This window comes from Apodemus sylvaticus, chromosome 15, assembly GCF_947179515.1.
Source record: "Apodemus sylvaticus chromosome 15, mApoSyl1.1, whole genome shotgun sequence".
NCBI lineage: Eukaryota > Metazoa > Chordata > Mammalia > Rodentia > Muridae > Apodemus > Apodemus sylvaticus.
In genome coordinates, this window is record NC_067486.1 from 71,280,999 (window position 1) to 71,352,869 (window position 71,871).

The 71,871-nt window shown below is 42.4% G+C and overlaps 3 protein-coding genes across 6 annotated transcripts in view; 1 reads left to right on the forward strand and 2 right to left on the reverse strand.

The window, feature by feature from the left end:
- The window catches only part of Atp13a5 (ATPase 13A5), a 136,438-nt gene extending 134,904 nt beyond the window's left edge, over nucleotides 1–1,534 (forward strand). For both annotated transcript variants that reach the window (XM_052158013.1, XM_052158014.1), the window contains one exon: nucleotides 1,161–1,534. In XM_052158013.1, coding sequence (XP_052013973.1) covers nucleotides 1,161–1,421 — 261 coding nt within the window. In that variant the 3' untranslated portion in view covers nucleotides 1,422–1,534. The remainder of the gene's footprint in view (nucleotides 1–1,160) is intronic.
- Nucleotides 1,535–5,395: 3,861 nt separating this feature from the next.
- Plaat1 (phospholipase A and acyltransferase 1) lies at nucleotides 5,396–34,631 on the reverse strand. Of its 3 annotated transcripts, none has more exons than XM_052158022.1 (4): nucleotides 23,639–23,711; nucleotides 15,798–15,936; nucleotides 13,001–13,266; nucleotides 5,396–5,872 (listed from the first exon to the last, which is right to left on the reverse strand). In XM_052158022.1, exons 2-4 carry the CDS (start codon nucleotides 15,934–15,936, stop codon nucleotides 5,774–5,776), a joined length of 504 nt encoding a protein of 167 aa, XP_052013982.1. In that variant the 5' UTR covers nucleotides 23,639–23,711; the 3' UTR covers nucleotides 5,396–5,773. The 3 variants fall into 3 exon arrangements, with proteins under 3 accessions (XP_052013982.1, XP_052013980.1, XP_052013981.1); XM_052158020.1 differs by lacking the exon at nucleotides 23,639–23,711 and adding an exon at nucleotides 34,513–34,631 and having other exon boundaries at nucleotides 5,397–5,872; XM_052158021.1 differs by lacking the exon at nucleotides 23,639–23,711 and adding an exon at nucleotides 23,153–23,321 and having other exon boundaries at nucleotides 5,397–5,872.
- Nucleotides 34,632–49,599: 14,968 nt separating this feature from the next.
- On the reverse strand, nucleotides 49,600–50,319 carry LOC127665573 (60S ribosomal protein L13-like). Its single transcript, XM_052158019.1, has one exon. The coding sequence runs from the start codon at nucleotides 50,281–50,283 to the stop codon at nucleotides 49,648–49,650; it is 636 nt and encodes a 211-aa protein (XP_052013979.1). The 5' UTR covers nucleotides 50,284–50,319; the 3' UTR covers nucleotides 49,600–49,647.
- Between the last annotated feature and the right edge of the window lie 21,552 nt (nucleotides 50,320–71,871).

A 71,871-nucleotide genomic window follows, 5' to 3' on the forward strand; every position in this document is an offset into this window, starting at 1 on the left:
CAGAGGGAGTCTTTTAAAAGGAATTTTTTTTTAAAAAAGTGACTCTTGAAGTATAAGCAAGTACTTTGGGAGAATGAACCAAATTAAGTAGGTGTGTGTGTGTGTGTGTGTGTATGTGATTGTGTGTGTGTGTATGTGTGTGTGAATTTCTTATATTCTTTAATTCAGTAATTCCACCTTTACATAGAATTTTTAAAATATTGCAAAATGAGTCAGAAAAAAATTTAATCCTACTTCTATGAAGAGATTCATGATAGTGTCATCTACAGCACCAAAATATGATTCAAACGTTGTACTTCAATGCTCATGCTGCAAATTGAAGAAATACCATAGTCTTTAAAGATAATAAGATGACTATAGCTTTATGTCAACTACAATAAGCTATCTTACCAGACATAATTACACAAAAGTTGTGCATGACAGAAAATCTAGCATAAACAAAGGAAAGTACAGAGCAGAAACAAATCGATTCTACTGTTGTTTGTAAAAATTGCATAAGGAAAGAAAAGGAAACTCAAAACCATGGGAAAGAAAACAACTTTGAGGAACTAGAGAGACTTGGTGATTATGAGTGTTTGCTGCGCTTTCAGAGGGCCTGATGTTGGTGTCCAGCACCCACCTTGGGTAATTCCAAATCCAGCTCATCTGGCATCTTCTGGCCTTTGCAGACAGATACTTGCATATACACATACCTCCACCCCCACACATATACATAAATCAAAATAAAATTTAAAAATATATTTAATTGCTTCAGACTAATATAGTCAAGCAACAATTCTTGGCACTTTGTATGTGACATCGTGGGACTCAGTTTATAGTTTCTGTTTTCCTTCCTTCACCCCATCTCTCCCTATTGCTTCTTCCTTTTCTGTCTTTTTGGTATGTAATGTGTTAATGTTAGTTTGAGTTTCTAGTGAAAGAATTGTAAGTGAATTCCCAGCCAGGATTTAACCATTCCTGAAGAAGTGAAAGGGCTTAAGGTTTTAGCAGGTTTCTGTGCTTAGAAACACCTCAGGTTCCAGAAAACATAACAGCAGAGGCAGCAACCTTGAGCACAGTAAACAAGGAGGTCAGGGTCCCAGGCTTCCGGTGCTAGGTGGCTGGAAGGACTTACTTGCACAGGGGCAATGGCTTCACTATCATCTCTCTCAATTTTTCAGGATGCCATCCTTCAAAATAGAGAGCTCTGGCTGTTTTTAAAGAAAGAGTTTGGATTCTACTCGAAAAGTCAATATAGGATCTTGCAGAGAAAGCTGGCAGAGGACTCTACATGGCCTCCCATGAACAGGACAGATTATGCAGTTAATGGCAAAAACGGATTCTACATCAACAGAGCCTACGAAAGCCCGGAAGAGGTCCCCAAAGGGAAGCTCAAGCTGGGCGGGCCAGCTTCAGAACAGCACTTCTGGACCAGACTCTAACCTGAACTGCTGTCACACCTGTTCTGCAACATCGCCCTTTGTCCCCCAAACTAAACATTGTGGAAAGGTGGAAACTGCAATCCCTTCTCTCTCCATCCAAGCACCCAATGCACTTCAACATACCAAACCTTGCAGCAAAGAACCTAACATTCATTATATTCTTCACTAGCTCGAGAGAAAACTGCATGTCTCAGATCACCTTTGTAATAACCCATATTCATATTGTATTGCTCTAAATGGACAGCTGTCATGCAATGAAATTAGATTTATGGACATCAGATAAGAAAAGCTGAGTTAGTATTTGGCATTCGAAAGTTTGAGTAATATATTAATTGATGTAAGTCTCCTTCATCTTACATTAATCTGTGAAGCACATTCATAACCAGGACCATGAAATTCCTCCTGGTTTGCATCTTTAGTGTGGCTTCAGTAGAGAAATAAGATGAGTAATTCCACCCTAGCTACACAGGAAGCCAGAGTGGTGTGGAAGCTGAGAACAATAGAGATTGGTGCTAATCTTTTATAATCATGACATGAATATTGCTAAAATGTAAGCAAACTGTACCAACTTTGTACATTCCAAAAATATATTGTATGGGATCAGTAAACCTAACAGTGCAGAGTAGACTACAATAATGAAATAAACTGTTCAAATGTGTTTTTCACTTTATAAAGTATGCTACCTTCATTATTATTATCAATATACAGATATTCAAATTCTGACTCTAAGAGCTTCCCTGAGCTCATCATTCATTGGCCATCTTAAAAACCAAATTCTATAGAAAGGACCTATGATGATTTTACCCACACTGTGAGAATCTCCATGCTACTAAGCAACCTATCCCATCATTTTAATTACTCAAATCATCCAAGATCTTTCCTAAAGACAACAGGATGCATCCATCACAATACATTCTGTACAGGAGCTAGCATCTTTAATGTGTGTCACCCTTGCTACGAGCTGGAGAGGAAATACTCCTGTTGCTCACTTGAAATTAACTCCTAGATTTTCTTTTGCTGATTCAACAGACCTTCCACAACTACAGGCAACTTATCAACTGAATGCCATGAATAGCAACTATGTGACTAACAGCACAATGTGTGGAGTCACAATAAGTCAGCACTTGGTTCACCGAGCTGAAGTCTTTAGTTTTCAGCATGTTAGCAAACTTTGGCTGTAAATGACATTATATGCCCTGCCACTCAAACCAACAGCACCAATGTGAATACCTATGAAAACAAATGTTTGCCTTTAAGCTTTTATGTATGCATAGCTGTTTGAAGAGTAATTGTTCTAAAACTGACCATTTACAGGCTTAATTTTCATTGTCAACTCCTTTGGATTCAGAATCATGTAAGAGAGACATATCTGGTATGTCTGTGAAGATGTTTCTAGAAAGGTTTTACTGAGATGGGGAGACTTGCCCAAAATGCTGATGGTACCATCCATGGACCTGATCCCTGATGGAATGAAAATGAGAAGTGGTGCTGAAAATCTGCATCCCTGTCTCTCATCATGACTGTGGACGCGGCGTGACCAGGTATCGCACACTCCCAGGTGATAAACTGCAATCCCTCTAATACTGTGAGCAAAGGAAAACCCTCTTTGCGTAAGTTGCTTTTGTCAGGTATTTAATAACAGCAATGAGAGAAGAAACTAACAGAGCAGCCAGGTCGGCAAAAACAACAAAAAAAGAATTGAAAGTCTTCTTTACAAGATTTTAGGGCTGGAGCAGGAGATCACTGCTGAGCCACAGTTTGGATGCCAGCACCCACATTAAGCAGCTAACAGATTCTTCAGTAGCTTCAGGTCTGGGGGATCTGGCTGACACCTCTTCCTGCCATGCCTCTGTGTGTGTGTGTGTGTGTGTGTGTGTGTGTGTGTGTTTACATAAAAGAAAACAAATCTACTTTTTTAAAAGCATGTTAGCTTATCAAATATTTTTCTTAAAAGAAAAATATTATAACAACCTTGAAATCATCAAGGCAAAGGTTTCCTTTACCTGACAGTCCTGTTCACTAATTTGGCTCCTAGAATGAACAGATCCAGTTGATACAGCATGACATTTAGATAGCATATTTTATTCGTTATGCGTACACATTCGATAAAAACACAGACATTTCTTTCCTAGTATTACCAAAAACCTATCGACTGATGCAGATGATCTTTACATTCCATTTTTTTGAACCATGATAGAGTTGGACTCCATTCCTGACTGCTGAAACTAGGCCCAGACAACACTTCAGAGTGTTGGGGAAATAGCTGACCCAAGTATAAGCTGCGTTGAGCGTGTGGGCATGGAAAACATCCTGCAGGAACACATCCCCAGCTATTTTGAGCTGCCCATCGTAAGGTTGGCCATGTTTATGGCAAACCAAGGCTGCCGAAGCCTCACACAGCTGATAAGGAAATAAACCCATGGATTAAAAAGTGCATTCCTGACGGTTTCTTTTTAACACTTTGCTTTTCTTCTGGAGTACTCTAGAAAGGTTTGACTTGAAGCCTCAAGAGGCTTTCGGTTCTCAATCCTACTATCTTTCCTGGCCGGCGATGTAATTCTGCAAGAGACAAATGCCCTGCAAATATATTTTATTGAAAAGGCAGCACACCAGGGGAAAGTAGCTCAGGGCTGCGGCTGCCCTTACCTTAATAGGAACCTTCTCGAAAACGACATATTCTTTACTATTTGGGAACAGAGACCTGCATTCGGGATAAAAGTAACCTCGTGACTTCTGAGAAGACTAAGCACTGAACAATGAGTTTGGGGATTCAAACAAGAAGGGCCTGTTAGAAAAGTAAAGGAGGGTGTCAGAGGGACTCTGGTGGGAGAGGCAGCACCCACTTCTGTTAACATTACTGTTGCTCACCCTCGTCAGCGTGAGTGTTTCCAGGTGAAATCAGTTTACTAGGTATGAGGTTTCCATTGAGCCTCGTGCCCTTGACTTTACCACACTTTATCACTTTCTATCCCTATGTTCACTGACACATTTTCCTTATCGACTGACATGCTTTTGATAATGGCACAAAAGGATGCTGGGCTAGCTGTGTGGTTTATGGGGTAGCACTATGATGCCCTTACACCATCTTCGTGTAGAAAGACTTGCATTCCACCTTCCCTGACCTGCTGCCAAGAATTCTGCAGAAATGGCATTAAAAAGTAGTTTAATTCAATACATAATCAGTAAAATAAAAGAATAAAATGATGGGATTCCTTGACTTACAGTTCACATCTTTAAAGGGATGGAGAATTTTGTGTTATAAATATAACACTTTGCCTCAATATTAATGATTGCTTGCCAAGGCCCTAAGGTCAAACCACTGACTTCTGTGGAGGGATCCATTTAAATCAATAAAACTATTGGAGTCTGTTCTTTGTCACTGATTCTTGAACTCACTGTGTCTGAAAGTACAAGGGAGAGAGATTGGAGAGGGGCTCAGAGGGTAAAGCATTTTCTACACAAACATGAGGCCTTGAGTTCAGATCCCGAGTCCACAGGAAGCTTGGGTTGTTAGTTCACATCCGTAATTCCAGAACTCTTACTGTGAAATGGAGGCAGAGTCAGGAGACTCTCTGGATGCACATAGGCTATCTAGTTTGCCATAAGCTGTGGAGGACAATATACCCTATCTCCAAACATTAAAAAATAAAAAATAAAATAAAAATAAAAAGGTGGAGACCAAAGACTGTCACCCAAGACTGTCCCTCCACATTCACACCATTCATAAGAATTTCACACCTATGCACACACAAAAGTCCCCCCACACACACACACACTCCTCTTAGATGCTCCACCTACACAGGTGCAGCAAGCTGTGTGTGTGTGTGTGTGTGTGTGTGTGTGTATGTATATGTATATGTATGTATGTATGTATATTATACTGTATGTATATATAAATGTATATATACATTTGTATGTATGTATATATACAAAATACTGGATATGTTCACATTCCTTTTTCTGACAAGGAAAGGAATAGGAATTTAGATGTCCCTAACAACTGTCTCTCAGCAGCATATGTAAATGGTTCTCCACACCTCTGACAAAACAGCCGCCCTTAGGGAAAAGGAAAACAATATTTACAGTAGAAGATAAAACGTGGTCTTGGTTTTGTTAAGATCCTCAGCTGGCTCGATCAAAAGGCAATTGCATTTTGTTCACGGCAAATCTCTACTATTGGGGAAAAACTTTTCTTGACTCAATGATAAGATTAAAATCAGCAAGCAATTTATTACAGAGTCTGCCATCCATCATGGGGATCACGAGCAATAATGATGCATTCAAAATAAGTATTCACCCCAGGATTTTTTTCTCCTCACAAATTTCTTCATTCCAATCTCTTCAATAAACTGCTAATATTTCGTTCTTTGTCCTTTGGGAAGCAAGCCGAGGAATGTGAAGATATCAATACCAGCTGCCACCAATCCGATGGTGCCAATTGCTCGGTTGGCCTAAAAGAAAACAAGAAACAAACAAACAAACAAACAAATGCATCTTATTCTAAAGATGGCAGTTTTGACTTGTAGTTTTTGGTTTGCTCCATTCACCAAAGACCTGTTTTAATGTACGATGAATGTATTTGAAACTCCAAGGCTAAAACAAGATATGAATACAATTGTAATATTTATAATTGTTCAGAAGAGAGAAACACACATAGTTTTCTATTCCTGAAAATTAAATCTCTTGGCCGTGTCTGAGCTCATTATGGACATGAGTCCTGGTCGCTCATCACGTCATATCTTCTGGTAGGAGAGGGAGTGCTGTGCTGCTCTGAAAAACTTGGAGACTGCAAGTAAATGGTTCTATGGCCCAAGATCATCATAAGCACCAAAATGCTTAGATGCAAGTCAAAGCTTCATAGACACTTGCTCTTCCTCCAGAAGCCTCTATAGTTTGACCTGTACTAAAGCTGTGTGTGTGTGTGTGTGTGTGTGTGTTGTGGTGTGGTGTATGCATTTCTCTAACTAAAGGCTGCCTATTACACAAAGAGTCCAAGACTATGATCTGTGATCTGAGCTAAGCAGCTATAAGCTCTTATTTGTGGGATACAATAAGCACATGTGCTGGATAGTTGGTGTCAACTTGAAAGCCGAGTCACCTGGGGCAAGGGAACATCAGTTGAGGAATTGCCTCCATCAAATTGCCCTGTGTGCATGTGGGGGGAGGGGATTTTGGTTAACGATTGAGATAGGAGGGCTTAGCCAAATGTGGGTAGTGCCACTCATGGACAGGAAGTCCTGGCTTATTTTTATAAGCAAGGCAATCGAGCTGTGGACAGCAGAACCATTAAGCATCATTCCTCTGTGGTTTCTGACTCAGCACCTGCGTGTGCCCTAGCTTCTTGCAATGATGAAATGCAATGATGAAATGTCTCCTGTAAGATGAGATAAACATTCTATTTACCCTAACATTAACCATAACTATCCCTTAAGTTGCTTTTGGACAGTGTTTTGTCATAGGAAACCAAGTCAGTAGGCTTTAAGAAGAGTCAATATTAGTCAACCATCATGTCAAATTGGTTTTCATATAGACAGAGTAAGCCATTCTCAAACTCAATCGTCCATAAAAGGGTTCAGATGTTCGTAGCCATTAGAGTATTAATCATCATCGTGTCGAGGGTAGCTAATGAATATTCATGGTTTTCATGGCACTCAGCTAATATTTGCCTTGCATCCTCATGGGTTTGAGAGCAGTGTTATGACTGGAAAGTCATATTCAGATATTGGAGTCATCACAGACCCAGAAGACAATGTTAAGTCTCTGGAACTCAAGAGTCATGGCTTTCAAATAAAGCAAATGCTTTCTTTTTTTCTTTTTTTTTTTTTGTCAATTATCTGGGGACTGGTCTAACCTAGCCAAGGTCACAGTTGCTAGCTCCTTCTGTTTAACTCATAAGTTTGTACTGTAGAGCCTCTACCTACATATTTCTGAAATGCTGTACTGTCCCCCTTGCTGCTGCTTTGCTGTTACAAACTGGAAAGACAAGAGGCAGGTGGAAGGAGCACTTGTTCCATACATTAACATCATGTGTTCACGTTTTTATGCAAGCCTGCAATCAAAAGGGAGTAGGACCTGCAGCTGTGACTCCTTTCCTAGTCATCTTTAACCACAAACCCGGCACAGCTTAGAATCACTGGAGAAGTGAGTAGTAGCTGAATGATCTCCCTGTAGGCATGCTGTTGAGGTATTGAGAGAGGAGGTCCTAGCCCTCTGTGGATAGTTCCATTCCCTGAGCAGGTGGTCCAGGGTTACATAAGAAAGGTAGCTAAGTATAAACCAGCTCAAGAGCCAGAAATCAAGTAGTTTGCCCTTGCCGTACTTCTTGGATGTGAAGGGTATGGTGGTTTGAGTATGACTAGCTCAGAGAGTGGTTCTTTGGAGGTGTGGCCTTGTTGGAGTAGGTGTCCCACTATGGGCTTGGGATTTACAACTCATCCTAGCTGCCTAGAAACCAGTCTTCCACTAGCAGCCTTCCAATAAAGATGTAGAACTCTCAGCTTTGCCTGCACCATGGCTGCCTGGATGCTGCCATGCTCCCATCTTGATGATAGTAGACTGAGCCTCTGAACCTGTAAGCCAGCCCCAATTAAATTTTGTCTATGAGTTGCTTTGGTTATGGTGCCTTTTCAGAGCAGTAAAACCCTAACTAAGATAAAGGGAGTTCCTTGATTAGCAGGCAGGACTAGCTCCAGGCAGTACCTTCTTGGCCTTCTGCTCTCACGTGCCTTGAAGGACTGCAACCTGTAAGCTAACTCTTTCTTCCTCAAGATGGTTCTGGTCATTACAAAAAAATGACCCTAGAACTTTGTCTTTTTCTAATCCCCCAAAAATGTTTCTGGTGGAGAGAATGACCATGCAGACAGCCTGGCCTTCTCCTACAAATACTATTTTCTTCTATAATTTTACTTTTACTTGTTAGTTTTATGCTTATGTTAACTATAATGTTTAGTGATCACTACCTAATTTATTCACTAAGAATATCAAAAGGTGAGAGGCGCACCAAAGACACCCAGAGACACACTTGATGTCACTACTGTATGTTGTATCAAGTTGGAGAGAAAAAAAAAAAGTGGAAGGGTTTGTAAACTATGAAGAGAGAAGGAACTGGAAACTGGAATCAGTAAGAAACAGCCTGCTGTGAGTAGCCTGCACTGCCACCTGAGACCATGGTGAGGTCTTGGCTTATGCACATCCAAAACAAACAAACAAAGAGAGGTAAAGACATGCTGTGTACATAAAATTCCAAGGAATAATAAAGAGCAAGGTCAGAAGCCAAGAGGAAGGTCTGGCCCAAGGAAATGGGGCAGGAACTGAAACCATAAAACCAATAGAGTCAAATGACAGCAGGTTCCAACTCCAGAAAAATGATAGAACCCTGGGCTTAGGGTGGCCCCTAAAGAGATGTAAGCACAATTGACTAGATATCTTTCAGTTTCTAGAAACCTGAGACATTGGAAAAATCTCATAAACATGAGGCTTAGAGAAGGGATATTCGATTTGATTAAAGGGCAGATACTATTCTAACAAAGCCTCCTCCCTAAAATGTGCAAGTATTTTCTCAAATACCAAATGCTCCTTCAGGTCATCTCATTCTAGGGGGCAAAATCTCATCTAAACTGTACAATCTCTTGGAATTATGTATAGTGGGAGCTGACCTACAGGCTTTGAACATCTCGCAATGGTCTTGGCAGAGCTATTGCCCCATGGCTTACTCAGGGTTATAAAATCACCAGTCTGACCCTGGACACTTATTCTTTTCAAGGTCTTATGTTTGAAAGCCTCAGCAAAGGCCCCATTCTGAGGATCTGTGAGAACCCAGTGAGACAGGCTGAATCTGAGGCCGTGTATGCCATCAGCATATCAGGTCCTTTATGACTATAGAATTTATCAGTGTCTATTTTCCGAGACACAACAATTGGAGCAATGCACTGAAGAGCAGGCATGCTGTGCTGACATACTGGCTTGTGCGGGCTTATTCAAGGGTGTGGCCATCTTATTTAATGATAGATAATTTTAGTGGCTTATTTGAACTATAACAATAAAAATGTTACTTATGGAACTTTGAATAGTACTGAAAAAATAAGCCACAGGTTGGATAAATTATTTACAAAAGAAAAATTTGTTAAAAGACTCATTTAAAATATACAAAGGAGTCTTAAAAATCAATATAAAAATAAACAGACAAAATTTGGATTAGGCAGAGTGATTGATGGGCCACCAAAAGACAACATATGACCTGATTCCTACCTATGCAACATTCAACAAAGATAAGGACATGCATATACTTAATAAGAATCCAATAAGGTTGCCCAGGTCTAGGGTTAAAGGATGTAATTAGGTAGTATATAGAATAATTTCAGTGCAGGGAAATTATCAATAATATGGTGATGGATATGTCTTTATAAGTTTGTCTACATTCATAAAATATTCAACACAAAAACCCCCAAAGAAGAAATTCTGATGTGAACTATGGCCTTTGATTGATGTGAGTTTTCAAAGTTGGCTTACCAGTGTTTTAGAAATGTAGCACTTTGATAGGAGACACAGATGGAGGAGGATATGCATGTGTAAGGAGCAGAAAGACTGCACTACAATTGGGACAATGTTGTAATTTTAAAAACTACTCTAAAGAGTGCCTGTTGGTTTTGTACAAAGCAACGGTTGAAAACATAAACAGGATCATAATCCTTCTACCCTTTTAATCATTTCTATATATATTTTTAAAAGTCAAATCATTACATCTCTAAGTTCAAGGTTGTTAAATAGTAAGGTTAGCTTGTGCTGGAAGGAAGCAGCTTCCCTCAGGACTGGTGGGAATCAGAGACTCTGAGGAAGAGGGTGGGGACAAGATACCTACTTCAGAGGTACCCTCGACCTGCTTCTTCCAATTCTGTCCCATATGATTTATGCCACCTCCCAATAATGCCATCAGATTAGGATGAATCAGATAGGTTCAGTAGGTAAACCCATCGAGCAGGTGTTAGACCTCATGGTCTGAGTATTTCTCAACACAATAGCTACTAGCTGTGAAACAGACTCACAAGCCTTCAGCTAGATGCTATCTACCCAAAGCATAGCACACATTCATTAGGACCAATTCTGTAATACAACAAATCAAGAGACTTCAAATATTTCTAAATCTTTAAAATAAAATAACTCAAGGGTACAGTAAAAGGTATGTATGGTGTACCAAAAGTCATCCAGCCAGTGAATAAAAGAAAGACATTAGCTCATGCCAAAAGAGTGCTGGCACTCAGTTAGATTCTGTAGGGATGATGCTTTTGTGCTCTGTGCATTATCTTTGTATTATTCAAATGATATCTTTATCCCATTTTCTGCTTTCAATTCAGACATGGTATTGTAATGCTTATATTAAGACTCTCCTGTCTTCAGTTTGTGTAAACTATGTTCACCATTTATTCCCTGCATTGTCAATAAAAGCTGGAAAAGTCAATAACTAGGCAATAGAGAGAACAGGGTGTAACCTTTTGGGAGAGACCAAGATAGGGGATATTTGCCATGAGGAAGGGGACCTGGAAACATCATGGGAAAACACAACTGGAGCCCAGAGGGCCAGAATGCAAATGCAAGTATCTCAGGTATTGGCATGGGAGGTAACCAGATTAATTTGGAGGATTAGAACAGAACAATGACTGCCCAGGTATTATGTGGTAAAGCTATTTTAAATAAACCATAGTCTCAGTCTCATTCATTTGTGAGCTGGCTGGAGATAAAGAAAAATAGCCACTTTCAAAAAAACGCATTTACAAGATTACTAAGCATGTTCATGCACGACTCTCAGCAGTATTTGTTAGAGACTGGTTCCACTATTGGTTGAAGAAGGGTTTTGAGTCTTCATAAGAAAAGTAAAAAGATAGTAAATCTCAGATGAAATTCAAAGCAGGAGGATTGTAACCTGTTTTTACTCAACCGCCCTTCCACATTATTGAAGTATTATTAGCGAGAAAAAGGCTGTAAATATTTAGTATGTGCAAGATGATCTATTTGGAGGTGGGCTTACATCCATCAAATGCCATCCTAAACAATACCACAAATGTATCTACCACCTCCTCAGGTTTCTTCCAACCATCTTCATTGATGCTGGTGTTGTTTTAGTTCAGATTTTTAGTTTGTTGGTTGGTTGATTGATCTCTTTTGGCTTCATTGTTGCTATAAAAGTATCTAACCCGAAGAGCTACCTTCTTGATACAAATAAAAATAAGCAATAAATTATTAATAAAAGCACAGGCTTGTAAGTCATAGATACTATGCTGTAGAATAGATATGCAAAGTGATTTATTTGATATAGCAGAAATTTGTATTTCTTTGACCACTCTCCCCCATTTGCAGAAATTAAATGAATTATTTGCTAATGCAGTGAACAACTTACATTAACAAAGATTCCATAATCCAGTAATATCTGAAAAACGGTCACCAGCTGAGGAACATGACATGCAAGACTCTGGTGGGACACCATATATCCCAAACACAGCAGATGCTTTTTTTATTATGCTGTAAATAACATGCTACTTAGCTGGATAATTACCAATTAAGCAGAGAGAGCACATTTCTTATCAACAGCACTTGTTTTCAACATAATGAAAAAGAACAATTTGTGCGTGGCCTTGTGTTGTGCTGTGTGTGTGTGTGTGTGTGTGTGTGTGTGTGTGTGTGCTTGTGTGTGTATATGTATGTATGTATGTATGTGCATGTATTATTTTTGTAAATGAACATTCACTGTTAATGTACTTTCAGATGGGAGAAAGAACATTACCAATGAGTTCTTTCCTAAAAACAAACAAACAAACAAATAATAAACTATCTTGGCTTTTTAAGTTTAAAAAGTAACACTTCCATACAAACAGAACCTCTCCTCTTCTAACAATTTTATTCTCTTGCATTGCCTTAATAATCTTTGGGTTAAGTCCTTAGAGATGGAGCCACCCTGGTCTGAAGACAGGCGATGCAAAGGCAAGTCAGGTAGATACTCACTTTGTTCGGAATCCACTGTAACACTAGAAAATAGTGCTGGAAATCTCCAAGATTGCAATATTACTAGAATCAGATACACTGAAGTCACCCACACATGAAATGTCATTTAGAAGCCCAGCGAGTCAAATATCACAACATTTCATTGAAAAGTAGCATTGTAAAGAAATGGGAAACATTAACCAACCCTTTTCAAGGCATGTCATTGGCTGCTATTCCACACTAGAAAAGAATCTACTAATTAATCTATTTGTCTTCCCTTTTTTTGTTCCATTATTTTCAGTACATGGAGTGGTTGTTTTGAGGTTGCTGAATGGGGGAGTAATGGAAACTGTGACTAGCAGGGACTGACAGGAAGCTATAGACTTGATTCTACCTCATGTTCCTCTTCTAGTTCAGATTTCAAGATGCCCAAGTCTTAGTCTGTTTGATCCTTAACTTACTATATTTTTAATAACGTCCTTCTCTGCCCTTTGGTGTTTCCAACTTTTCTTGTTCTTTGCATTTTGGTTGAAGTGTAGGACCTTTATCATGACAGATAGGATTTTCTCAACGTGAGAAACTTCTTGAACCTTTTAAAGAAAACTCACCTGCTCTGACACTCCTTCTCCATAGCGCAGCAAGGTCACAAAATGCTCACAGTTGTTGACCAGCAAGTCATAGGCTACTTCCTGCCCAATAACAAACTCTGACCGTTGTATCACCTCCTCCACGGGAAGAGGAGGGTATGTTGTGTCGTACTTGTTATTTATTCTGTATGTGTCATTTCCCACAACGTCCTTCAAAAGCTGCATTTTCACCAAGGCCTTTGTGCTGAACACCGACTTGGCGCTTGTAAATGACGAGCGAATGCCATCTGTAATGAGAATGTTGGTTGGTGGAGCTTAGTGATCTGGTCCACAGAGTACCAATGTCACCTAAGAAGGAATCCTAGAGATGCTCCTTAGGTAGTAAAGTAAAAGTGCTTGATCTTAACCACACACTATCTGTTCTCAATTACACCTGAGTGAGAATACAAGCTGCTTGAAATTCTCTGCCTGTCCTTGGGAAATAAGGCCTTTAATGATTGGTATTATGAGAGATTTTTGCATACATTTCAAGCAAGGTAGGCTTTAAAATTATTGACCAATTTTTCTATTGTGCCCGTTCCATTGTAGCATCTGAACTCTTCCAAATGAATATCTTAGGGGTTAGGAGTTGTGTGTTCTGATTCTATCACCTAGCTGTACTTCTTGTTTCTTCATATACTTGCTCTTCCCTGGGCTTTAAAGTAAACCCACATTTCCTACTGTGAGATCTTGCTTTTCTTTCTGTCATTTCCTCTGGCTTGGCCAGCAAACTAATGCCCCAAACTTGATGCTACCTTCAGTAGACAAAACACAGATAGGGCGCCATTCTATGTTTTTCCTGCCTGAACAATCCTTTGAGACTCTTCTCTTCACCTGAAATTCCTCGGTAGGTAATCATTGCCTAGATGGCCAGGACCCTTTAATCTGGGCCTGTTAGGTCAGTACCATGACTCCTGGTGGCTTGGCATATTTTGGGACCTGGTCTATCTCCACATGTGCCTATCTTCTGTGCATGGCCATCATATTCTTGTAACTACTAAGAAGAATGGACTCTACATAAGCTGACATGTAAATTTCTCTTTCGGTTATGACTAAAATACAAATCTTTTTCCATTCTTCTTCTATCTTGGTCTTCTCAACAAAGCAGCCACATTCATCAATTTATATTGTGGACAATGGGAGCACAGGAACAGATGTTGTATACATTGATGTATGTAATGTTTCTTTTAGGTCTAGTATTATGTCACATATTGCACATTAGAAATTTTAAAATATTATATTAAGACCATCTCCCAAACAGTCAAACATGTCCAAAAGTATGCTTTCAAAATTGCTATTATAGTTGCTTTATCTTATTATAGTTCCACCATTGCCTATTTCTTTCCTGAAATGCCTGCCTGATCCAATCACTCTATTATATCTTATTCTCCAGAAATGGAGTTGTGGCTCACAATGGGCCAATTTAGAGTCATTCTCCGTGATTTCTAAACTCCAACACACAGAGAGAACAGATTAGCTCTTTCCTGTTGAGTCATTCAACTGAAAGAATGGAGCCTCAGCTTGTGAACTGTCCCTGTCCTTCCACAGGCAGAGAATGACAATGACAGGCAGGAGAGAGAAGACACATGAGAGTTCGAAGGTCCAGATGTGACGGCATTCCTAACCCTGGAGCTGTTCAGGCCAGCTTGACCCTTTCTGACGTAAGCCATGGACTTGTCTTTTCATTTGTTTGCTTAAGCTGGTGCTAGTCATATTCCTGTTATAAACAACTCAAGGATTCTAACAGACACAGATACCCCATACCCAGTGGTTAAATCATAATGTATTTAACCAGCCCCCTGTTGAAAATTAAGCCATTGTCTCGTTTTCTTAAACCATTAGCAATGTAATTTGTCCACATTTTTAAATGTTTCCCCAGACTCCTGGAAGCAAAATTAGAGGCAGAATATAAGAGATCTTTGAAAACATTTAACACATACTGTGAAACTGGTTTTGAGAATGGCATTATCAGTTCTGTCAACCATATCCTTGTAGTAACTCCCTGTCTCTGTCCACACTGAGTGCTATCGTTCTATACTTTGCTAATGAGAGGGGTATGAAATCACTCAGTGTCTCAACCTATCAATTTCAGGTGAATATAAAGTTGAAATGTCTGTTCTCTTCTTTTGACAACTGTTTGCAAACTCTCCCTCTTGTGGCTTGTGGCTTGGCTTTTGCTGTCTCTGAGGCACCAGTTTCCCGGGTACAATGGAACTAGTTTTCTCACATCTTTCAAGTCTTATTTCCGATGTGGCTTCCTTGAAGAACTGCCCTAAATGTAGCACACCCTTCTCCCCATCCCTCCTCCTATTTCCTAGATCTATGGCTTCACAGGCCACCTTCCTCACTTGGATTTTCTACATCCTTCCTAACATGTCTGATAATTTGCTCTTCTTCTCTCCCACTGTCTGTGAAAGTATAAGGACCGCTGTGTATATAGCTGGGTAGCCACAACACCAAGAGTAGCAGTCATCACAACCGAGTTAACTAAAATCAACCACTTGTGTGAGACATGAGGACATAGCCATGTTTGGAGCCAATGCCTCCCTTGGGTAGTCATTAATTTATAATTAGGAATTTTTTAAATAGAGATTTTTTATTTTAATTTTATTTAGCCTGTGAAATCTTTTAAATGATGCTTTGTTCTTTGAATATCATTTTCTAAATTAGTTAGACTTAATTTCTGCACGTTATCTGCTTTATGATTTTTATCTTCTATCCCTTCTAATTACAAAACAACTAAAAAAAACTCCCAGGGGCCCCTGGAAACAAGTCTTACCTACAGGTACAATGTTGATAACGTAGCCATCACCCAAGTACAGGGCCCAGTGCTGATAGCAAGGACGGAACACTTCAATCAAGTCTCCTGGGTGGGGGTTGTGAGGATAGGTCAGACTGAAGCAATCTTTAACCGACATCTGCAAGGAGAGGCAGAAAGATGAGCTTACTGTTACACCTCACAGAATGAGAGTCTGAGGAAGGGCCGGTTCCGCATTATCAGAGGGACAAAGAAATTACTGAGCCGACCTCTGGTGATGACTCAGACTCGCAATGTTCTCTTTGGATGTTTGTGTGTATGTTAACAGCAAGGGGAGGAGGAGGAGCTCTTGCAAAATTCTCTACAGCAATGCTTTCTTATGACATTTGTTCTTTAAATCTAGAATTTGTTTGTAGAACTTCCTTCTGTACAAAATTTCAGTAGTATTAAGTATCAAAATATGCCTTGTTTGGAACAGGGAGGAGAAGTGAAGGGAAAGCAAATGTATGTTTGTCTTACTGTGCAAATGTTCTAAAAGAGATACTAGAGAGTGTCAGTCCGCTCTTGCTTCCATCGTGTGAAGTAGTCAGGGGTCCGGAGTCTGAGATCAGAATTCTTTCAGGCTGTCTGCTGTGCAGTACAACTAAGAAACAGAGGTGTGGGTGGATGCTGAACACTGTGAACATTAAAACATGTAAGAAATATCTTGTACTACAAAACTCGCTCTGCCACTTTATTTTAAGGAAAGACAGGCTACAAGCCAGATGAATATTAAGCCAAACATTCAGGTGCAATGCCGGCTCTGGAACATTTCTTCCAAGTTCAGAATGTGCTCTGTACTGCAGCATGATCAAGACTCTGGCTTCCACCTGCTACATCTCTGATGTCTTTTGTCCCTGTAACCATGACAACCAGCCCCACCCCATCCCTTACCGTGATTCCAGAAGCAATGAAGCCCTACAAGGTGCGAGATGGAAAAGCTTACTGGGCTGGTGAATGTGACCTGGAATTTCCAAGGTGGCAACATTCTCTCTCTTTCTAAATCAACACCCTTTAGAAAGCACATATGTTTCTGACAGCTGCTCTTGCAGAGGTTACACTTTCTGTGCAATCACAGAAATAGAATAAGTCAGCAAGAGGAAGTCACGTGCATCTCGGTAATCAAAGGAAGAATAAGGGCTGTCCACATGCTGAGTCTCTAGTTGACAAGGATGGTCCTCACCATCTTACTGTCTTGCAACTCTCTAGGCTCCTCACCAATGAAATACAAGTGCTAGAAACTTCCAACTCACATGATAGCACAGGCTAAGGACTTGGGAATACAGTTTTCCTTACTTCCTTGGCACTATAGAAGTCGTTTTAAAAAACCAATTGTTAATACTGGAAGGGTGTTTCCCTGAGTATTTGTATGCTGTCTGCTGAAATCTTCATTAATCACACTGCCATAGAAATGCAGCCAAAGGTAAGCTGTCCATCTGTTGAAAAATAACTACAGACCAATTATATAAATGCATTACTTCTACCCGTCCGTCCTCCCAGATAGGTTTGAGTCTTGCTTGATATGGATGTTCACGATTTGTTCACTAACAGAAAACCAAGCAACCACAGTTAAGACAGGCATAATAATGTAGGCTGAGTTGTTTATCTCAGAAAGCTATTGAAAGCATTCCTTGTGAATGGACCACAAGCTCTTATGAATATCTTGCAAAAAACAAAAAAACAAAACAAAACAAAACAAAAAAACATGTTCCTTGAATACCTTGAAAAAAAAAACTATTCGAATGGATGGTAAGATAGTATTGTTTTCTGTAAATCTATAGATTGGACCATGTTTTGTGTGTGATTTGGTCCCTGTTGTGCCTTTAAGAGAAGATGTATGATTTTATGGAGTGGGTGGTTTCACTGTAAAGATTTAATATCTAACATACTTCAGTCACTGACATGTAGTCTGAAACATGACCCACAAAATATAAGTGAATTAGCCACACAAAGCCTATTGTAGCTTTAAAAAAAAAAAAGGTAGGACGATAAGCATGCCTGTAAATAAGCCCCAGAGCCTGAAAGAGCTCCATATTAGCATGTAAGGGGAAGTGTGGCTTCTCACACCGACCTCTTATGTGTCCTAGCAAGCTGCTACATAAGGGAGCCTCAGAAACTCTAGTTCACTCTTTCCTAAACTTGGCTTCTGGAATCCCAGAACTTCTAGAAGTATAGCTTAAATGACAGTCATCAGGTCCCAGTGCAAAGCCCTTGTTTCTTAAGATAAAGAAAAATGAACTCCAAAAATAATTTCAACTATTGACAGTCATGTGTCATTTCAGAACAGATGTTCAACAACTGGAGCTAGAGTAATTAAGTGTCTCCAGTGGGAAAATAACCCAGTATCACCAGTAGACATCAACTTAAATCTTATGTCATGCACAGAGAGAGACAGAGAAAGAGATACATACACACACACAATACATTCACATACATGCATTATATACATACATATATACATATACACACATACATGTACACACACACACATGCATGCATGTAAATAGGGGGAAAATAGGGGGAAAGGCCTTAGTACTGGGTTGGCAGAGTACTTATATTTACTCTCAAATGTATGACTTTACTCCTAATAGCTTGAAATAATTCAGCTGACCTTCAATGGGAGAATGGCAACAAACAGCAGCACTCTCTCAATATTCAGGATAGCTGAATAGACATGCTCAACACATGGGGAAGGAGAAATAGCTCGGCAGACAAGAGCACTCAGTGCTCTTGTAATGGACCCGGGTTTGGTTCTCTGAACATACATCAGGAAGCTCGCCATAACTCCAGTTCCAGCACATCTTTGCCTCTTTGGTCTCTACAGGCACATAAACTCACATAAGTGCACACATGGAGGCATACATTTTTAAAAACTAAATTAATAAATCTTTCTAAAAAATAAGAGTTTTTTTTATTTAAAAATGTAAGGGGGCGGCACAGAGATGCATCAGCGGTTAAGAGCACTGGTAGTTCTTCCAGAGGACCAGGGTTCGATTCCCAGCTCCCACATGGCAGCTCACAACTGCCCAACACCACCACACAGACAGAATACCAAAATAAATAAATCTTTAAAAATAAATAGAACAAGGAAATAGAATAAAAGGAAGGACCCAATATTTACTTCCCTTCTACAAAGAACAACCAGGGCGATGTCTGCAGAGCTGCATTTGCAGGCTGACGGCGGTGAGAAAGCACTGGGAACATTCACAACAGAGACGGCAGCCCAGTAAACTTCAGAGGCCTGGGACCACAGCAAGAGAAGCAGAACCCCAGCATCTGCCACCCCAGCTCTACAGTAGGAAGAAAGTGGTCTTCCTTTAGGAGGAATGAGAAGAAAGGGAGAGTCCCAGACAGCTCTATCCGCATGGATGCTACTTGATAGTCAGCTCCCAGGCCGTTTGGAGTAGTAACCTGAACTCTGCATAGTAGAGTAGAATTCTGCAAAGCCTGGCTTGGGAAAGGGTTCCTAGGGAAGGCTCAGGGTATGGTGATCAGCATCCATCTTGAGATCAAAAATTCCTGTATACTCCATCTCTTCTATTACACAAACACACCCTAGCATCCGCTCGGCAGATAGCTGACTCATGAACCTACCATGGCACAGCAGGGTAACTGTGTCTAACCTGCGGGATGCCCTGCTCTGAAGAGGTTTGGTGCTAGGAGATTGGAAGTGTTGCCTCTGAATACCAGGAGACCAACACACTTGCTTTCTGAGACCCAGAATATAGTTAGCCACATGTGGACTCTGGCCAGTGTCAGGACTGACACATGGTTCCCACAGCCCTTTCCCCAAGACCTGTATCCAGGAGCCTGTTCTGAAAAGGTGGGGAGCAGACCTCCATGATTCCCAGGCACATGTGTCATTGTCTTCTGTGAGGGCCCTGGGCAGCTCGGTGAGGCCAGGTGATACCTTAGCCATGTACTGCCAAACAGAACCTGCTGAGAAAAAAATTACTCATCTCTGTCTCTGGTCCCACTCACTGGCAGATACAATCCTTGAAGCAGCAAAGAGGAAAAACTCAAGTTCTTACTGCTGTCTGGCTGCCATCTGGTCCATTCTGAATCTAATGCCGTTAGGACTGGTCAGGAATACCCCAATAGGAGTGCAGTGGGTTCCACTATAAGAGTCCTGGCCACCATAAGTGGTACAGTAGGTTCCAGTCCTGGCCACCAGCCATAGGAGCCCTTGCCAGTAGCAGAATAGTTGGTTGGAACCATCACCATCTGTTGGGGCCACCACAGAACTAATAGGAGCAATCCTATACTGAGTACCCCGTGCCCTCTGCTGTAAAACACCACACCCATTGGAACTGCGGAGCACCATGGACTCTCACAGCACATGGAGAGTACAGGTCTGAGACTCTGCCACACTGTGGATTGTGCTCCAGCTCATAAACAATAGCCATGGAAGTTATAGGGAAACTACACTGCAGTACTTAACTAGTACCAAAATCAACATCACAGGACAAACTGACACTCCAAGATACATCTTCAGAAGAAAGATACTTACTAAGGCCACCCCTTCAAAATGGTAGAGACACTGACCCAGCAAATGCACACATCTCAAAATGGGGTACAAGCAATACAAAGAGGGGGTGACAGGATATTCCCCTAAAAGAACACAATCATTCTCTAGCAACAAATGTCTAAGAAATTAAAATGGATAAAACTCTCAAAAATGGTTATTAAAAGAAATCTCAATGAGATCTTCAAGAATATAGATTAACAGCTAAATGAAATTAGGCAGACACTGTAGGATAGAAAAGAGAACTCAGCAGAGAGACTCCGGCAGAAATCTTGGATGTGAGGAGGTCACTGAATCAACTAGAATAGAATTCCTGATAGCCTCCACCACTGGCAAGACGTGGTGGAAGAAACAGTACATGAATTTGAAAACTGTGCATGTGTCTCTCTCTCTGTGTGTGTGTGTGTGTGTGGCAGAATAACAGAAAAGATTAGCATTAAAGGCACAGAAAATCCATCCAATGAGAGAATTGCTAAGAACTTCCCTCAAATCTTGAGGAACATCCTTCTGCAAGACACTAATCTAAAACCTAACTCAAAGTTGGCCAAGGACCTGACTATCAGACTAGAAGTCATAGAAGATGTTTCATGGGAGGCATCTCAAGGCAAAGACAGAGATAATGATTTTCTGGATGGGATTCCCCAAAGCCAAGGAATCAACAAAAATAACCAAGTGTGATAACACAGAACTAAAACCTTCCAAAGAGTAAACACTGTGCAGCATGAATAGACAGCCCTCAGGATAGGAGAAAATGCTTGCAGACTATGTTTGGCAAGGAGGGGCTGCCATCCAGGATATATAAAGAATTGAAAAAACTCAGTCTTCAACAAAACAAATAAACGAAGTAAGCCAGACACAGAAAGGCAAGTGCGGCATATTCTTCCTCACGCAGAAACTTAAAAAGTTTGAAAGTTGAATAATGTTCTGTACTGACTGGGGATGGCACGGGAGGGAAGGGCTGGGTTTAACCAATGTTTACCCTGTCCGTATATAGAAATATAACGCTCTTGATATGTACAGTTCATACTTGTCAACAAAACCCAAAACAGGGAATTATGCTGAATGAAAAACAACAAAAGATGACCAAACAAAAGCAACGTCAGGTTTGTGATTCTACCCTGTGCTCTTCTTGAAATGAAAAAAAGGAGAAAGTTAGTGAATAAATGGTGTTCTCAGGGGTTACCACAGTGACGGGAGGAAAGATGGCATGGCCGCAGGATGGACACATGGGGGACCGCAGTGGTGACTTTGTAAGCTGATTGTAGAGACCAGTTGACTTCATGCCAGGTCTAAAGTCAAACGGGCAGTGAGTAACACATCTGAGATTCAATTTCAAGTCTATCTTCCTACGCCAATGTCATGCTCCATTATGCCACTGAATATAATTAATAATTAATCAAAGGAGATGTGGCTAACAGCCATGGCATCTTTTCCTCTTCTCAGACATCCGTTAGAGGGCGAAGCTTCAAAGTACAGATATATCTACTCCATCTACATGTGCATATAATGAACACGTGGATCCTTTCTCAGGAATCCCTATCTCTCCCCTCACCAGAGGCCTTTCCTGGTGATGCAAGACCCATCTACATGCCCTCCAGAACCACACATTAGGCAAAGAGCTGCGAAGATTTACCTGACAGCTCACAGGCTGTTACAGAACCATGTAGTGTACAATGAGGGTCGGCAATGAACATAGGCACTCAATATTGTCCAAGAATTTCATTTTTTTCAATTATGAAAACGGACTGTTCTGTTTATCGTACCACCTCAGATGCATCTGGGCATGCGTCAAAAGAAATAAGTGTACTTCACAGAGACGGTTATAGGGACATTTCATGAGTGCTATTTGTGTCTATGAGGCCGCCAGTATTGCAGGATACCCACAAGAGCGTTTCGATGACTACCTCCAAGATTATTCCTGGAAGTGTGAAACATAGCCACTACTGATCACTGGCTTCCCATCCTTCAAGAGCCTCCCAGTTCAATTTGGATAGGTTCCTATTTCCATCCACAGCAGTGCTACACTGAGAGGCGAGGCTTCTGCGAAGTTGTGTGTCTAGACTGTCTTGCACTCAGATCCTGGAGCATTATGGGGATGTAATCCAGAATTTACCCTGCACCTGAGAGCTTTCGCTCTGGGACAAATTCATCATAAATCACAGCATCAAAATGACGCTAGGGTTTGTTTCTTCCTAGGCTCCGCGGTACTGACTCCATCTTAATTTTGCCTGGATCTTGGCTCGCTCTCTCTCACCCCACCAGCTCTCAGTCTGCCATAACGACACCTTCTGAGTTCCCTGGAGCCGTTTTCCCCTCACCCATTCCTTTCCTGAACCTGCGTCAATAACTGGTGTCTGGGGACGGGCTCTACTTTCCCAGATGGAGGGCTGGTTCTTGTTTATCTCTAGACATTTCGTTCCTAGCAAATAGAGTCACCTACCTAGTGAATGTGAAATGACTACAGGAACCGAGATCTGTTGACGGTTTTCCAGAACACAAGACATAATATTAGTACTAAATGCTACGATAATATCACTATCCATCGTTCGAGGATCTAAGACAATATGGTCACTTTGGTAGTCACTTCAGCGAGCTGAGAAGTCTGCTCTGCCGAGCAGATTGAGCTTCTGTTTAGCCACTCAACAGTTTCCCAACCTTGGAAAGCAGGGTCTTTTGTTTCCTGGCTCCCCATTTATAAAAAAGAGGCTGTTGAATTTTAGTTAGCTACTGTTTCACCTCTGAACTTTCCCACGACAGATAAAAAGGAGGTTGCCTAGCGCCTAGAGCACATCCCTTCCCTTCCCCAACGCACCTCCCTGCTCCAGCTGGGCTGTCTTACTGCCCCGGAGGCAGTGGCGGGCTTCCCTGGTTCTCCAGTGGCTCTCTGCGGCGCCTCTAGCAGACCCTGGGTGACTCCATCCGCACCGCCCTAAGGCCAAGGCCACCGCCAAGGCCACCACAGCCTCCCTCCGCTGCGTCAACGCCAGCGACCGCGCGCCGCGCCACCTCGGCTCCTTCCGCGGGTTCCTGGCGCGCGCCTGCCAGACTGCACCGCGGGTCCCTGACGCCGACCCTTATTCTTGGGAGCTCGGCCCAGACCTCCTCCCTTCCCGACACCCCAGATCCTCCATGCAAGCCCCAGGCTTGGAATCCCCGGATTCTCCGTGCATACAAGCTTGATCCCCACCCCCAGAACCTCCGTGCCACGGCAGGCCTGGGCCCCCCAAATCCTAGGCACCCTCTAGAGATCAAGGCTCCCCATCTCTGCTAGTCCCCAGCCTGCTTGGGGAGTCCCTACCTTGGAGACCGGTCACCTGACACTGAAGCCCTCAAGCTGGCTGAAGCAGACACACAAACCGCCTGCTCACAGCTCAGCCCCAGCCTAGTGCCTGCTTGATTTCTTTCTCCCAGCAACCGGGACCTTCCTGCTACAAACTTTTGTGGTAACAGGCTCTGGCCATGCTAGACTAGCTTATCTTGTCCGGCAGGGTGCTATAGTTTTAAGGATGGCTTGTCTTGTTGTGCAGAGCCCAGAAATGTTTTAGGTAGAATCATCATGGACATACAAGATTCCAGGTCCAAGCTAGGCATGGCTTGCTTATAGGCTAAACATGGTTTTATTTTTCTCCCCTCTGCTCTGCACTCCAAAGAAACATCTTGGTCTTTGACTCAACCAAGAGTGGGATATGTGTTGCTTTAGAAAAACCCGTGACTCTCATACACTCCTGAGTGGGTGCCCACAAAATAGCCCTTTTTAGAATGACCCAGAACCTGGGACGATAGAAGACACACTGACTAGCTACTTGGGCAAAAGTAAGTGTGGGAGAGGGGACGGGAAGAAGGAGGAGGAGGAGAAGGAGGAGGAGGAGGAGGAGGAGGAGGAGGAGGAGGAGGAGGAGGAGGAGGAGGAAGAGGAGGTAGGGCAAATGGGGATCCTCCATCCCTAGATCTCTGATGCTTTCTTCCCAAGTGGGAAATGACCTAGCTTGGGATGGGATAGAGCAGGTCTTCACAAAGGACCAGAGGCAGAGTTCCCTCCCTTGCCCTGCCCGGAAAAGTCCTGGATCTAGACAGAATAGGCTCCTTTCTCAGCTTGACCCCTGACTCATGACTCAGCGATCCTGCCTTTTTAGGCCAGATAGACCAGCCAGGCCAAGACTTCAGTAAAACAGCCACTGAGGTTAAAAATAGAGCTGTGGCTGGTGAGGATCCTCTTTCTCCTGGCTTAACAAAGTCAAGGGCCCAGGAACTCCAGCCAGCTAAGTAGGGAGGGCTGGGCAGACTGCTTAGCAATTTACTGAGAGCTACACGGGCTTTGCTAAAACTCATCATAGTCTAGATTTGTGCACTGGCAGACATGGGATTTCAACCAAAAAAACACCGTACACAAGTTTACAAGCTGCTAGGTTTGAAGTGTTGGTCACATGAGGGAAATCTCTACTAGGCGACTGCTTTCTTATACACTGTAATTGTCTTCAGACATTCCAGAAGAGGGTGTCAGATCTCATGAGGGGTGGTTGTGAGCCACCATGTGGTTGCTGGGATTTGAACTCAGGACCTTCGGAAGAGCAGTCAGTGCTTTTAAGGCAGCTGCTTTCATAAAGGTTGTGGATGTGACTGGTTTCTGGGATCTGCAGCTCATGGTCACGCACGACACCTTCTAAACAGAGCACACCAAAAGTCATCAGAAGCATCTGGATCCTTCAAATGGCGTTGCGGGGAAAGAAATACTTGGGAGGTTGTAGGTGTGTTCTTCATGAGTTAGTATTCTTTCCAAACCTCCCATTAACTGCATATTTAATTATAAACTGAATCCGATATGCCCTTCAGAACCTTTCCCTAAGGAAACACATAAACATGTATTTCCCTGCATTCCTTAGCCATTCCAATTGAGCCATCACACAAGGAGGTGGTGTATGATTTTATCCAGGAGAGTTAGCATGAGCGTTTAGAAAGCCATCCTGCTTATGAGCTAAATTTATTACGTTTGCCAGGTTAATCTGTTTTCTCTAATCGGACACTTAATCATCCAGTCTCCTTCTGGCATTATGGATTCATGGATGTCAACCGAGGAGAGTTGCTCAGTCAGGGCAAGATGATAAATTATCGCTTCATTGTGGGGGTATTTGTGACTAAATGCCTCATAATAGAATTAAGATGAAATAAATCTCATAATTTTAGTTCTAGATCCATGCCAGGTGTGTGTGTGTGGAATGCATCTGGCCCAAAGTGAAAGCAATCCTACCACGGAATGGAATTACAGGTGAGAAAAACCTTTGTGTACAGGACAGTTTTTCCTTCACCTATACGGTGGGAGATGGGAGAGGCTTGGCCACTCCCTGGTACTATCTGGGTGAGCGTCATAGAATTATCATTTCCATAAAGCCAGGGTGAGCCCCGGAGCATGAATGGCAATATCTGTCTACATCTAGAGCTGTCATCCTGGAATCTCAAAAGCTATAACTATGCCGAGTACAGATGTTATATTTCACCCAAATAACCAGCTATTTGTTGGTCTTGTTTGGTTTGGTTTGGTTTGGTTTTTGTTTTGCTTTTAGAGTCAGACCCTAGTTGGGTTGGAAAGGTTGAAACATTGAAATAACTGTAAGGGATACAATTTCATCACATCTTTTATTAAATAAATGCTGATTCCATATCTAAGCCACAACTCTGGGGGAGAATAATCTTCATTCTTTGACTTTTTAACATATGGCAACAAAACCAATTGACATGTATGGCATTTGGGAGACTGCCAACCAACCATACACATGCCACACACATGTATTGTGTGTGTGCTTCTTATACTTAGCAAAAAATATTCTCATTGTTTTGTGTCTCTTGGACCTCCTAACACACCTCTAGCTCCTTGGGTTCCGGCTGTTGCTCAGACACATGAATCTCTGAGCTTAGAATCTCCTGGGGTATAATACTGGCCAGACTTCCTAATTGCGAGTTTTCCTAGAGCCAGAGTCCCTCTTCCATTGTAGAGCAAAATCAAAATCTCACACTGATTTATTTATGTAATGATTCTGGAATTTGAGCCAAGCCTCACCCAGGACAAAACACATGTATCACCCCTGAGCTATAGCAGGATTCTACAGCCTTGCCTTTGTATTAAAACACTAAACATGTTAACAATGTTAACTTGGATATTTTTAAGTAGAAGAGAAGATTTGAAGTGTTTTTCCCACAAAGAAAGAAATGAATGATATTGTAGTAAATATTTAATATTAATTGGGGATTTCTACCCTACCATTTAGTCCCCAGATATAAGACACAAAATCTTTGTATTTATGATAAAGCTTTAAAGCACTAGAGCTGGGCAGAATCTCCCCTCTATGCTATCTTGTCTCCTTCTATGCCAATAACCCTGAGATATGACTTTGCCTTGTTCTACCTGGGCCACTCTTATGCCTACCCTTATGATCAGTTCTCAGGATCCCTTACCCCATGGGGTCTTATCCTCTCTCCATCTTCTCCCTCTTCTCGTGTGGTGTTACCTCAGACCCCAAGCCAGGGAACTGAATCTCTGCCTACTTCTCTTCTGCCCAGTTATGGGCTGTAGACATCATTTAGTCAAATCGTTTTAAATGAAGGAGCAAAGTTACATAGCATCACTTAGTGTACATGAGGATTCCGTCATCCCTGAGGTAACTAGATCTTGGGGAACAGTATTTAACATTGCGATGTATAACAACAGACCAAACCTCAACAGAATGATTGATTATTACACAATAAACCAATGATTGAGTATTATACAATACAACTCATTTGATTATTATACAATGTATGAATGTATTAAAACCTTACTGTGCACTCCACAAATATGTTTAAGTATTTGTCCATTAAAAACGTGATACAAAAAAAGCTAGAAGCTGGGGTAAACTAAAAGATCTCAATAAGTAAGTTAAAATGAATAAACACTATATACTGAAAAAAATTCTTCTCAAAATAAAAAGGCTTGCACAAATATAAGGTAAATAAGAGCTGGCTTGAAGCATGGTCCTTGTGATGACCTCATGCCTTATACAGATAGTTTCTGGGTGTAGATAGTGACTGCCGGTTTCATGATCACATGAGTTAAGACAGTCATTTAAACAGTTCAAACCCCACCCCTCTCCCTTCAAATGATGCTGTGAAAGTCGAAGCTTTCTCTCTGGCTTCAGACATCAAGGGAAGGACTGCTCAGCATGCAAATCTCTCTCCTCCTCAGTCTATGTTGTAAGCTCTGGGCCTTGATGATCTAGACATCTGTGTGTTTACTTATTCCTGGTTCTGATGTCTTTGAGACCGCTGTTTTCCAAGGTTAGGCTGGTGGGAAATGGCTAAGTTAATCATTTGTTAAATTGGCTAACTGAGTCAATTCTCAGGGGCAGTCAAGCGCTGGCTACCAAACAGGGAGATTTCATGAAATCTTTACTTGGAGGTAAAGAGACAATCAACATATGGCAGAGAAGGATATGGGTGCACCGACTATAGAAGTGGCATGCATTCTGGGGAAACCCCTGGACAGTACAATGGGGAAGCTCAAGTTCTAATCCCAGGTCTGTCCCTCACTGACAGTAGGACAGGAGCACATTCCTCAGGTCTACTGAACTTAGGCAACATTGAAATGGGGAAAATCATGACATAGCTTACCATCTTCCCAATTTGACAATGAATCTTAAAAATATAAAAAACTTAACGTATTGAAATGGGGAAAATCATGACATAGCTTACCATCTTCCCAATTTGACAATGAATCTTAAAAATATAAAAAACTTAACGTATGTAAGAAAACTATAGTTGCTCAATAAAACGACCCATTGGTAGCCTTGAAAATAATGCTTACCTTTCATCATTTATTGAAAGAAAAACATCATATATATGTATACATATATGTGTATACACACACACACACACACACACACACACACACATTATGTTCCTGCTTCTGTTCTTTCTTTGCCTCTTTTCAGTTTAAAATATGGAATAAGCTGTCTTCCTTATCAAGTATACCATTTATATACTATAAATATGTCACTTAAAAGGTATATTGACAACGCAGTTAACCTTTTTTGTCTTTTATTGGTCTTATAAATAAAAGCACGCCATTGAAAGAATGCCACAGATGGGGATGTAGACTTGAGCCAAGGGGAAAATCATTCCAGGCAGCAGGAAAAAGGTAATTTTGACTGGTCCTCTATAAAATCCAAATTTCTGCACAAAATCTTAAAGCGTGAGTGTTTACAGGACTCTTGGTGACAAGAAAAGCAATAGTAAAATGTGCTGTGCGTTGGCACTAAAATTCATGTATCCGTGGAAACCTGTGAAGTTCCCTTGCGCATGCGCTCACAGCCTCCAGTATTAATCCTTGGGCTGAGGGGATCAGGGTGTTACTGCACTATGGCGGGCTGACAGATTGCTGAGAGCTACTTGCACAGGCATGTATCAGCTTGTTTTCCTCCTTGGAGATTTCAGACATCAGTAAGAAAAAAAAACCATGTTTGTCTACACATGCTTATATCCTAGAATACACTGTATTCAGCTGAGTTTTAATCATTAAGCCTTTGACAAGCCAGCAGTAGTCCTCCTCCCACCATCTTTGGCCACATCAGAACTCCTCAGAAGTTTCCGTGAACAGATGTGCATGTTTCTTGCATGATGGATGAAAATACCACAAATTTTATCACGCTGATTATTATTGGTGATTTAAATTCGAACCTAGCCAGTGATTCCTGTATATTGCTTTCAAAACAAACTGCACAGAAATACCAGAGGGTGGGATGGTCAGAGCATCACTTGCAGCAAATTAAATTATTTTTTAATTTATTAAAAAAAAATAAGGATCAAGCTTCTTCTAATGAGGTAAAGCGATGTTATTCACAAAAGCCTAGTTTCATGGTGACATATTTTCCCCATTACCCTTCCATTGCCAAGTCCTGGATGCTTTTTTCCAATGACTTGGAGATGATTGACACAGGAAAACAGATGTGAAATTGTTAGTGGGCCTCTAAAATACTATGTTTTATCCTCTCTGAAACTTGTTTGAATATTCAGTCTTCTAATAGAGCGTTGCCCAGTGTGGTGGCCGTTGGTCACACACAGCACCTCAGATGTGCCTGGCACATGTGTGAGATAATACTGAATGTGCTGGGTTAACCACAGCATGCTACTTGCTATGGGTTGGCTAGGAATTGTACTATCAGCTCAGGTATTGAAGTCTTGATATCTAGCTATGCCTCCTTTTGAAAAGGTGATGGTAACTTTTGAAGGTGGGACCTGGCTCCAGGAAAGTAGGCTTCTGGGAATGGACTTAGAGGTGGGTCCTTGTGTCTACCCTTTCCAGTCTCATTTCTAACCACCACGAGGGAGCAGATACTCTACCTGCCCTTTGGCCGTGCATGACCCTCCATCAGAGGGCCAGAGACAACAGAGTGGGTTGGCAAGGGTAGTAGATTGAAGCCTCTCAAACTTGAGAGAAAAAAATGTAGCTTTCTCCCTTTTAAATAGTCTTGCTCATGTGTTGGCTAGTTTCATGTCAATGTGACACCAGCTAGAGTTATTTTGGAAGAGGGAGTCTTGATGGAGAAAATACCTCCAATAAGATTTGACTGTAGGCAAGTCAAGATTTGTCTGTAGTGCACGTTACTCATTAATGATTGATGTTATGGGCCCAGCTCACTGGGGGGTGGTGTCATCTCTGGACTGGTAGGTGGTCCTGGGTTCTATTAGAAAGCAGACTGAGTAAGCCATGAGGAGCAAGCCAGTAAATAGTACTCCTCCATGGCCTCTGCATCAGCTCCTGCCTCCAGGTATCTTCTCTGCTTGAGTTCCTACCCTAAATTCCCTCAGTGATGGACTGTGATGTGGAACTATAAGCTTTGAAAAAGCCTTTTACTCCCCAAGTTGTTTGTGGTCATTTATCACAGAAATAATAACCCTAATAACAATGATGAGTTAATAATCATCATAATGATATAATAGGAGTAAAACAACAGGAGTTTATCACAGCAATAGAAACTCCAACAAAGACAGAAATTGGTACCAAGTCACAGGGTATTGCTGTGACAGGCCTGACCATATGCTTTTGGAAGGATTATGGAAGGACTTTGGAACTTTGCGCTAGAAAAGATCTTAAGTGTTCAGAGCTTATGAGCTGTTGTGTGGAGTTAGAAGATACTGCTGGGAGCAGTTCAGACAATGAAAGCCTGGCTTGTGGAGTGTCAGGTGAAGAATCTCTTAAAACCTTTATCAAGACCATTGATATTTTGAATTAAGAAGCACTAAAATGAAAGCTTTGCTTTATTGGGACAATTGAGGCTGGTTAGCCAGAATCAAGAAATTAGTTGTGATTAAGAGTAAACTGTCCTTTTTGAAGTAAATTCTTCTGGGGGTATTTCCTCAGGGTTAGCACACAGAAGCTGTGGTTGAGAGGGAGATGGGCTTCTAGAAAATAAAAAATGAGTTAAACCTTTTCTTACACCAGGAGGGAAAAGCCAGAGCACAGGTATGTTCTCATGTGGGCAGCCAAACTTGGTAATTTAAAACAGTTGCCCAGGCGGTGCTGATTTCGAAGACCTGAAGAGGTCATGGAGAGCCCCTCAGGCTTGGGACCATGCGAGTCCAGGAGAGGCCACTAGTGAATGAGCTGTGTTGACGTAGAAGCCCTAGAGTTGAAGGTGTCATGGAGAGACGCCAGAGTCTGCCTGGTTACAATGGAGACAGCAGCATTTTGAAGATATCAGTAGGGATGACCACTAAGGACAGCAGCAGCTGCGGACTAGAGCTGCCCTGGACCTCAAACATAAGCTATATATGTGGCACATGGCAGAGGCGGAGAGATGGAGCCCTCTGTAACCCAAGAGGTTCCCAGAGGTCAAGTCTTGAACTTTTTATAATGTTTAATTTTGGTTTTGCTTCGTTCAGTATATTACTGTGCCCCTGTTTTTCCCTTTTGAAGTAAGAAAGTGTTTAACTTATTTTTTATTTCATAGGAGCCCAGAGTTAGAGGGCTTTAAACTTTTAGAGAGACATTGGATATTTTAGAGAACCTGCAAACTTCTAAAAAGAGACCTATGTTGAAAAAGAGAGTGAATGAACTTTTAAAGCATTTGAAATTTTAAAGTCTGTGATACTTTCAAATTTATTTGTGTCTTATATTATGGTATGAATATTAATATGAGTTCTTGGGGATGAACAAGAAATGAAAAGTTGCAGTTTAATAGTGATATCTGCGTGTGTGTCAAATTGACAAGGTACCCATTGCATTGGTTAATTTTATGTCACCTTAACACAAGCTTAGAACTTGGGAAGAAGAGCTCTCAGTTGGAAAAATGTGAGATTTGCCTGTGGATGACTCTCTAGTGCATTTTATCAGCTAATGATTGATGGGGGAGTATTGCCTGGCTCACTAAGGTCAAAGTCTGAGTTGCCAGAAAGCCCTGAGCTTGGTGCAAAATGGCAGGCTCTCTTTACCAGCAGGGCTTCTCCTTCTTTGACCTCGTCTGGGGAGTCCGAAACCCCATGCCCTCTACCTGTGGAATGTCATGAAGCCCTGGCTAGATTATAGGTTCAGCTTCCTTTCTCCTGAGAAGAGTCCATTCAGAAAGCACCTGAGATTCCTGGAATGCTTCCCCAATGCGAATGAGGCATCCCAGTACCTTAGCCTTCAGCCAGTGGCCTTTTCCCGTGGATATACTATTTGCATCCCCAAAACTATACAATCCTTGATTCACCCAGAGTAAAGTTGATCTCTCTCCTCAAAACAGCTTCCAGAATGTGTTGCCATTTCCATTCATACTCACGGGACATCTGAGCCCTGTTTGTAGACCCTGCTCCCTTCACCCTCTAGGGTTGGTGGCCAATAAACCCCAGAAGAAGAGAGACTCACAGGTCAGAGCCCAGCATACTGAGGCTGGTGACAGTTCTGGGCTGGTGTTCCTGGATGTTAAGGAACATCTTGTGGCTAAAAAAGCCATGAGAAGCAAGCTAGTAAGCAGCACTCCTCCGTGGCCTCTGTATCAGCCTCTGCAGGTTCCTGCCCTGCCTGAGTTCCTGCTTTGACTTTCCTACAATGATAGGCTGGGACACGGAACTGTATGCTGAAATAGGTCTTTCTTTCCCACGCTGCGTTTTTTGCCATGGTGTTTATCACAGTCATGCAGACACTTGCAGGATCGTGAAAGGCACCCTGGTTCCTGGTTGAGTGAAGGCTAGAAACCCTGGTAACCCTGAAGGGATGGTAGGCGTTTCGCCTGTTCCCGGGCACCAGGCTCCTGTCACTAGCCACAGCCCTCTGTAGATTTGTGCCCATCAGTCACCTAAGGGCAATGGCCCACGCACCTCCAAATGTAGAGGATGTGACCACAGGTCACCAAGACAGATCTCTATTTTAATGAGGTACCTAAAGGCCTGGAGACTTAGCTCATAAACTCTCCTTCCCAGACACTTCTCCCTGAAAAAAGGTATTTAACCTCAGGCTCGCCCTGAGAAGTGGGGTATGGTTTTGCTATACTAAATGTCTTGAAAATCAAGGACTATCTCTTTTTATTGGGATCCACTCTGGGGAGCCAAGGAGAAGGCCTTCACCTATATAGGCCGGGCACCTATAGAGCCGCCATCTAATTTCCCATAGAAGGCCTCTCTGTGCTTCCAGTCATGGTAGCCACCAATCTCAAGCCCACCCACAAGCCAATGACTCCCCTGAACCCCAGCAGGATCCAGCCAGAGTTCCCCTCTTTTCCCCTCAGCCCTGGGCTAGATCCAGCCCATAGGCCCCAACTCTATTCTCCGCTCTTCTGAGGCTCCCAGTGGTACCTGGGTGTCTAAGAGCCTGCGAACCAGACAGCCCTGTCTCACTGCAGGCCCGGGAAACCCTGAGCCAGCTCCAGCTGTTTAGCTCCTCAGACCGGTCTTCCCCACCTCCCCAAGCAGTGTCCCAGGGCTTCCCTACAGCCTGACACCCACCCAGTGACAGCAAGGGGCAAGCTTGGTCAAATGTCCCTTGTCCCACCTCCCCAAGTGGCTGAGCCCTGTGGCAGAGCAGACACAGGACCCAGAACACTACAAACACTGATAAAGTTAGTGTGTCATTGACACCACCGTGACACTAGCACAGCACTTGCAACTGTTTAAAACATCTTAATAACTCTATAAATTATTTAAGCATTTATGGGACTGGCATTGTGTGGCTCCTTCATAGTGCATAGCTTTGCAGTGGCTGCCCAGAGCTTTCAAAAAGGCCTTATTTGTGCTTATCTTTATCTTTAATGCGGAGTGCATGCAGTGTGCATAGTCTTGCACATGACTCAATGTTATGCTGGTTTCTTTTTGCCCAGACACAATTCTCCATGCCAAAGTCCAATCGACAAATCTCTCTTCTGTCATCCTTGCTGTCTGAGAGCCACTGAGGCAAGGTATGGGGCATGACCCCGCCCACTGAAGACCTGCATGCACAGGGAAATCAGGGAATATGTAGCAAGTGCCTAGGAAGGTCTTGCTGTCTGGGAAGTGTCTTGTTGGGACACATTCAGCCACTGCCCTGGAAGACTGATGGTAAAGTAGCGCAGGGGGCTCTGCATTCTAATCTGGACTCAGATGAATGGCCTTCATGACTTTAATCCAACGAGATCTTTAGGAGTTCAATTTCATTCTATCCTGATTAATATTTTAATGAAGCTTAATAATCAAGTGAATGTTGCAGATAAAGCTTTTGTCCAAATGTTTAGTGTATTTAGTTCCAGTGTTTCTGTTCGAGCGGTTAGACTCGGCAGAGAATATCAGAGAACTAACACTAGTTTCGCTTGGGCTGAATGAATACGTTGAGCTGTATCAGAAGACACATCAAGGGAGGAGAGTCTTTGTTTTCAGCTGTTAAGGAAGGTGGAGCCCTGCCTTGCAGGCCCTTTGTGTGAGTGGATTCTCATTCCTCAGAAGAATGCAGCCAGTTCTCCTTCTCCCGGCTCTCCTCCCTTCCACCTCTTTCCGGGCACTCTTACTTCCTGCCGTATTTTCCAAATGTTGCTGACTATTCCCTTACCCCTGAGTCATTCATATCCAGTAGTCAGAAGGCTTCTGCTTAATTTCAAAAACAGCACTGCTCCCCGCACCAACCCTCCAACGACAGCGGTCCAGTCTCCAATCTCCGCCAGTTTCCAAGCCTCTGAGGTCCGGTCCCAGGACCTCTTTTACCTCCTTCACTTTCCTGTTGCTCTAGCTTGGCCCCTCTGCTTCTGGAATCCACAGTGTTTGTTTCCCCTCCAGAATTGTGTCTGCTGTTCCTCAGAGCACTTTCTCCTTCCTGTCCCCAGAAGAGCCACCTTCCGGATCTTCCAAGTCTCTCAAATGTCACACCTTAGTTAGACTTTCTCTAACCAATCTATACAAACTATCACACTACTCTCACACTGGCTTACGTTAACGGTTTTTACTCTGAACCCTGCCTGATACACATTGATTATCATCTGCTCTTTCCACTATTAGAACGGAGCTCCTCACACACAGGGACATGATTTGTGCCTTATAGAAAGAGCACCATGTGTGGTACACAATGAGCAGATGTTAAGTGACTACTTCTGCAAGTGAGTGATACAAAATCCTCTGTCAGTTCCTCAGCAATTTCCCAGACTGTCTCCTCCTTGAGGCAAAAGGGGTGCTGAAGATCCCACTGCCCTGTGCTCACATGCTTTCAGGGAAGGGAATCAGTAGGCATGGGTCTTTCCCCACAAGTATTTCTCATTTAAATGAAGGTAAAACCTTTCCTAGAATGAGTTCCCCAGAAGACTTCCCTTTACACTGTATTGAGTAGAACTGAGTCAAGGGGCTGTCCCTACCTACAAGAGAGCTGGGTGTGTATTTGATTTCCTAGTCTGCAGAGAGCAAGACATGCAGATGAGAAAAGTAAGATTAATAAAATGAGGATGTCAATAAAATGCCAGGACCACGGACAGCACCCTGCTGCAGCCCTCCCGTGGAGGTTCAGTAACCCAGATCTCAGGACTTTGCCATCCGTCAATGCTCTGCCTTTTTCTGCCCTTCACATTTTCAAAACACAGCCATTTATATGACTTACCTTTCCAATTTAATAACTTTTGTGGAATGAAAACCTTTTCAGGTCATTATGTGGGGAAATTGCTAATACATTTCCATGATTAAGGAAGGTTGATAGAAAGGTGGGGCAGAGAGGAGAATGAAGAAAAATGGCCGGAGTCATGTCCTCCCTGACCAGCCAGAAGAAGGAAGGATACGGGAGTACTCCTGAGCCAGGCTGGCCTGCTGGCAGCAGACACAAGGGCAGAAGTGAGAGGCCAACATTGCCCATTTATTTCAGATCCTTAATCAGGTTTTGTGAGAGAACAAAGACCAATCTTGTGTGGGGGAGGATATATATAAGGGAATATGCATGTATGTGTATCTGTGTATGCATGTGTGCATGTGGTGTGTGTGTGTGTGTGATTAGTGTATATATGAGAGGAATATGCATGTATGTGTATCTGTGTATGCATGTGTGTATGTGTTGTGTACAGATGCTTATGGAAGCCTGAGGCTTCTTCCTCAATCACAAAAGCCTTATATACTGAGGCCAGCTTTCTCTCTGAGTCTATAGTTCACGAGTTCAGCTAGTCTAGCCAGCAGCTTCCTATGCGGATCCCTTTGTCTCAGCTTCTTGATGGCTGGGATGATAGGCAGCCCCTGTCCCTGCTTGGTCTTTACATGACTTTTGAGGATCCAGACTCTGGTCCTCACACGTGGCGGGCAAAGTCTTTCGCTTAGCCTTCTCCCCAGCCCCAGAAACTAGGCTCTTATATAACATTTATAAACCAAACACTAAGGCAATTACACAGGATTTTTTTTTAACTTTTTCAAAGCGTTTTCAAAGCAGGTTGACCCCATGGCCAGTGGCAGTGGCCTCCAAGTTCAAGGCAATCTAAAAATCACAGTAGCATTTCTGTGTCCCACATAGAAGAAGTGCTCCTTCTTGGGTCCCATGAGCAATTTATGTTGTCCTGCTGATCAAAGTGAAGATGTGTTCTGCAGTCCTGACAAGTCAGAGGACAGACAAGAGAGTAATCTGCCCAAAATCGGGGACAAAAGGGTATGAAAAGGAAGCCATGGGACCCGCTTCCTTCTTATCTAAGGGGTGTGTCCCACTGTGTTCCACAGTGCCAGAGCCCTGGAATCAGAGAGTGAGATGACATAGACCTCAAGATGACACCAGGTACCACATACCACTAGTGTTTTCTTCAGTGGGTTTTCATTTGAACGTCCATGTGCAGATAGCTTTTGTTTAAAAGCACAGTGAGAAGCACGTGGATTGGAGCTAATTGAAATCTTCAGGGACTGTAAAAATCCTTCAGTCAGTGTAGCCCCGGGAAGAGCATGCAGGCCAGCTGTCTGAAGTGCACACACATCTCAATAGCAGATCGGCAGGCTTGCTGATCTATTAGAAGTGGTGCTCTGTTCTTCCTGCTCATTATTAAAGATAAAATTAAGAAGAGATTGATCATAAGAAGTGAGTGCTTGACTGGGGAGATAATTGGATTCTCGGCTTAATTCTCCTACTTGCCACGGATGACCCTGTGACCATGCTGTGTCACGAGAGGTAGGAAGGTAGGTTCTGTCTCTGCTCTGCAGAGTGGGTGACAAGCAACTGTGACAGAGGTTGAGTTCATTGATCTCCTGTGGTTTTTTTATCTCCCACCAAGAATGACTGCTTTAGGTTAATGTGGGCAATGTGAAAATATAACAAATGGTTAATTCTTAGAATATCTCCTGGTAAACTGAATATCGGTATTAGCAATTATTACAATGTTACAAACTGGACTACGTACATAGTCCATCTAGTGAAGAGAAATGCGAAAGAACAAGCTGAAATGGATCTTTGAGAAAACCAATTTAAGAAAGTACATGAAACATATTTTATTCCTATAGAAATACAATCCTTAGTACTGTCCTGGTACTAAGTAATTATAGCATGATGTTTGTCTCAAAAATTATTGAAGACACTTGCCTGTATAAATGTTGACATAAAAATCTCTCTCTCAGCCGGGCGGTGGTGGCACATGCCTGTAATCCCAGCACTCTGGGAGGCAGAGGCAGGTGGATTTCTGAGTTCAAGGCCAGCCTGGTCTACAGAGTGGTCCAGGACAGCCAGGGCTACACAGAGAAACCCTGTCTCGAAAACAAAACAAAACAAAACAAACAAAAATATCTCTATCTCTCTCTCTTTCTCCCTCCCTCCCTCCCTCTCCCTCTCTCTCTCCCTCTCTCTCTCCCTCTCTCTCTCCCTCTCTCCCTCTCTCTCTCTCTCTCTCTCTCCCTCTCCCTCTCCCTCCCTCTCTCTCTCTCTCTCTCTCTCTCTCTCTCTCTCTCTCTCTCTCTCTCTCTCTCTCCCTCTCTCTCTCTCAATTGAACTGGCTGGAAAATTTAGCCAGGAACAAATCATTCCATCCAGAAAACGGAATCAATGAGCACAAATGCTTTGCTCAAGTGACCTCTTTCTAAAAAAAAAAAAAAAAAAAAAAAAAAAAAAAAAAAATACTGATTGATACCATTAGGACCAAAGAGCTAGCTAAAAAGGTGTTTTCCAAGACTGCCAAGAGCAGGGTGCTGCCTTCATTTTAAAGCAAGTCTTTTTCTCAGGGCTGACCGAAGCTCATTTTTTTAATGTTCAATCTTGAAAACTGACTTTTTGTGGCCTCTTGCCATGGCAACTGCCAGGGATCCTTAGCCTACGGATTTTCATTATACCCAGGGAATGCTGGCATACCAACACACTCAGCTCAGAGTGGCAGCTTTGGGGCTATATCCCGAGCATAAAACTACTATGTATGGATGTCATCTAGGGCAGAGTGACTTCTGTTGAGTGCTGTGACACATGCATGGTTAGGGCTGACAGTGTTGCAGTTCCCTGGCAGGATATTGCACAATTCACCACTTCTCTGTCTCAGGTACACAGACATGCATGTGAGAGACCACAGTCAGAGCCCAAACATGCATGTGAGACTGCAGTCAGAGTCTAGATGTGCATGTTAGACCCTGCAGTCAGAGCCCAGATGTGCATGTGACATACTACAGTCAGAGTCCAGTCATGCATGCCAGACACTGCAGTCAGATCCCAGATGTGCATGTGAGACACTGTAATCAGAGCCCAGACATGCATGTGAGATACTACACTCAAAGTCCAGACATGTATGTGAGACACTGCAATCAGAGTTCCATACTCTGAATCCATTCTTCATGGCCTTCTATGGTTATTGTGGTCTTAGCCTGGGAGACTGGCCATGTGTATCATGTATATTAGTTATTCTCCACATTGTTATGACCAAATACATGACAAGAAGCAAATTAAGGGCAGGTTTACAGTGGCTCCCGGGTTGAGGATCCCATCCATCGTGGTGAGGGAGGCACGGCAGAGGTACAAAGAGCCTATTGCAGGGCCTGTTACATCATCAACTGATTGTGAAGCAGTGACTACAGCTGGAACCTTTAGCCCCACCTGACCATCCTGTATCCTCCATCCAAGCCTCATGTTAGAAAGATTCTATAATCCCCAGAAACAGTGCCATAAACTAGTCATTAAGTATTCAAGTATCAGCCTGTTAGGACACTGTCCATTTGAACTGTAACATCACATCACATATGATACACTCTGATCTGAATGGAAAAAAAAAATACCACTATCTCCAGCCTGGAAAGACTGAAGCAAATACAGGAAAGAAACTTGTGAAAGAGAAAGTAGCCCCAAAGTGCACATTTTAGGATTTTGGTTTGCTTTGGTTTAGCTTTTTGGTTTTTTTGTTTGTTTGTTTTTTGTTTTTTTTTTCTAGTCACCCTCTACTACTGCTCCAGATTACTCACAATAGGGACATTAGAAGTTTCTACAGTGGATATGAGCATGTCACTGCTGTGATTAATCATTTCAACCACCAGCTAATAGAGTATCGGTCCATCAGCCTAGAAATCACATCGCTCCGCCTTTCACCCCTCATCCCTGCTTCTCCCAGCTCCCTGACACAGCCACCTAGGTCTCTACACCATATGTTCCAGCTGCACTGAGCTACTCACAGTTTCCTGGCCCTGACAGATGGCATCTTGCTTCCTTACCCATCATGCCTTCATGTCACCTGTTTCAAAAGTGAGGGCTCCTTAGATGTCAAAGATGCTTCTAAACTGCTTCAACATGCGGCACCTCTTCCCTTTGTTGTGACCTGTTTTCTTTAATTGCTGTGTGTGTGCATACATTCATGAGTGCTCAAGGGTGGTGTAGAATGGTGTATATGTGTGTGTCAGAGAGAGACAGACAGACAGACAGACAGACACGGACACGGACATCATTTGTCTGTGTGTGCAAGTACAGGTCCTCAGGACCCACGGCACTTCTGTGGAGATGGGTGAAGACTTAGGGCATCAGTCCCTGCCTTCACTTGGTTTGAGACAGAGTCTTTTGTTGCTCACCTCTGCATAAGACAGGCTAACTAGTTGCCTTCTACCCAGTCACAAGCTTCTCACATTCTCCTGTCTCCTCCTCCCATCTCAGTGATGGAGCACAGGGATGAAAGATGTATGTCCAGCTTTTATGTGGGTTCTGAATTGAGGTCCTATTAAGCAAGTGCTTAATCCATTGCGCCATCTCCCAGCCCGGTTCATAACTTTCTATCATTTGTATCTAGGCTTTTCCTTCTGTCCTTGGTCAACCCACAGCATCGAGCCTCTTTCTGACTCTTATTTAGGGACCACTGGTGTAGGGATGTTCCATAGACAGCAAAGGAGTGGAGAAAATGGACAGGCTGGCCTTTCTCATCTCTTCTGTCCCTCTTTACTCTTGTTCCCACCCAGGGAATCATTTTGCTAATCATAAGCTCCCAGTTCTCCCTGATCAGATGTCTGGTCCCTGTGAGCCCTCAGATGTGAGGGACAGGCAGAAAGGTAGAGTGGCTGACTGTGTCTTCGAGGGCATATAAAGGATGATCTACAGGAGTGCTGAGCTCCAAATTATATGCTGATAAAAGCAGCTGCCCTGCCTCACCTGCTGTCATCGGGCCTGTTGCAGGAGCTGTTGGGAAGGCAGCTTTGTGACCTGCCAGAGGCTGCTCAACAGCTTCCCTGCTGATTTGCTGGCAGAGCTGAAAAGGCAGTGGGCTGGTAGTCAGAGGCTGGGCTGTAGAGCTGGTAATCTATGCAGCCCAATTCAGAGTCTGTTTCCCTGCTGTTTGGCTGACCTTAGTGAATTCAGAGGCTGTGAAGAACTCAAAAACTTTACAAAGTAGTAAGTTTACCAGGACCAGTAGAAGGCAGCTTTATGCACACCTTAGCCTGAGAGGGTTGCAGTTTTAGACAAGAAGTTCAAATGAAGAATACAGCACATCTCTCAATATTCAGAAGAAAGGCCAACTGGGCCCCAGGAATCTGGACCCTTTCTGGGTAGTCCTCTCTTAAAGGACACTGAGACACAGCCATCACTGGTAGTACTTGGATATGTGTCTATCCGTATCCTGAACGAACTGGGACCAAAGGCCAAATAATAGCTGTATTCTAAGAATCATTGTGTACCTCTCTGCTGACCGACTTTGGCTTTCTTCATTGTAACCCCTGAGCACTGAAGAAATTCTCCATCATTACATATGCAGTAGGGCCAATAGTCTGTACGTGATGATGAGTTTATGTGGGCCAAAGTCATTAAAAACCTTGTGGTATAATGGCAAGAAAAATTGCCATGGAGGATAAGCATGATTTCAGCTAATTATTATTAATAATAATTATTACTGCAGTCACTATGTATGAGGCACAATCCTTGGGGATTTTCTTGCAGGCTTTTAACCAGTGGCACTGTGGATGGCACAGAATCAAGACCAAAGGCTATAGACTGATTTTTTTTTTGTTTTTTGTCTTTTGTTTTTGTTTTTTGGAGACAGGGTTTCTCTGTGTAGCCCTGGCTGTCCTGGAATTCACTCAGTAAACCAGGCTGGCCTTGAACTCAGAAATCCGCCTACCTCTGCCTCCCAGAGTGCTGGGATTACAGGTGTGTGCCACCACTGCCCGGCTGTAGACTGATCTTTTAAAAACATATTTCAACTACATGTCATCTAAAAGGTGGCATACTTTTGATGCAAAGACACAAAAAGATTGACTCTACAAAGCAAGAGAGAGAGAGAGAGAGAGAGAGAGAGAGAGAGAGAGAGAGAGAGAGAGAGAGAGAGAAGACAAACAGCAAAGCTGGAGGAGAGGAACCGAAGCCAGAGCACAGACTTAAAACAAATAAAGATGTAGCACTATAAACATATACACACCTAAAAACAGACACAAAAATACACCTTGAACAAAACCAACTGAGAGTTCAAGGACCCAGTTTGAATGACAGATAAAATTAGACAGAAACACACACACGCGCATACACACACACACACACACACACAGCTAAATTAACAGAAATCCATCAACAGATGACATATTCTCCTCTAGTACAAATGTGTTTGTCTTCTAAACCAATTATATGCTAAATCCAAGAAACAAAGCCTCAGTAATATTTTTTTTAATTCGATATATTTTTTATTTACATTTCAAATGATTTCCCCTTTTCTAGCCCCCCACTCCCCGAAAGTCCCACAAGCCCTGTCCTCTCCCCCGTCCTCCCACCCACCCCTTTCCACGTCCCCGTTCTGGTTTTGCTGAATACTGCTTCACTGAGTATTTCTAGAACAAGGGGCCACTCTTCCTTTCTTCTTGTACCTCATTTGATGTGTGGATTATGTTTTGGGTATTCCAGTTTTCTAGGTTAATATCCACTTATTAGTGAGTGCATACCATGATTCACCTTTTGAGTCAGGGTTACCTCACTTAGTATGATGTTCTCTAGCTCCATCCATTTGCCTAAGAATTTCATGAATTCATTCTTTCTAATGGCTGAATAGTACTCCATTGTATAGATATACCACATTTGTTGCATCCACTCTTCTGTTGAGGGATACCTGGGTTCTTTCCAGCATCTGGCAATTATAAATAGGGCTGCTATGAACATAGTAGAGCATGTATCCTTATTACATGGTGGGGAATCCTCTGGGTATATGCCCAGGAGTGGTATAGCAGGATCTTCTGGAAGTGAGGTGCCCAGTTTTCGGAGGAACCGCCAAACTGATTTCCAGAGTGGTTGTACCAATTTGCAACCCCACCAGCAGTGGAGGAGTGTTCCTCTTTCTCCACACCCTCTCCAACACCTGCTGTCTCCTGAATTTTTAATCTTAGCCATTCTGACTGGTGTAAGGTGAAATCTTAGGATTGTTTTGATTTGCATTTCCCTAATGACTAATGAAGTTGAGCATTTTTTAAGATGCTTCTCCACCATCTGAAGTTCTTCAGGTGAGAATTCTTTGTTTAACTCTGTACCCCATTTTTTAATAGGGTTGTTTGGTTTTCTGGAATCTAACTTCTTGAGTTCTTTATATATATTGGATATTAGCCCTCTCTATCTGATGTAGGATTGGTGAAGATCTTTTCCCAATTTGTTGGTTGCCGATTTGTCCTCTTGATGGTGGACACAGAAAAAGTTGCCTTACAGAAACTTTGTAATTCCCATTTGTTAATTATTGATCTTAGAGCATACGCTATTAGTGTTCTGTTCAGAAAATTTCTCCCTGTACCGATATCCTCAAGGGTCTTCCCCAGTTTCTTTTCTATTAGCTTCAGAGTGTCTGGCTTTATGTGGAGGTCCTTGATCCATTTGGATTTGAGCTGAGTACAAGGAGACAAGGATGGATCAATTTGAATTCTTCTACATGCTGACCTCGTTGAACCAGCACCATTTGTTGAAAAGGCTATCTTTTTTCCATTGGATGTTTTCAGCCTCTTTGTCGAGGATCAAGTGGCCATAGGTGTGTGGGTTCATTTCTGGATCTTCAGTCCTGTTCCATTGATCCTCCTGCATGTCACTGTACCCGTACCATGCAGTTTTTAACACTATTACTCTGTAGTATTGCTTGAGGTCAGGGATACTGATTCCCCCAGAATTTCTTTTGTTGCTGAGAATAGTTTTAGCTATCCTGGGATTTTTGTTATTCCAGATGAATTTGAGAATTGCTCTTTCTAACTCTGTGAAGAATTGAGTTGGGATTTTGATGGGTATTGCATTGAATCTGTATATTGCTTTTGGCAAAATGGCCATTTTAACTATATTGATTCTACCAATCCATGAGCATGGGAGGTTTTCCCATTTTTTGAGGTCTTCTTCCATTTCCTTCTTCAGAGTTTTGAAGTTCTTGTCATACAGATCTTTCACATGTTTGGTAAGAGTCACCACAAGATACTTTATACTGTTTGTGGCTATTGTGAAGGGGGTCATTTCCCTAATTTCTTTCTCAGCCTGCTTATCCTTTGAGTATAGGAAGGTCACTGATTTGCTTGAGTTGATTTTATAACCTGCCACTTTGCTGAAGTTGTTTATCAGCTGTAGGAGTTCTCTAGTGGAGTTTTTTGGGTCACTGAGGTAGACTATCATGTCATCTGCAAACAATGATAGTTTGACTTCTTCCTTTCCAATTTGTATCCCTTTGACCTCCTTATGTTGTCGAATTGCCCGAGCTAGTACCTCAAGTACAATATTGAAAAGATATGGAGAAAGGGGGCAGCCCTGTCTAGTCCCTGATTTTAGTGGGATTGCTTCAAGTTTCTCTCCATTTAGTTTGATGCTGGCTACCAGTTTGCTGTATATTGCTTTTACTATGTTTAGGTATGGGCCTTGAATTCCTGTTCTTTCCAAAACTTTAAGCATGAAAGGATGCTGAATTTTGTCAAATGCTTTTTCAGCATCCAATGAAATGACCATGTGGTTTTTTTCTTTGAGTTTGTTTATGTAGTGGATTGCATTGATGGATTTCCGTATATTGAACCAACCTTGCATTCCCGGGATAAAGCCTACTTGATCATGGTGGATGATCATTTTGATGTGTTCTTGGATTCGGTTGGCAAGAATTTTATTGAGTATTTTTGCATCGATGTTCATAAGGGAAATTGGTCTGAAGTTCTCTTTCTTTGTTGGATCTTTGTGTGGTTTTAGTATCAGCGTAATTGTGGCTTCGTAGAAGGAAATGGGTCGTGTTCCTTCTGTTTCTATTTTGTGGAATAGTTTGAAGAGTATTGGTTTTAACTCTTCTCTTAAGGTCTGATAGAATTCTGCACTGAAACCATCTAGTCCTGTGCTTTTTTTGGTTGCAAGACTTTCTATGACTCCTTCTATTTCTTTAGGCATTATGGGTCTGTTTAGATGATCTATTTGGTCCTGATTTAATTTTGGTATTTGGTATCTGTCAAGGAAATTGTCCATTTCCTCCAGATTCTCCAGTTGTGTTGAGTACAGGCTCTTGTAGTAGGATCTGATGATTTTTTGGATTTTCTCAATTTCCGTTGTTATATCTCCCTTTTCATTTCTAAGTTTGCTAATTTGGATACTTTCTCTGTGCCCTTTGGTCAGTCTGGCTAAGGGTTTATCTATCTTGTTTATTTTCTCAAAGAACCAGCTCCTGGTTTTCTTGATTCTTTGTATAGTTCTCTTTGTTTCTACTTGATTGATTTTGGCCCTGAGTTTGATGATTTCCTGCCTTCTACTCCTCCTGGGTGAAATAGTTTCTTTTTGTTCCAGGCCTTTCAGGTGTGTCATTAAGCTGGTAATGTATGCTCTCTCCATTTTCTTTTTGGAGGCACTCAGGGCTATGAGTTTTCCTCTTAGCACTGCTTTCATTGTGTCCCATAGATTTGGGTATGTTGTGTTTTCATTTTCATTGTGTTCTAAAAAGTCTTTAATTTCTTTCTTTATTTCTTCCTTGACCAAGTTATCATTGAGTAGAATATTGTTCAGTTTCCAGGTGTATGTGGGTTTTCTGTTGTTTTTGTTGCTATTGAAGACCACTTTTACTCCATAGTTATCTGATAGGAGGCATGGGATTAGTTCGATCTTCTTATATTTGTTGAGGTTTGTCTTGTGACCAATTATATGGTCGATTTTGGAAAAGGTACCATGAGGTGCTGAGAAAAAGGTATATTCTTTTGCTTTAGGATAGAATGTTCTATATATATATCTGTTAAATCTAATTGGTCCAAAGCTTCAATTAATTTCATTGTGTCCCTGTTTAGTTTTTATTTTCCTGATCGGTCCATTGAGGTAAGTGCAGTGTTGAAGTCACCCACAATTATTGTGTTAGTGCAATGTGTGCTTTGAGCTTTAATAAAGTTTCTTTTATGAAAGAGGGTGCCCTTGCATTTGGAGCATAGATGTTCAGGATTGAAAGTTCTTCTTGTTGTATTTTTCCTTTGACCAGCAAGAAGTGTCCCTCAGAGTCTCTTTTGATGACTTTGGGTTGAAAGTCAATTTTATCTGATATTAAAATGGCTACTCCAGCTTGTTTCCTGAGACCATTTGCTTGTAAAATTGTCTTCCAGCCTTTTACTCTAAGGTAGTGTTTGTCTTTGACCCTTAGGTGTGCTTCCTATAAGCAGCAAAATGTAGGGTCCTGTTTACGTATCCAATCAGTTAGTCTATGTCTTTTTATTGGGGCATTGAGTCCATTGATGTTAAGAGATATTAAGGAATAGTGATTGTTACTTCCTGTCATTTTTGACGTTATTTTTTAAATTTGATTGGTTAACTTCTTTTGGGTTTGATGAAAGGTTACTATCTTGCTATTTCCAGGGTGAAGTTTCCCTCCTTGTATTGGTGTTTTCCTCCTATTATCCTTTGTAGGGCTGAGTTTGTAGATAGATATTGGGTAAACTTGGTTTTGTCATGGAATATCTTAGTTTCTCCATCTATGGTGATTGAGAGTTTTGCTGGATATAGTAGTTTTGGCTGGCATTTGTGTTCTCTTAGAGTCTGCATGAGATCTGCCCAGGAGCTTCTAGCCTTCATAGTCTCAGGTGAAAAGTCTGCTGTGATTCTGATAGGTCTTCCTTTATATGTTACTTGGCCTTTTTCTCTTACGGCCTTTAATATTCTTTCTTTGTTTAGTACATTTGGTGCTTTGATTATTATGTGACTGGAAGTATTTCTGTTCTGGTCCAGTCTGTTTGGAGTTCTGTAGGCTTCTTGTATATTCATGAGCATCTCTCTCTTTAGGTTAGGGAAGTTTTCTTCCATAATTTTATTGAAGATATTTGCTGGCCCTTTAAGTTGTAAATCTTCACTCTCATCTATACCTATTATCCTTAGGTTTGGTCTTCTCATTGTGTCCTGGATTTCCTGGATATTTTGGGTTACAAGCTTTTTGCATTTTGCATTTTCTTTAACTGTTGAGTCCATGGTTTCTATGGTATCTTCAGCATCTGAGATTCTTTCTTCTATCTCTTGTATTCTCTTGTTGGTATTTGCATCTATGTCCCCTGATTTCTTCCCAAGGCTTTCTATCTCCAAAGTTGTCTCCCTTTGAGTTTTCTTAGTTGTTTCTACTTCTGATTTTAGATCCTGGATGGTTTTGCTTAGCTCCTTCACTTGCTTGTTTGTGCTTTTCTGTAATTCTTTAAGAGATTTTTGTGTTTCCTCTTTCATGACCTCAGCCTGTTGACCAAAGTTCTCCTGTATTTCTTTAAGTGTTTTTTGTGTTTCCTCATTATTGGCTTTTGTATTCTCCTGGATTTCTTTCAATGATTTTTGTGTTTCCCTTGCAAGGGCTTCTAACTTTTGATCCATTTTCTCCTGAATTTCTTTAAGTATGTCCTTCATGTGTTCCTGTACCAGCATCATGACCAGTGATTGTAAATCTAAATCTTGTTTTACTGGTGTGATGGGGTATCCAGGACATGCTGGTAAAGGAGAATTGGGTTCAGATGTTGCCATATTGCCTTGATTTCTGTTAGTGATGTTCCTGCGTCTGCCTTTTGCCATCTAGTTCTCACTGGTGTTAGTTGGTGTTGTCACTGCTGGACTCAGCAGTGCAAGCTGCCCCTTCCCAGGTGGCCTCTGGTGCACAGCTTATCTCCTGCACTGCCTGGAGACAGGGTGCTGTTGCCCAGGCTGTTCAGATCCCGAAGCAGACACCTGAAGGCTCCCGCTGGGGCCTGCTGGATTCACCGGAGCACATCAACTTCTCCCTGCTGGCTGTCCGTAAGCCCCTCTTGCCTCTTGTAGGACCTGGAAATGTGGTGTTGCTGCCCAGGCTGATCTGGATCCGGAAGCGGAGAGATCTGAGGGCTCCCAACAGAGGCCTCAGGACTGGAACCTAAGCTCTGTGCCACAGGAGCAAGCAGTGCTGTGAGCTCCCAGACTGCCTCTGGGTGCACACCAGGTCTCCCGCACTTCCTGGAGACCCAGTGATGTGGCTCAGGCTGTTCAGTTCCCAAAGCAGGCACCTGAAGGCTCCTGCTGGGGCCGCTGGATTCACCGGAGCACACCGACTTCTCCCCGCTGGCCGCCCGGAAGCCCCTCTTCCTCAGTAATCTTAAAGAGATTTAAATAGTGAGAAAGTGTGTTCTCTTACCACAGAAGAATAAAACATGAAGGTTCAGTCATAAAAAAAAACTTTGGGGATATCCCAAGTATATGAAAATTAAAGAATACATACCTAAACAACTGATAACTGGAATAATGGAAAGAAGAGAACATTTTGAGATGATGAAAATGAAGATCTGCCAGAGTTTAAAGAATGAAGCTGAAAGTTGAAGGAGATATGACATAAATGACTTATTAAGGAGTAAGAAATCTCTCAAGTCATTAACCCATCAGCAGACATCAGAAGACATTGGAAAACTAAGACCAAACTAAATTTAGAACAAATAGAAAGAAGAATTAGGGTCGAAATTAATGTCATATCTCACTAATATGACATATCAATATGCAAATAAAAATCATAATGAGGTATCTCTTAACATTCTAAAAGTTGGTCTAAAGTAGAAATTTCTAGTTTCTTTGGAGACTCAGTTATGTCACATGATGCTTTTTTGGAAACTGTCTTATGAGAGGATGTTTTTGCTGAAACAGAAACGTGGGAGCATATTTTTCTGAGAATTGACATGTGATGTTTTTCTGGAAGGTGCCTGGAAAAAGGGCATGTGATGTTTTGCTAGAGTAGATGCTTGAAAGAACACGTGATGTTTGGAAAGGGTATAAATATAACCCAATAAACTGGATGACACTGTGTGGTTTTGGTTTGCCTTGTCATCCTTTGTTGGTCTTCACTGGGCTTTGCTGACAATGGTCTTTCCTGAGGACCCTGTGTGGTATTGGTTCGCCTTGCCAACCTTCACTTATTATCATCATTTGTAATGACTTTGTGGAGCTAATTGCAACAAAGAACTTTTGGTGGTGTTTCAACAGCCTCTTGCCACTTCCACAGACTCAGGCCAATTGGCAGAGCCTCATGGTTTCTTCTGGATCAAACTGCCTTTGCTGGTTTGTGAATGGTATCTGTGAGTGGGTTGAGCTTTGAGTACTGATTTCTGTGAACTGAACAGCTGATATTCTGACAACACAGATTGGATTTGCCCCAAAGAACTATTTTTAAATAGCTCCACATCCTCCTTTGCCCTATAAACCTTTCCTTTCCACTACCTCCAGTGGGTGGTGGGCTAGAAGGCAGAGGGTAAAGTGTTTATACCCTTTTAAAACTAGGTTTTTGAAAAATATAAGCCTACAATTGTCAGAACCAAAAAAAAAAAAAAAAGGTCAAACAAGTGTGGGCAAGTTTGCAGAAAATTCAGAAATACCCACATCCTGCTTATAAGAAAGTAAATGGTACTACCATACTACCACCTTGGAGAACAATTGGACAGATTTTCAAATGATGAAACCTGGAGTTTCCACACAGCCCAAGAATTCTATTCATAGGTATATTCTCAAGAAAAGCAAAGCCATGCAGTTATACAAAAGTGAGTATGTGTATGAACAAAAATGTCCAGAGCAGTAACGTTCATCAGAGCCCAAAGGTGAAACAACCCAAATTTCATCAGTGAAGAAACTAAACAACAGTGTTGCTATATCCATAGAAGAGAATGTGAATCATCCAGTAAACAGAAATCGAGTGCATGACACAGCACAGGGAAGTCTTGGGAATGTCCTGTACACTGAAAGGAGCTGGTTACAAAAGACCACAAATTATAAAAATCTGTTCATCTGAGAGCCTAGAATAAGCATGTGGTAGGCAGAGAGTAGATCTATTGTTGCCTAGGGCCAGGGAGATGGGGGAGTTGGAAGTGGCTTCTGAGCATTTGAGAGTTTTAATTGTGCTATGATGACAGAGGCTAACAAATCGCACAACTGTCCATTTTAAATGAGTGCCTTATATACTCAACATTATGTTTTTTTTTTTTTTTTGCTTTATGGAAAATTTATTGCAACTCTCCAGCCCCGCGTTACTTCTTCTTCTCAACGTCTTGCTCCGCAGCTTCCTTCGCCCTTTTTGCTCGGATGCCAAAGAGCCGGGCATTGGCACGGGCCATGCGGAGACTGGCAAAAGCCTTGAAGTTCTTCTCTTCTTCTGTGATGACTCTGGCCTTTTCCTTTTTGTACACATTCCGGATGGGCATCACAGGTCCTGTTAGCTGGGTGGCCAATTTAAGTTCTTCAGCAGAACTGTCTCCCTTCTTTGGCGCGGAAGGCTTCCTGGGGAACAGTATGAGTTTGGAGCAGTACTCCTTCAGGCGCTGCACGTTGGCCTGCAGTGACTCAGTGGATTTGTTTCGCCTCCTTGGGTCCACAGAGATGCCGATGGTGCGAGCCATCTTCTTGTGGATACCGGCCACCCTGAGTTCCTCCAGGCTGAAGCCCCGGCCTGTGCGGACCTTGGTGTGGTATCTGACGGTAGGGCACCGCACGATGGGCCTGATGGGGCCGGACACGGGCCGAGGGGCGATGCGGCGCGCCTTCGCCTGCCGGGCCTTGCGTCTGCGGATCTTGCGTGCAGGCTGGTTGAACCAAGTGTCCACTCGCTGCTGCCAGTCCTTGTGGAAGTGGGGCTTCAGGATCATGCCATTCCGGCGGGGCGCCATGGCTGCCTCCTATACAGGAGAACGGCCGAGCGGAAAGGCAACATTATGTTTTAATAAGGCTTTTTAAACGTTATTAGGATTAAGAGGAGAGTGACCAGATGGTGGAAAGGGGAGAAGGGAAGATAATGGAAGTCGGAGCAGGATCAAAGTACACTGGACATGTAGGGAATGTCAAGCTGACGTCCATTATTTTATACAATTAATAACTCAAGAAGTTAGACCCCAGAGAACCAAATAACCCTATTAAAATGGGGTTCAGATCTAAATAAAGAATTTTCACCTGAAGTACTTCGGATGACTGAGAAGCACCTTAAGAAATGTTCAACCTCATTAATCATTAGGGAAATGCAAATCAAAACAACCCTGAGATTTTACCTCACACCAATCAGAATGGCTAAGGTTAAAAACTCAGGAGACAGCAGGTGTTGGTGAGGATGTGGAGAAAGAGGAACACTCCTCCACTGCTGGTGGGATTGCAAAATGGTACAACCACTCTGGAAATCAGTTTGGCGGTTCCTTAGAAAACTGGAATGACACTTCCAGAGGACCCTCCTATGCCTCTCCTGGACATATACCCAGAGGATTCCCTGACATGCAATAAGGACACATGCTTCACTATGTTCATAGCAGCCTTATTTATAATAGCCAGAAGCTGGAAAGAACCCAGATATCCCTCAACGAAGGAATGGATACAGAAAATGTGGTATATATACACAATGGAATACTACTCAGCAATTAAAAACAATGAATTCATGAAATTCTTAGGCAAATGGTTGGAACTGGAAAATATCATCCTAAGTGAAGTAACCCAATCACAAAAAAATACACATGGAATGCAATCATTGATAAGTGGATATTAATTAGCCCAGAAGCTCTGAATTCTCAAGACACAGTTAGCATATCAAATGATTCCCAAGAAGAGGGAAAGAGTGGGCCCTGGTTCTGAAAAGACTTGATCCGGCAGTGTAGGGGAGTACCAGGACAGGGAGGGGGTGATTGGGAAATGGGTGGAGGGAAGAGGGCTTATGAGACCAATGGGGAGGGGGGAACCAGGAAAGAGGAAAGCATTCGGAATGTAAACAAAGAATATAGAAAATAAAAAAAAAATTAAATTTCAAATCAATTCTCTGGTTTTCTGGTATTGTTTGGATGGTTCAGCACAATGAACGTCCAGCTCTTGGTTTTATTCCACCCCTCGCTCCCAACCCCTGGTTAGTCTGGTGTCTTCTTGCAGCAGGTGACAACTACCTGTCAGGGAGAAGGCAGGGAAGACATATTTCTTCCTATTAGATCTGTAGTTTAATGAGTTAGGATTTTTCCTCTTGTAATTCAGTAATGTTGAGATAGTCTATTTAAATACCGAAGGACTGAAAATAATCCCAGTTAAGGATGGCTAAGAACCTCTCAGAAAAAGGAAGAAGCTTAAAGTGGCTTTGTTCTTTCTCACCTGCCCACCTTCCTACTCATCCCTCTGATTGTCCAAAACAAACAAACCAGGGACAGCTTCCTTGAAAGTCCCCACCTGGCTAGTGTGCCGTACTTAACTAATGCACACCCCTCACACAGGGATCTGATGAATCATTTTCTATTTTCGTAACTCAATTAAGTGCTGGCTAATTTCACATCAAATTACTCCTTAAAGCAAACTCATTAAATATCGATATAAAATTCATAGTATTTTGATCGCTTCTGAGTAATGAGAAAGTTTAGATTTCATTCAACTTTTTAAAAATGAAAACACAATTAGTCATTAGGGAAATGCAAATCAAAATAACCCTGAGATTTCACCTCACACCAGTCAGAATGGCTAAGGTTAAAAACTCAGGAGACAGCAGGTGTTGGTGAGGATGTGGAGAAAGGGGAACACTCCTCCACTGCTGGTGGGATTGCAAGATGGTACAACCACTCTGTAAATCAGTCTGGCGGTTCCTCAGAAAACTGAACATGACACTTCTGGAGGACCCTGCTATACCACTCCTGGGCATATACCCAGAGGATTCCCTGCCATGCAATAAGGACACATGCTCCACTATGTTCATAGCAGCCTTATTTATAATAGCCAGAAGCTGGAAAGAACCCAGATATCCCTCAAGGGAGGAATGGATACAGAAAATGTGGTATATTTACACAATGGAATACTACTCAGCAATTAAAAACAATGAATTCATGAAATTCTTAGGCAAATGGTTGGAACTGGAAAATATCATCCTAAGTGAGGTAACCCAATCACAAAGGAATATACATGGAATGCAATCACTGATAAGTGGATATTAACTAGCCCAGAAGCTATGAATACCCAAGACACAGTAACATATCAAATGACTCCCATGAAGAAGTAAGGAGAGGGCCCTGATCCTGGAAAGGCCTGATCCAGCATTGTAGGGGAGTACCAGGACAGAGGAAAAAGGAGGGAGGTGATTGGAGAATGGGTGGAGAGAAGGCTTATGGGACATATGGGGTGCGGGGAACTGGGAAAGGGGAAAGCATTTGGAATGTAAACAAAGAATTTAGAAAAAAAGACAAAAAAAAACAAAATAAAAAATAAAAATGAAAACACGGTAAAAGTAAGAAAAGGCAAACAGCTATCATTATCTGTTTTCTACAGTCTTGCACAAAGAGCAAGGGAAAGGGAACTACAGCTCATTCTTACAGCAACGGGTGCCTTGGCTTTCATTGCAAATGAATCCTGGGGGAAACGTACAGATTTTTAATTCTGCAAATAGCCAAGGAGTCTTTCACAATAGTCATTTTTGCTTCTTAAAACTACATTAGTAGTTTTGCCTTTGATTATGCTATGAAAAGATCTTGGCGCAAAAGATGCTGGTGCGGCACTGTTTTACCACGCATAGATTTCTTACTGAAATGTCAGCCTAAAACTCATGTGCGTTAGTGTAACCTAAATTGTTAACATGACAAATTATAGAGCATCCAGGTATAACCCAGTTATTCTCTAGCTATGAATTTGTTGCTTTTTCTTGAAAAAAAAAATCAATTAAGTGTTCTCTATGAATTCAGGCTTATCCCTAAAAGGCTGAGAATAAAAGTGTTGAACAATCTTCCAGGTTATTTTAAAAATCACTGGTATTTCCTAGACATTTCTTTTGGAAATAAAAGAAAACAATCAATATCCAATTTTTTCCCCTCTAAATCTGACTTCAACTATAGAACATGGCTATGTTCTAGGGAAATTATAGAGTTTATCTTCAAGAAAAATGTTCTTTCACTTATGAAAATCCTATTAATCGGTCTTTAGTTATAATAAAGAAGGCCCTGGACCAATTTGGGGAAAACTAGCAGCATTAATAAAGCACTCTGCAAAACAGAAGGTAACGGGGCTTTCATGATTCTGAGGACAGCGGTGGACCTTGGAGGAGCCGGAGGGAAGAGGATCCTTCCTATAGAACACACCAGAAACTGGCTGATACTTCCTCAAATTTCAGCCAAACCTTTAAAGGTCACCTAGAAGAATATACTACTTACCCACCTTTGGAGATTGTGGACAGAACTGCGGTCCTATTTTGGGGTAGTAGAGGTCAGAAAGCTGAAACCTGCACGGAGACACTGAAGTGTTAAATGGACCACAACAGTGATTGTGATTGTGCTGTGGTCCAGTGATTCCACTTCTGGGTGTGTATTAAACTCATACGCAGATCCTTTGAAGGTTTGGCTGAAATTTGAGAATTGGTCATGGTTTCGGTTGTGTTCCATACAAAGGAACCTCTTGCCCCCAACTTGTCCAAGAATCAGGAAATCCCTGTCTGTTATCTGTTTTGGTTTGTTTTTTTCAGCACAGCAGATATATGGTGGCCAGATCTGGAAGAAGGAGGAGTTGCTCAATAGACACAGAATTTTACCATTGCAAGTTCTGTCACTAAATAATGGTGGTAGCCACATATTCCCACCAGTACATAGAATGGACCAAAGTCAAAAATTCACCATGATGGACCCAATAAAATGTATGTTATCATCTTAGTTAGGATTTTTACTGCTGTGAACAGACACCATGACCAAGGCAACTCTTATAAGAACAACAATTAATTGGGACTGGCTTACAGGTTCAAAGGTTCAGTTCATTATCATCAAGGTGGGAGCATGGAACTATTCAGGCAGGCATGGTATAGTAGGAGCTGAGAGTTTTATATCTTCCTCTGAAGGCCACTAGAAGACTGGTTTCCAGGCAGCTAGAATGAAGGTCTTAAAGCCCATGCCCACAGTGACATGCTTCCTCCAACAGGACCACACCTCCTAATAGTGCCACTCCCTGGGACAAACATATTCAAACCACTACAGTCATGAATAGTTTAAAGACTTTATTATAGTCCTGAAACAGCATTAATTGAATGCTTAAAATATAACAGGTACTTTTCTGGATGTTTTTTTCCAAATACTATCTCATTGAGGGGCTGGGGAGACAATTTAGCTGGTAAATAAAGTGTGTGCTGTGCAAGTGTGAGGACCTGAGTTCAGATCCTCATGTAAGAGGCAGGATACAAGCAGCACAAACCTGTAACCCTAGTGATGGGGGAGAAGTCTCGTGGAGGCTTGAATGACAACAGCCTGCGTAGGCTCATACAATGGATTCCACCAGGGCATGGAACTGTTTGGAAAGATTACAAGGGTTAGAAGGTGCAGCCCTGTTGGAAGAAGTGTGTTACTGAGGTGGGCTTTGAGGCCTCAGAAAGCTCATAGCAGGCCTTGTCTTTCTCTCTCTCTGCTGAGAAACAGGATATAAAGCTCTTAGCTACTGCTCTAATGCCCGCCTACATCCCAGCAGGCTTCCGGCCATGATGATAAAGCACTAAATCTCTGAAACTGTAAGCAAAGCCCCCAGTTGAATGCTTCCCATTATAAGAGTTGCCTTGTTTGCAGTGTCTGTTCACAGCCACAGAACAGTGCCTAAAACAGAAGTTGATACTGGGACTGGGGTATTTCTGTGTCAGCCCTGGCCATGCTGCTTGCTGGTGGAATGTTGGCTTTGAGACTTTGGATTAGGGAAGCAGTTGGATGTTTAAGCGGGGCCTAATGGACCATGGTAGGACAGTGGAAGACAGCGCTGCTGAGAGCAGAGTAAATTATGACTCCCTGACTCAAGAAGTTTCAGAGGGAAAGAATAGCAGTAAGTGGCCTAAATACCATCCTTGTGTCTTTTAGGCAAAGTGTTCAGATGCTTTTGGCTCTTATTCTAAAAATCTGCCTCGGGCTGAATTGAAGAGTTTTGAATTAATAGCATTGGCAGAGATTTCAAGATAGCCTAGTATGGACAGTGTGCTGTGGTTATTAGTAATCATCCTTAGGCAGCTCTCTGATGAAAAAGAGCAAGCTGAGCAACAAGAAATAAAAGACATGCAGTTTGAGGAGAAAAAGAAGACCAAGAAATGTAATGGAACTAAGTCCTGTACTCAGGGAGATAAAGTGTTTAAAGAAAAGCATGATGCTAAATGGAATAAATGGAGTGGTGACCTCAGGGAAAACCCCCACCTAACTCAACCTCCAACTTGTGATAAGGAATTAGAAAGAAACTTCTGAGAAGGAAACCATCTTCAGAACACTGATGCAAATGCACTCAAAAGGGCGCTTAAGATCCAGCTTCACCAGGAAGCAGAGCCTGGCTGCTTTGGTCACATGCTTCGGACTGTAGAGTCAAGGATACAAGAGAGGGGTTACCTGAATTGGCTTGCAGAAACACAAGGAGGGGACAGGACACCGCCCACCACTGTGTCTCAGAGTGACAGAGACTTCTTTTGTCAGAAGAAGGTCCAGGTTCTGCACGATTTTATGTTGGGGGACAGAGTCAAAGAGGGAAGGCCAAGCACACATGGAGTAGGCTGGTTGACAATGGCCTCTCGCTAACCTCCCTGTCAATTTGTTGAGTGTATTTTCTGCCTTTTCCTTGACTTTCTAATTGTAAGCTGTCAGGCTAATGCAAACTGCCCTTTTGAGCTTCTTTGAGCTGTCACTGCACTAAGTACAGAAAACAACAATATATATTTACAAACCATGATATTTGGCAGAAAAATAAATCGAGACTCCTGGCCAAAAAGATGAGGTGTGTGATGTGGAAATCAAAACTTTTCCTTGTTCAGATTTACTCATTCTGTGGCAGTAAATGACCTTGAAAGCTATTGATGTGGCCCATGTAGGGGGCTGGGCTGGTGCTGTCATGTATTTGAACACTAAATACTGGTCCTCAAGATCTGGATGCCCTGACATACACCAACTTTTGTTGTGAGAACCTTGATCCCCAAGTTAGTTGGTCAGTTAAAGCCAAAAGCCTATGACTGGGTGATAGACAGAGGTAGGTGGGTTTTCTGTTACCTGACTAGGGGGTCACAGGCAGAGAGAAGGTAGAGAAGAAGAAAGGAGACCAAGGGAGAAAGAGGGCCCCATGGGAGAATGTGAGCCATAAGCAGTGGCCAGGAGAAATAGTGAGTGACAAGGGCATATGGCTGGGATGTAAGACAGAATGGCTCCCGAACCCGCCCAAACTAGGCTTATAACTTGTAAATCTATACCAGGATTGTGTATCTTTTATGCAAGCTAGCTAGAATTTATAATTCCTTATACAGGCCAGTTGTAGAATTTCACTCCACGACTAAGGAAAGCCTTGAGGCAAGACCTGTGTCAGAATGTTCCCAATGGAGGCCCAGAGAGTCCTTTGTGTGAAGCCATGAGGGCATGGAATTAGATGAAGCGGCACATTCCTAGACAGATTATGCCACACCAGTACAGATCTCACGTGAGAGGTCTTTATTGACAGAGGCACCTCTCAATGGGGGTGTGAGGGGAAGGGGAGAGAGACAGACAGAGAGAGAGAGAGAGAGAGAGAGAGAGAGAGAGAGCACAAGCGCGTGCGAGCTGTGGGTCAGGGTCCACTTGACAGGGATTAGGAGGTGTGGCCTTGTTTGGGGTGGGCTTTAGGATTTCAGATGCCTAAGCCAGTCCCAGAGTGAAAGGACCAAAGTTGGCACAGGGCAGAAGACTAAGTTTTCAGCACAAAGGAGATTCATTTTCCCAAGAGAGACAAAAAAGCAAAAAACAAGAGACAAAGACAGGAAACAGAGGACAAAGGAGAAGGAAAGGGAACAAGGAAGAGGAGGAAGGGATTTTGCCCCAGAGGGATGGGGAGGGGACAGATGTAGCCCCTAGGCAAATGGTAGCTTAGAAAAGGGGAAATCCTGCATTAGGATGAGTTGGTTTGTTTTGATTGGACATGTTAATTAGGTGAGCCAAAAAGGGCCTTTTGATTGCTGGACTTCAATACTTTGATAGCAGATGTTGATAGTCAGCTTCAAGAGGAAGAAGTGGCCAAATAAGGAAATAGACCTTGGTGGCAATCTGTGGTTTGGCAAGGGGGAGGGAAAGGGGAAAGGCAAGGTCTGACAGAGCTGTGTTTGCCATGTTGGGCCTATTAGAGCCCTTCACAGTGTCTGTCTTTTCTTCCTGCTGCCTTCAGATCCAGATGTAGAACTCTCAACTACCATGTCTGTCTGCATGCTGCCATGCTTCCTATCATAAAGATAATGGGCTAAAGCCCTGAAGCTGTAATTAGGCCCAAATTAAAAAGCTTTTCTTTATAAGAGTTGCCATGGTCATGGTATCTCTTCATAGCAATAGTCTACTGGTTAAGGCAGTTTGTCTCACAGGACTGGCTTTAAGGTTTCAATAGTCATATGCATTGTGTCTCTGATTCCTGCTGCTGCAACCCCATGCATTACTGCCTACTGCCACACTACCCCCTGTGATGGTGGTGAACTATTGTCCCTTTGGAGCCATAAACCCCTAAATAAACTATCTCTTCTACAAGTTGCCTTGGTCATGGTATTTTATCACAGAAATAGAAAAGTACCTAATACTCTCACCCACAGGTTGTCTGGTTTTCCATGGAATTTCCAAACAGCTTAAACGTGGGATTAGCATTCAAATATGTGTTTGTGACAGTTGGACTCTAAAATACTCTGACAAGCTCATGTTCTGAACACTTAATCTAAATAGAGTAGAGCTATTTTGGCAAACAGTAGAACCTTTAAGAGATGGGGCCAAGCTCAGAGACGTAAGTCATTGCAGGCAGGCCTTTTATGGTTATTTTACCTGGCATTGATTCCTCTTTTGCTTTCTGGCCCACAGGGATATGAACAGCCTCTAGCACACACTCCTACTGCCATGAATTGAGCTGATCCCCTCTGTCCTTCCTACTGTGACTGAAACTCTCTGAAACCATGAGCCTAAGTAAATCTTTCATCCACTAAGTTGCTGTCATCAGGTATTGTCTTTTTGGCTGATGCAGAAGTGGCTGACACAGTATTACATTATATAAAAGTCAGTCACACACAGTGTGTATTCTTTAATACCAGTTCACCTATATAAGATAGAAGCCATTTCTACTGAAATTATGATCAAATTAGGGGTGAATAACAATATATCCAAAACTTAGGTAATGCACCAGAAAAAAAATACTTCTTACAAAGCATTCAGTGTTCTGTTTTCATAATACTATAAAGATAGCACTTAAAAATACTGCATCTTGTTTGAAACTCTTCCTGATACAAGAGAGAGTGAGTCTGCTCTTCAAATTTGAAAGTGTTAATATTTTGCTTTAGAGTCAACACTACAAACAACCAAGAACATGGGTCCTAGAAGCAAGCACCTTGATTTTGATTTTGGTTTCTCCATTTCTTAATAAGACCTTAGGATTCACTCAAGATCATTGGAACCTGTTTCCCCACCAGAAAATGGATCTTAATGCTTAAGCCATAGATCATAGGCACAACAAATGTGCCCACACACTTTCATAACCCCCAGAATTGAAGAAGCAAGACACTCATTGTGAAGGTGATAGCTTTCTGCGGCTTTGTAACTCATGACATTACATGTCCTATGTTAGGCGACAAAATGAAATCATCCATTTGAGTGAATACTGCCTGCCACATCGTTAAGTTTTCAATAAATGTCTGCTATCATTAACCATCCCTATGGACCCTTTAAATTATACCTGGCTGTATGGTGAAGTATTTATCTTACCTGAATGCCTCAGCCTTCAGCTGACAGTAGGGACAGATGTAATCTCATCTCTCCTGCCAAATACCAATGACTATGACCCTCACTGATTGTTTTAGAAACACAGAAGGGAAGTCCCAGTCCCTTCTCAATTAAACACAAGACTGTTTTCATAATAAAGTCCTGATTAAAACTCATCCCCTCAGTCAGCCTGAGCCCCAACAGTTCCTCAGTGCTACTGCTTAGAGTTGGAACTCTTGTCCTATCTTCACCAACATCTCTGCCATCACCTAAAACTAGACAGAGCTATCTGGGAAACAACCACACTCAATATGATGGGTTGGGAGTAACTCAGCCACAGATATCCCTAGTGAAGTCAAGCTGATAGTATGCCTTTTTGTGGGAGACCCTCTGTGAGGATTGCATTCCCCAAGTTCACACGGCTTCAGGGATTTAGTAGCAGTATTATCCACACACAAAACCAGAACAAATGGGCCTTCTTTTTCCTACCACATGGACACCAGGACTGTAGGTGTCTTTTGTTTTAATTTTTTTGAATGTGTACATGCGTATTTACATGTGTTTGCTTTTGTGTGTGTGTGTGTGTGTGTGTGTGTGTGTGTGTGTCTGAACACTTGGATGCACTGGCACTTGTGTGGAGACCAAGGGCAATGTTGCACATCTTCCTCTGTTGGCCTCCACCTTACTTCCTAAGACAAAGTCTTTCACTGAACTTGTAGCTCAAATATTTGGGTAGACTGGCTGGTCAGCACACTCCAGGGATTGTTCTGTCTCTGCCTTCTCAGTGCTAGGATTATAGGTACATACTATAATGCCTAGATATGTATATGGGTGCTAATGATTGTCCTCATGCTTACATGGAAAGCTCCTTTGGCCACCTAGCCATCTCCTCAGCCTTGCCGTTAGCTACTGAGTCTGATGGTCAGCATACCCTATGGGCAGGTTCCCTTTGTCTTTAAGGCAAATTGTTTCCAGTTGTCTGTGTTGTGTCTCAGCAAAGAGGATCTGGGCATGTGTGTCTGAACACAAATGGTAGATAATGGTCTAAGTGGGTTTTTTGTTTTTGTTTTTTCCAAAGAGCCTGCCAGCTATTCTTTAGACAGATTCACTTAAGTGGGCATAAGTGGATATATGTATCCAGTTTTAAAATGATAAAGCCAAGCACAACCAAGTGTTGGGAAAAGTATAAAATAGCACATGGGCTCACATACTGCTGGGATTTGCAAAATACTTTGGCATGCTTACAAACCTAACCAGAACACCCAGCACATCACCCAGCATATTACCCAGCCATCCCAGCCCCGAATATTTATCCATGCTGGTAGAAAGCATAGGTCCCTGAAAGTAAAAATGGTAGATCAGTGTCCTTAACTTTCTGTGGCATCCCCATGTGATAAATTAGCATAATTCTCAGAAAACATGAATAGATAAACTGTATTACATATGCATTCAGGGGAACATCATTTATCAAATATACATGCATATTTACATACTTGTATATACTATGCAAATGTAAAACCACACATTCATGCATACAGGTGAAAATAAAGCAATGTTAGTTGGTCTTAAAGTGATTGTGCTGAGTGAAACATATCCAACTAAAACTTTCCATGCAATGCAGCTCATTTACATAGGCATATAAGACTGCAACCTAATCTATGACAGGATGCAGGCCAGCAATTTATAGGAGCTGTGGGTGTGGGTGACACAGAAAGATTATTGAGAGTATGAGCCGATTTTGTGGATTGGTGAGTACATTCATCATCCGGATGGTAACAATGGCTTTAGGGTATTTATAAATGTCAAAATGCATCACATCACTACCTGTAAAGCCTATAGTTTATTGTATGTCCATCAAACCACACTAAAGCTGCATTATAAAATAGACAAGTGGAGAAAATGTAGCATCTAAGCCTTTTCTTCAAAAGTATCTGAGTGTCTCCCTTTTCTATTGAATCAAATGCCTTCTTTACTATCCATGAGTTAGATCCTAGGTGAGTGGAAGCTTTCTTCTTGAGGGAAAACATGCCTGTATTGAGCTCTGCTCTCCATTAACCATAGCATGATGCCAGGCAGCCAACAGAAGCACTAAATACACACATGTGAAGCTAATGAAGAAATTAACAAACTGAACAGTTATCCATGGTAACAGCACATGGTGGTCTATGTGTGGCTCTGCCACTGCTGACTTCTCTCTATGAGGAAACTAATGAAAGCCAGAGAGTATCCGGCTAGAAATCTTTGTATGAAGGATGTAGTTCAAAGGGGAGGGAGGACAGCTATTTCTCCAGAGTAATGAGGTACCCTCTTCACCCGCCTTCATTACAATGTGAACATATAGCTTGATACCCTAAAGTTCACTTCAGATCTGTAAATGAAGCCCAGGATAGGAAATGGGAGCCAGTGTTCAAAGCAGTATTTTGTGGCTTACCAACTGAACCTGGAAAACAAAAACAAAAACAAAAATGAGGCAAACAGACAAGTCAAACACCAACACAACCACAGCAACAACAAGAACTTCAATACACCATTACTTTGGGCTCCTTTTTCAGCCCTTAAAATAAAGGGTAAGGGAAAACTGCCCTCAGAATTTCTCCATGCCAACATCCTCTGACTTTGTGCTGCCAGGATGGACGGGGATTCCAGTGCATGCGAGGGGAGGGGTCAAAGGAGGTGGTAGTTGGGGTTTACGAGGGGAAAGAGATTTAATTTGCAGAACAATTTTACTGTTCTAAACTCGCAATAAACTGGGAGGCCTATCAAGGACCAACTCTCTCCATTCAGCTGCGAGCTTTGGGTTCAGACCTTACTCAATTGTGACTGTATTCTGAATGCATCACCAGACACTTGCTTTGCCACTTTTCTCTGTATCTTTCTTATCCAGGGGTGCCAGGCAAAGATTTGGCCTGATCTATATACATTCACTATCAGGGACTGAGATTGCATTTTCTGCCCCTATTTCTAGCTGGCAAGAGTGAGTCTTGTGCTGATGCCTAATGTGATGCAGTCTCTGGAAGAGTGATTGATGGCCAGGTGCAGGCGTGATGAAGCCAGTGTGACTGGGGGCCACCCAAGGCCCAGAATGTAAGAAGCAAAGCAGGCTTTCTCTGTGGGGACACTGTAGCTTTCTTCAGCCTTACAGCTCATGATAGAAACGCCCTGGAGTTAAAAATAAATAATCAGATCCTATTTGTGCACAGAGTAGACTAGAATCCTTCATAGAAGCAGAAAGGAAAAATCAATTACTGTCAGGACTCAGGGCCAAAAACTTAATTGTAAGGGCTGAAAGCATAATGGTCACTTAAAAGACTGCATGATTAGTGCTGACCTTTCTAGACCCAGCCTGTGGAGCTAAAGACATGTGGTATGTGGGTCGCCCTTTTATAGCTCTGTCTTCTGTTCCTGCTTTAGAAATCTGTGTCGAGGGGAAATGGGGAAGAGTCTATTTCTGAAATTCACACACACAAAAAAAATTATCCTGAGTATTTTCTGAAGACTCAAAAGAAGAAAAAAAGACCAGAGTTTAGTGTAATATGGACGGCAACATCTTAATGGTCACGGTATCCACCTATTCCCCAATGTTCCACCTACTTTTCTTCCCAAGGAAACTGCTTAAATCCCCATTTAGTTTCTGTAAAAACATCCCAAGCCCTTTGGCAATGTGGTCCTTTCTTTCACAATAAATGTGGCAAGGTGTTCTTTAGCTGGACACTTATCCTTGATACTCATGAGGAAGTTGGCTCTATGACCCCACTTCTACCCCAGAACTCGAATATCCCTCTCCCATACTAGCATGATGTTTTCCTTTAACCTCTGCCTACCCTCTCAGGGGTAGACATATCTCAGAGCCTCTTTTGACCTAAGGGAGATAATGAACTATAGATAACTACTAATACTGTGTGTTTTTGGGGTAGTAACAGGAAAATACATGAACATGTTCAGTTAAGGTAAAAAAAAAAATTAAAGTGACTCGTTACTGGTTGAATCTGCACATGTGAAGCATGGAGATAAAAGGTTGACCTTACAAAGAAAATAAACTTTTGTCCACCCCAGCCTCACTTTGTATTTCCCTTTGGTTTGTGTTGAGTTTGGCTTAGTTCCAGTGGGGCTTGAGGCTTTATTTTGTTTGCTTCTTATAGCCTCCCGTAGCTCTTGCTGCTCAGAGTTGAGACACTGTTGACTTTTTGGAGCCACTCTCTGCTTCCTATCAGCTTTCACAGTTGCTTTTTTAAGTCAGCCAATCCTTGCAGACCCGTGCTGCTTTGTCATAACACCTTGCTAAGTGCCCCTGCATACGCTGTGCACAGAGACATGAAAATGTGGGGGTTTTCTATTTTGCTTGTCCCCTGTTCTCGGGAACAGAACCCCTGGATGAATACATACAATGAATACAACATACCGTGAGCTTACGTTAGGTTAAAATAACAACTGAATCACACTGGGAGGCTGAAATTAAGTCCTTGACACTTGAGTAATTTCACAGTAGCTTCTCTTATTGGGGAGGCCTGTTACCCTGTAGAGGCTCAGTCCCTGAGACTGGATGCCTAAACACTCCCAGTTTGACACTGAAAATCAGGAAGGTTCTTGGAAAGCTACTGGTCCTTAATCAATGAAGGAAGCCTGGAAACTCCAGCTCAGGTACTAGTTAAGGACTTTGTAGTAGCTGGCAATTCTCAGTCAACCACTGATGGTCACTGGGGAAAGGCCAGGGAAGCAAAAGGTGAGAAATCTCCCTTCCACATCACCCCTGTTTTCTGCACTGTTCCCAGAAGGTACCTCCCATCACGGGCTCAAGGAAGGCAATCAGGACTGTTCTTCAGTTGCCCTAACTACTCACATGATTCTAATTTGTGGCAATTCAAACCAAAGGTAATACCATATGATGCAGGGTGAAGAAGATACATTTTATAACTTGTAACTTACACATGGTGATGTCATCGCATCTTTTTCCTCTGTGTTGTAACTTGTGCTGCTTTGTTCCCAGCCTTTATGCTTCTGGTTCTTCCCCAGTGAATGCTTGACCACTAAGCCAGGTCCACAACTTTTAAGTTTGTGTTGCAGCAAAGCCCTGTGCTACATTCAATTTCTGCTTAATTGGGGAGTGAAACAGTTAACGCCAGCAAAGAGGAGAGGTCCTTACCAAGACACACACACACACACACACACACACACAAAGAGAGAGAGAGAGGGAGAGGGAGAGAGGAATGGATGGAGGGAGAGAGAGGGAGGGAGGAAGAGATGGAGAAAGAGTAATTATTAAAAATGTATATGCATGTATGGTTGTAAGTGCAGAATCTCACACAAATTCCTATTATAAAATGATACAAAAAGCAGGTAGAACTTGCCTTATGCCCTCAGTGGACTAATGGTCTGAGGCTTGGGGCTCTCCATTACTCCCCTAAGAGATTTCTGAGTTAATTTCAGGCATACATAGAACAGGTTATTTGGCTCATGACCTTGAAGATGTCTCTGTATTGTAAAAGGAAAAGTCAGAGACTTAATCCCTAGAGAGAATCATCTGCATTCCAAATCTTAGATGTAAGCTTGAATTTGCCATGGCTTGAAGAAAACACTAAAAAAAAAAAATCGAGGAAAAAAAAAACGTATTTATTTTGCCTGTACAATAGTTAGAATCACAAAACCCAATAAGCATAATGTAAGTGACGGCTTCCCAGTCATCAAGTCAGTTCTTGTTCAGACCACAGTGTGCAGTTGGTGTTCCTGGTCTGTAAGTCCACTCTTGCCTGCCATCTGCGCATGTGTATTTAATAGTGTGTCTGGCATCTTCACCGGGATTTACAGGATCATGCAGGGGGTTGCTAAACCACTGACTCACAAAGGAAAGCATAGAGGAGGCTGTTCTCTTTCTGAGCCTTAGTTGGCAGCAGCACCAGTCTTACTGAGTTACTCAGGAGACTGTACTTACTGCCAAAAAGGTCTGGAGGACAGGTCCTAACTTCCCGCCAAGAGAAATCAATTGCCAGAGGAAATTCATTTGGTAAACGGACATATTGATCATAGAAAACAGACAACATACGATGGAGGCCAGATCATAGAGCCCATAGACAATTTAATTTAAAGGCATTATATTAAAAAGTATATTAATTCCTTGAGAATTTCACACTCTTTCCTCCAATTCCTCCCAGGTCCATCCTCTCCCTCCCCCTCCCCCTCCCCCCCTCCTCTCCCTCCCCACCACCCTAACTTATATTAATCATCTCTGTAATTTCTATATCTTGATGCTTTGACATCACTGAAGGGACTATAGCTCTCAAATCAGCCAGATTCTAGAGATTTATTTTGCCCAGGGGCATGGTTTCCCACAGCCAATCCAGAGCCCACACACTCCAAACACCTCTACTATGAACTGTCACTGGCTATCCACCTGGCAGTAATGACTCTCAGGATCTCCAGAAACAGGACCTATAAGAGGAGTGTGAATAAAGACAAAATTTACTTTTCTTATTCAACCTATTCCCCCTACTTTCTGGCTCCCAGCTGAGGAAATTCTTGGACTTTTGTGTCTCTTGCTGAACCCAGTATTCCGACTGAATGTTATATCTCTTCTGGCCTTTCCTTCTCAGAGACAGGCTTCCTCACTCTAAGGATCCTGGCCTTGATCCTGGGAAGTACCGGAACTTCAATACTTTCCTAGCTCCTGCTTAATGACTGAGCATTTCTGTTTACTGTTCTTACCATTCACCCAGCCATGCAAATTCCTCATTCAATCCTGTCAAGTATTTACTACATGTCAAAGGCTATGCTGGACTCATGGATTAGAGCAGGTCCTTACTATCGTTAAGCATACACTATAATGATGGAAGCAACTTTCAAAAAAAAAAAAAAAGATTTCACAGAAAATGGTCCAGGTCAGGCTATAATCAGGAGAGCGAACAGCGTGTTGTGGGAGCGTGGTGGTGCCCAGCCTGCTTGCTTTCTACCTCCTTCATCCGTGACTGCTCCCGTCATTTGTCTCTCAAGCCTGCACCCCTGCCTCCACCAGCATCCAAGAGTCTCCTCCTGGCTTCCTAGTGTCTTTCTTTCACATGAAATGAAGTCCCTGGAGATCTGTCAGGGATTCAGTGGAAGGGGTTTAAGCAGGATTTGGAGCAGCTGAGCCTAGTGTGTAAAATCCGTGTTGGGAGAATGAGCTATCTGCGCACACACGCAATCTGTTATAGAAGAGGGGAGAGATGCCTGCTGTAACTGCTCTCTTTGGGAATAACCCGAGAGACAGGACAAAGTCATATTACCACACTCTTGGCCCAGCATCATGAAATTAAAAATGTTTGTGTGGAAATATGAACAAGGGACACATGTTATACTCCCACACGCATATAAAAGAGATGTGAGCCAATGTGCTAGAAACGCGAAGAAAAAACAAACGCTATTGCCTGAATAGCCAGAGCCATGAAAATCACTGCGTGGGCAGAGTCTGCAGGACAATCAGACAGGGCAAGAGCCTCAGGGTGAATCCTGCTTGGCTTGTTGTCCATCATCCCCTTACAGCACCCAGGGCAGCCACCCTGGTGTGCTGGCCATCTCTTTCTCTTGTTTTTGCAACAGATATTTATGTAATCTCTGCATATGCCAGACTCTGCTGGGATGAGGGGTGGCTGCTGAGTCTGACGCACATGACTGGGAACACATAGAGTCTGTCCACCAGTAGCTACTGAGCCTGGTGCTGAAAGTGGGTAAAGGGGGTCATTGGATAGTCATGGTGCTTGTAACCCTGACATGCAGGCACAAAGGACAAGATCTTTTTTTGGTTTTTGTTCTCTTTCTTTTTTTTTTTTTAATTTTTGAGACAGGGTTTCTCTGTATAGCTCTGGCTGTCCTAGAACTCACTCTGTAGACCAGGCTGGCCTCAGACTCAGAAATCCACCTGCCTCTATCTCCCAAGTGCTGGGATTATCTATTTGTTCTTTATTTTTTGCTTGTGCGTATAGTATATATCTATTTTTGTATATTCAAATATATATGGGCCTATGTATTCATGGGTGTGTGTATAGTATATGTGCATATGTGTGTATTTACATGTGTATGGGCATATGTATGTATGTATGTATGTATGTGTGTGTATGATATATGTTGTATGCATATGTGTGTATTCACATGCTTATAGGTATGTGGATAGGAGTGTTTGTGCATGCACACACACTTGTGTGCTTGTGTGTGTGTGTGTGTGTGTGTGTGTGTGTGTGCAGGCCAGGGGTTGGCATTGGTTGTCTTCTATCATTTTGAGTTTCTTTACTGAGGCAGGGGTTTTCAGTGAACTCAGAGCTCGCCTATTTGACTAATGTAGCTAGTCCGCACTGTGCCCAAGGATTTCATCTCAGCCTCCTAAGCACTGATTACAAGCTGGCTGTCTTACTGCCTAACCATTTATATCTAGCTGAGCACCTTAACTCGCCCTCATGCTCTCGTGCTATGGGAGAACGTCATCCAGTGAGCCATCCCCCACCCTCCCCTGTTTTGTTTTAATTAAATTTGTTTTCTTCACTCTACAGAAGAAACTGAAGTTTTCAGGACTTAAGCCTCTTGCCCCAGATAGTGTAAATTGCAGTCTTTGCTAGTGTCCATAGGTATGACAAGGATGCTCATGAAATTTCCAAAACAAGAAAGTGGAAGGCAATAGCATTGCAAGGGAAAAACACAATGGTCCCTACTTCTAAATCAGAACATTAGATGGCTATAAACTGGAGGCAATAGTAGAAGGGTCTTAACTGAGCTCCATGAGAAGTAAGGCGTGGAACATTAAAAGAATGAAAAAGAAATTTACAAACAGGCTTTAGCCCCACCCTGGCATCTTCTGCCCGGGGGAATCTCCTCTCTCCCTCATTGTATCTCTCACTGTATCTCTAGCTGTATCTCTCACTGTATCTCTCACTTCGTCTCCCACTGATCAAGCCACTCTTCACCTTCCTAGCTTTAGACTTCAAGGCTTCTTTCCCGTCAGGCTTTACCCTCTTGCCTAACCCCTTTCTAGTCAAGCTTCTGGTCTGGCCCTCCCTCAGCTACAGTCTGCATAGCTCTAGGCAAATGTGTTTTCTAAGACTACACAGCCCCAAGACTAACACCTGATAACACTCCAGATTTGACTACCCCAGGGCAGGGCAAGGATACATGCTATTTCTTAGGGTATTCGAGTAAGATGGATCCAACTGGGATGCATTTGAGGCTCTTGTAAATACAGCAACTTGAATCTTGGATGTTTTCCCCCTCTGACATACTCTGAACCAATAATGCAACCAATAATGCAACAGGTAATGGAAATCTGTATCAGGAAATCTTTTCCACTTTGTCCTGAGTTTGCTTGTGGACAAGTAACATAGCAACTGGATTTTCTTTCTCTGATTTTGTTAGCAGCTAGAATCTGCAGACTTATTTTTCCTCCTGGTTTCATTTAGAGATTCAGAAACTTTTTGTTCTGGTTCTCAGCAAAATTCCTATTGTATATTTAAAGAAAAAGACTCTTCCTTGCCTTATAACCATCTGCTATCATCAGGAAGCTAAAATGAAGTTGCAGGAGGTGGTGGGGCGTCACCTTTGTTCTGTGGCAAGAACTGAGTTGTAGGGTATTGACAGAAGACAATTGGGTGTGCTTGGGGGAATAATTTAACTCTTGGAGACCACACTTGATGAGTAGAAGCTTTTCTGATTACAGGTACAAAGCTAAAAAACTAAATTATCAGTTGTTTACAGCCAAATTTCCCATGTGTTTTAGATCATGCTCTGCTACATCCAGTCAGTGAGGCAATGCTTCTTAAGAATAGCATTCCTGCCACTTCTCTGTCAGTGGGTGTAACTCTTTAAGATTTGCGTGATTCAAAGAGCTGGAAGGAGACCCTAAAACCATCCAGACCAATGAACTCCTCCTGTTTGAGAAACTGAGGTCTAGGAGAGCTGCTCCTGGGGACAGTTTAGTTGAAGAGCCAAACTGTGCCTAGGACTTGAACTTCCATCAAATGTCCTGTCTGTTATGCTCCTGCAGTTTCTAGAGAATTCTTAAAACATTTGACTCTGGGGAGATGCTCCCCAGTCAGCTGTAGTTGGCGGAGAAGCATTGCATTGTAGGAAACACATAAATATGTTATTGAAGGTAAAGAGATTCAGCTGTTGCTGTTGTTGTTGTTGTTGCTGCTGCTGCTGCTGCTGCTGCTGTTGTTGCTGTTGCTCTTGCTGCTGCTGGTGCTCTTGCTGCTGCTGCTTCTCTTGCTGCTGACTCTGTTGCTGTTGTTGTTGATGCCGCTGTTATAGCTGCTGCTGCTGCAAGACGCTCATCATTCTCACATCTTTACTGATAGGAGCATGCTGAGATGATTGCTGCCCAGAAGAGAAAACACTAACTTTATTTGTTGTGTCTGAAATGCCCTTTTCATTTGGAAAACAATGTCTGAATGAAATATTCATTTTCATAATGTGCTGTAGCATGTCTCCTTTTTAAACCTTTTTTCCTATAACACATAAAGTGTTTAATGGGCCCAACAGCAAACTTCCCCCTTGGAGTAGAAGAGCATTAGAGAGATGAGGGAGAGTCTAGGCTTACTTTCCATCTGAAAATTAATTTAAAAGATAGTTGTAACCATGATTGCTTTTTAATTAGGCACATAAATTTTTAATACAATTAATATACAACAACCACCAAATACCACTTCCCCGAGTCCCCAATCACTCCTCCCACAAGAACAACTGCTAAAAGTGGTTTTTGTGGTCAAATGAATATGAAAGGAGCAGATAATGTAGTCTCTCGAAAGTATGAAATCCATGTTGCACACGTTTTCATCTTTTGAGGTGTCTTACTTTCAATAAAATTTCAAGGTTATTTAAACACATATCTATTTTACTTTTCCCGAAACAATGGTGGGCATACTACATTTTAAAAGACCAATAAGTATTATTTTAAATTTTTATTAAGCTGGGAGCTGTGGAGACAGCTCAGTCAATTAAGTGCTTGTCACACGAGCATGAGGACCTGGGTTTGGATTCCCAGTTCCCGTGTAAAAGACAGGCACAGCAGTGGCAGGTATACCCCTGGCAATTCCTGCCCAGCTCATCGAGATCCATCCACAAGCTCAGATTCAGCAAGAGTCCTTGTCTCAAAAAGTGAAGCAAAGAATGACTGAGAAAAATGTCTGCTATCCATCTCTGGCCTCCATAAACCTATGGCACACGTGTGCAAGCATCGGCATACATTTATGTACATCCCCACAAAGCACATAGAGTTAAAAACAAGGAACTGGATCTTTGGATCCTAGTGCAGAAAAATGGCTAATAGCTCGTGCAAATACAAATACAGTCATAAAATATGAAATAACCATTGTCCAAATTCAAGAGTGTAACTGAAAAGGGGCATTAAGTCCAGGATAAATGGGCTTTAGCATGAGGCCCTGGCTGATGGGACAGAGGGTACAAGGAGAGCAGTCTATATAGAAGAGCCAAAGTCTCCAATGTGTATGCAGCCTGAGTCTGGGGCCAGAGGTTCAGCAAGGTGGTGTGACACAGAGAATGAGCTCTGGAAGCCAAGCAGCCAAAGGCAGTCTTATGTCAGCATAGGAGGAGCTCAGTGAGATCTGCTAGGAGGGAACTACATCTGACCATCATCCATGGGGAGTAGAGCTTCCTGAACACAGAAGGCTTTCTGCTCAGAGCCCAGGAAGAGGCCAGCTCTGAACCAAAGACTTTATCTGGTTCTGCCTAACGAAGCTGAAAATCAATCCCCAAAGGGACCCAGTAGGAAATTTGCTGTGGCAAATTTTAACATGCTTTTTGGCAAGGGGCAGGCACATCTGGTTCTTAAAAAAAAAACCAGAGGTGTCTGAATGCCAGGATATGACTTTTTTAATAGTATGATATTTAATGATATCATAATAGAAGGTGATAGCTGAAAGTGGGAGTCAATAGAGGTATATCCTGAGGTCGTCAAGGTGCAGGAATTAGCACACAGGAGCTTTAAACAGTTCTCATGAATATGTCTGTAGATCTAAAGTGGGAGATGGACAGAATGAGAGAAACGTTTAATCTGAAAAATACTGCACCTATGTGGGAAAAAAACAAACCAAGAATTGCCAATACATATATTTTTTCTTTGACCAAATACTTCCAAGACATCTAGTGACTAATTCATTTCCATGATAGAGGTTCAAGTTTTATGTGTTAATTTTGTACTTTGATTTTTCAGGTTTAGAACATTGAAGATTCTTATACATAGTGACTGAAAAGACACCACTGGAGCCATGCCTAGACAGGAACAGTAGAACCGGGCAGTTATTATTGGCAAGTTACCGAGGAGCCATTATCTAGCTTAAAGCAGGGAGTCAGATGTGTGAAGCAATGGAAGAAAATGTTTCAAAATCAAAGTGTGAGTCCCAAGTAAGTTCTCAGGACCCGTGGTCACCCTTGGTCAAGGAGCCTCGGGGTTTCAGGAAAGACAGACTGGGAATTGCTTAAGCAGGTGTGTGGTATAAAGACGATTTGGGTCCTATAGCCTGTGGAATGCCCTTGCAGGAATGTCCAGTCTCTGCTCTAAGGTCCAGGAACACACAACATTGGGCAGGGTGGTAGGGTTCTGGG

What these genes read in the sequence shown, in the direction of transcription:
- Plaat1 (XM_052158022.1), bottom strand. Translation starts at nt 15,936, where the DNA reads ATGTCGGTTAAAGATTGCTTCAGTCTGACCTATCCTCACAACCCCCAC. An exon ending in TATCAACATTGTACCTGTAG is followed by an intron (nt 13,267 to 15,797) that starts GTAAGACTTGTT and finishes TTCTCATTACAG; the next exon opens with ATGGCATTCGCTCGTCATTT. An exon ending in GAGAAGGAGTGTCAGAGCAG is followed by an intron (nt 5,873 to 13,000) that starts GTGAGTTTTCTT and finishes GTTTTCTTTTAG; the next exon opens with GCCAACCGAGCAATTGGCAC.
- LOC127665573 (XM_052158019.1), bottom strand. Translation starts at nt 50,283, where the DNA reads ATGGCGCCCCGCCGGAATGGCATGATCCTGAAGCCCCACTTCCACAAG.